The sequence below is a fragment of the Blennius ocellaris genome (genome assembly GCF_963422515.1).
Source record: "Blennius ocellaris genome assembly, chromosome: 11".
Taxonomy (NCBI): Eukaryota; Metazoa; Chordata; class Actinopteri; order Blenniiformes; family Blenniidae; genus Blennius; species Blennius ocellaris.
In genome coordinates, this window is record NC_137660.1 from 23,101,232 (window position 1) to 23,172,658 (window position 71,427).

A 71,427-nucleotide genomic window follows, 5' to 3' on the forward strand; every position below is an offset into this window, starting at 1 on the left:
CGGATGATTATGTTGGTCAGTCTACTGTGTGGCATATCTTTCTCATAATTCGTTGTGATATTTTACACTTGTTTTTCATCTGCTATTATTATATTATTATGCCTGTTCGACACTTCTTCTTTTTTTTTTAATTGAGCTGTTTTTTGTGTGTTTTTGCAGATGAACTCTCTCTTTTAGTCCACATATTAACCATTTGACCAAGGTTTATACCGGAAAAGAAGCAAACCTTTTCTGACGGTTCTTTCTGGCTCCTCTGTATTTTCATGTCACCTCGTAGTTTTGGCTCAGCTCACTCTGAACCCCATGGGAAGTAAGTGAAGTTGAGTTGTACTGTGAAAAAAAAGGGGGGCACAGAAGAGCTAATCCCAGCTGAGCTTATTTGATCTGACTGCAGTTTTAGTGGAAACTAGTGAATTGCAGCATACTGCACTTCTAACTGCTTAACCACCGGATTATATGTCAGAGGCAGTAACGAATAAAATCCAAAATAAGAACATGCCCAAGGCTCTATCTCACACCTAAAAAGACTTTCTATTTTTGTGATGATTTTCTTGGTGTAGTGTTCCTCAGGCTGTGGGAGTGTCTCTTTCAGGAAGGATTTGTGGGAACCTCCATTTAGTTTGTGTTCGATTAATGAAATACGGTGTCAGAAACACAAAAGTCTCGTATGTTGTTGCATTGCTTCACACATGCAGGGTGCCGTTTGTGATGAAGCAAGAGGGATCCTTTAGACAATGGGAGATTGGGTAAGATTGAAATGATATCAGAAAAAACTGATTTATACAGGCAGAAAATGAAACATCTTAATCCATCAATCAACTCCATTTACAAAAGTAGATCCCATTTTACATGGAAAGATGTGTATTAACAGCTATCATTTATCTACATGGTTTGTTTCATAAGGTAACTAAACAATAGCACAAAAGGAGCGAATTATAAAAAATATTACAACTTCATTGTCACAAACCCTAAATATAGTGTCGACTTAAAAACGAGAAGAAATGTTTCAGTTTTCATAGACTTACAATAGTTTTCACTGTCAAAGTAAACACCTCTGAAAAGGAACTGCCAGCAAAAGGAACTTTTAACTCCAACTTGTAAGCTTCTGGCCTCTTTTCTTTTCTTACTTGTTGCTATAAGTGACTATATAAAGTTAAATCTGCATCAAGTCCAAATTTTAAATGCTGAGTCGTGAGTCAGATGTCCACCAGACCACCTCAAACAAACAACTGAATAATTTTTTCAGCCTCCATAAGAATCTGTGGATCCCTTCAGAACTCACAATCTAACAAGCGACACACCAACATGGTAGCTGACACTAAAATTAAGCAAAATAAAAATGTTTTTACGCTGATTCGAGGCAGAAGGAGTTGGAACTTAAAAGGAAACTTGAAAGGAACCATTTTCTATCATTCATAAAACACCAGATTGAAAAATTTGGTTTAAACTGGCCTTACTGCTGTAATAGAAGAAACATGAACCAACATTTCCAAAGGTATAAATATTAATGTGCATTGAAAAGCATCTGCAGATGGGTGCACTGGTTGTTTGCTACCTGCATATAAAGTTGAGTACAGTTTTTTACAATTCATGAATAACATGTTAAATGGTTCAAAAATGAATAATTTTGTATGATTGATAATATTGCACGTTGCTCTGATGTGACGCTTGGATTTGCCGTTACCTGTGTGTTCAGCATCACCCGCTCTGAGCAGATATGTGACATGCAGAGACTCCTGGGATCTGCCAAAAAAAACAACCCCAAAAAACAGGTATGTCCCCTCTCTTGTACATATCCAGCGGCATGAATCCAGTCTGTCTCTGGAGAGAGTGCAGTAGCTGGGTATCATTATGCTCCCACAGTGCTTTTTGTCCCTAATTGTACCCTGTCACCCTGTGGGGAACAAATACATGAACAAAATACACAAAGGATCGTACTCGTCTGTGTGCTATGTGCCAGAATCCTTTTGTTTCTGTAAGGAAATGATTGCAGGCCCTTTTCTTGTTTTATATTACAGCGAGTTCAAACACGGGTGGAACATAGGAAGGAGTAACAGACAATGAGATGTGACAGCTGCAGCACAAGTATGTGGCCCCCATGCTGAGGAGGTGCCGGTTGGTTTGGATGTGTGTTGGAGAAAGTGGGTGGGAAGGCTGTGGGCTGCACAAATAGGCTGCTGCTCTGCCTCGGCGTTTCTGTTCCTCGGATAATGAGAGGACCTGTGACTTTAGTGTGTGTGTCTGAGTGCGCAGTCACACACTCCTGCCACCGACACACAGGTTCATACACACACACGCAAACAAAGCCAAGCTACAGGCCAGTGCAGTCTGTACGTGTCCCAGTGTGTCAGCGACCCTGTCTGTGTGTGTGATAATGATTCTCTAATGAGCGCTGCTGTTAGCACATTAAAGAGACAAGCTTCAGAGCCCTCCCTGTGTGTGTGTGTGTGTGTGTGTGTGTGTGTGTGTGTGTGTGTGTGTGTGTGTGTGTGTGTGTGCGTGCGTGCGTGCGTGCGTGCGTGCGTGCGTGCGTGCGTGCGTGCGTGCGTGCGTGCGTGCGTGCGTGCGTGCATCAAGTGGAAGTGTGATTTTGTGTCAGCATAAAGTTGGCGTGAGTGTGTGTCCTCACCTTGTCTCTTCTTATTGTAAGACAAACATCAATATTTTATAATACAGAAAAGATGTATATTTGTGCTTGTGTCTGAAAAGAAATGTTCACATTTGATGTGTTTCGTTTACTGTTTCGTTTTGGTTTTTTTTGCTTTGCACATCAGCATATTTAATATGAAACAAATGACTTGATGCTATTGGGGCTGCACCATGCTATCGCCATGTTATTCCTATTAAAGACACGGTACGAGACAAGGTACTACTTTGGGTCACTCCTGCTACATAATGCATAAAAATGGCACTACCTAAATTTGGCACACTGCAACCTTTAAATGAATGTCTGGATAAGGTTTATGTATTATATAAATGATGGATGGACATCAGTGCATCAATATAAAAAGAGTAAACTGAGATGTGACGGCAGTTTTGCTCATTCAGTGTTTAACAAAAATCATACATTAGAGCAGAATTATTGGAAACCTATTGGGTAAAAAAAACAAAAAACCTGTGGATTCAATGACTTCTCAAAGTCATCGGCACAAAAAATACTACATTGCAAATTGTTGGCCTGTTAAAAGAAATATCTTTGAATTTCATGTTTTTAGCTGCTTCGTAATGCACAGATGGCTTTTGTGGACCTCTGCCTTCACCCTGTTACTTCTATCAGCCAGGAAATCGTCAATAAATGTTGACATGCCAGTTCTGTTGGCAGCTGCATATGTTCAAGTCGTAACAGGATCATCCACTGTATGACAGATGAGGTGGTATGCGCTGGGTTGTTGGGCGTTTCTTTTTTCTTTTCCATCATTTTGATCAAGCTTATTTAGTCTACCGACGGCTCTTTTTTTTTAAGCCCACCAGAGGTTTGTAGCTTGTCCTCAGTTCTAAAAACAGGCATCCTGGAAAGCTTTCATCAGCCTTAAAGAGGTTTTATTCCCCACATGTTTGATTTTCTGCTCTTCTGCAAGCCCTGAACCCAATATACCATCTCCGTTATCCATTTAGTTAGTGAAGCCAACTTTTCAGTAAAGACTGTAGCAATCAGAAAAGTCACTCCAAGTTAATAAATTAATCAAATTTGCAAATTGGCCATATGTAAGTAACTTTAATAGACACTGGAAGAGAAGAATAGTGCTGTAGGAATGATGACAAGTGTTGGAAGGGGGTCTGTGCAATATTAGTTAACGTGCAATAATGTTTTAGACTATTTTGACCTGCGATTTAACCCAACTTTAACCACATGCAACAACGCTGTGTTTGTTTTTCTATATTTTCTGATCCCGTGTCTGCTGTTCTCAATAGGATCATTTCAGAAGCAATTTGTTTCCCTTGTTCATTTATTTCCTGATTTTTGTGCATTTATGACTCCTGTCTTCTGGCCTGTTGCCACTCGGCTTTCTGTAACACATGATATGATGATATATGTGAAATACAATCATTTTTAGAAAGAAGCTGGGCTTCATCTGATGAGCTGCATATCTTAAAATGCAGAACATGAATGCAGAGTGCATGACAACATGTAACAGCATTCACTCTGATGCCCAACAGAAGCAAAGTAAAAATAAGCAACCTCATAATGATGACGTACAAGAGAAAATCACTCCTTTCAGGGGAGCAAAAAATCTCACCCTCTTGAGTGAAACGTCATCAAAGGCTCCACAAAGTGTCAAAAAGAGATTCACTCGAATAAAGAAATGAACTTCTCGATCCTCACAGTGTAGATAAACACTGCATGAGTTCCTACATGGGGAAACAACCTGGCAGCCGACAGAGGGACACAGATGATACAGACTTACAAGGTATTTGAGAAGAATAATTGAGAATGAACACGATTCCAGAAATAATCCTTTTCACAATGTGAGACGAACTTGAGAAAAAGATGGAGACACACCAATAATAAAAGGTTTTTGCTATTATTAGGCTGGGAAATTGTTATTCTGCCATTCATCAATGATCTTGAAGAATCTCTTCATTTCCTCCACTTAATTCATATTTTTTACAGGAACAGATGGTGTTTTCACTCAGCTCACAGCAATGCAGACAAGCTGTCAGTCTGGTCTCTTTGTTTTCCTGTAGTTTTGTGCGACTCTCGTTCTCCCTCGTCTTCAACCACATTGAATTTCATCTTCACTGTCATGATCAACAATATCTGCAATGCCGTTGGCTCGACTGTGATGGGTTTATCGGCTTTTTCTTCCATATGTGGATTCAGAACAGAAGCACTTCAGAAAAGAAATAAGTTTCATCAAACCTCCAATCCCATCTCACCCTCTCCAACACCCTCTCTTCAACTCTGCAGCAGTACTTCACTCTCCTCATCATAACTGACGGCGTCATCAGTGACATGGACGAGACGCGCGACGCCATCGTCCAGGCGTCAAAGCTTCCCATGTCCATCATCATCATCGGTGTGGGCAACGCCGACTTTGCCGCCATGGAGTTCCTTGATGGAGACGCCAGCGTTCTGAGGTCCAACACAGGAGAAGAGGCTGTTCGGGACATTGTGCAGTTTGTCCCTTTCAGGGATTTTCGAAATGTGAGTGCTACTCTGGAAAGTTTCTGTGTGAGTTGAGTGTGTTTTTCTCAAGTCAATTGCTGCTTTTAAAACAATTGAAGTTGAACTCATAACTTAAAAAAATTATGCTGGAGGTGAGAGCAGCCAACCTATGACTGGGGGGTTGGGATTTGATTCCCAGTGGGAGTACCTAAAAGACTTTATCTTCATAGGAGTTCAAAAGATTGACAACAAGGAAGATCTAAGTGAAAGAAGACTTAATTAGAAAATGTCAGAGTCATCTTCAAGCTATTAGAGTTTTCTTAAAATATTCAGCATGGGCTAAAATATTTAGCATGGTGGGGTAAGTTTTGATATATTAGGAATTTTAATATCAATTGAGCAATTGAATTGAGCAGCTCGAATGGCCGCCATCGGCAGAGGTGTGTGAGTGAGTGTGTTCGTCAGTGCTTTGATTCCTGCATTTTGAGAAACGTGGATGAACATGTGGCATTAAAAACAGTATTTACTTATATACACAGAGTGAAATGGATGTTGTGTTGATATTTACATTACATTAATTCACACGTTGAGTTTGTCCAGAATGTATGAAACTGTTGGCACAGCCATGCTTACGCCGAAGAGCTATGGAGATGCCGGTAAAACAGAGGAAAAACTGGACTTCAGCCTTCATTACATTTGGCCTGCATGGGAACCACCTTGTGCAAGGGCAGCCATTTATTGAATTGCACACCTGTGTGCAGCCACGCCCACACCTGAAAGTAGGTCTCACACACACTAGATCAATTAAGACAAAAGTCCCATAGGTCAACAGAAACACTTTTGCAACTTGATCACATACTTTTAACAACAAGGGCTCACCTACAGCCAAATCTGGACTGGTAACCGTGTCAGAAATGTAAATTCATCACAGGTGTGTCAGATCGCTATAAAAATAAGAATATTATCTGATTGACATATAGAGCGACCAGTCTGAATGCTCCTTTAATGACACGCGTCATTAATGATGTGATCAAAGCCAATGAAAGTTTGGAAAACAAATGTACTAACAGTCGTGACTTGGGATTATTGCAAAACTAGCAGTGTGCATGCATTGTGTGCACACTGTCACATGTAAATGTATGCATTTCAGGTTTTCTGGTTACCATGGCAATTATTGACCGCTTATGGTGGTGGTTCCTGCCCAATGCCAGCAGATGCTTAAATAGAGTTTAAAAAAAATAAACCTTTTGTTTTGTAAATGTTTGCATCTGATGATAATAAACACACTGCAGAATGTGTGAATTTGAAATAAAATATCCAAAGTAGCATTTTGTGGCAGCTTGTGTCCATGGGTGACTTTTTTAAGGCAGAACCCTTTTAATAATGATTTTAAAAGGATAATTTCAATTCAAATTCCAAATGTCAACTATTGTGATCACATTTTGCTTCTGCTGCCACCAAGAGGCCAAATACTGTTATTGCAAGAGTCTGATATTACTGCGCTTTAATGTGGTACTGCATAATTCTGTGGTAACTGAAAGTTACCTGAAAGTTGGAGCTAAAACTAAAGTAAATGCGGCTTAAAATTATGATTTTTTACAAATGTCAGTTTTTCAGTCTTTCCCGAGTTTTTTGGCACAAACAAGTATTTCCTTCGGTGATGCGGCGTTTATGATGGACCATCAAATCAAATTGGACTCAGTGAAGTTAGATGTTTTTCATCAGCGAACTAATGTTTCTGCTTGCTACGTGCAGCGACGCCTCGCTTCCATTTTGGAGGTTTCACTTAATAACACGATGTCACGCTGTCTGGGTGTCAGTGTTTTACCAAAATATGTCAGCCTGTCACAGCTCGGGTTGAAGCCGTTCGAGGGTCCGCAGGAGGAGGCCGGCGGTCTGTTTATCTCTGCACGGTCACAGTCGGGGTGTGTTGAGGTGCACATGCAGGGTGTTAATGAGGGTTTGTGCGTACATCATTCTGCAGGTGAGCAATTAGTGAGTGCACACTTTCATACTGTCCATGGGAGGACTCTTTTTGGTTGTGTTTTCATGTGAATATTTTTTGTTCGTGTGGGTGAGTGAGTGGATGGGCTGGTGGTGGGCAAGCTGACTTCCTCTGTGATGGGAGGAACAGACAGTGTTTACTGGCTCGGTTCCAGGCTGGTGGTGGGAGGGTGAGAGACTCGGAGGGAGAGGAAGAAGAAGAAGGAGATGAAGAAAAAAGAAGCTGAGACTGAGAGGAAATGAGAGTAAACTGAAATGATGAGCTCTGCTGGCAGGGAAACTTTCACGACTAATTATTGTCATGGGGCTGGCAGGGTGGTGATTGGAGACTTGGAAAGTTTGTTTATTAAAACTAAATGTGTTCGCTCTGTATTCCAAGAAATTTGCTTAATTCAGTTAACCTTTATATTCCTTTTCTGTCACTGCTGACAGCAGTTGGCATCCGTACTTTTAACTATCATAACTCAAGGACTATTCATGGTATCGAGAAAATTCAAAAACGGCCCAAAACTATAAGATGAGAAACTATTCTTTATAATGCCCCCATGCCACACGTTTGTACAATGAGCTTCTTATTACAGTCAAAATACACAATAATATCAAAAAACTGGCAGTCATAGAAAGTTAGTTATTTTTTACAATTCTGCAGCCACAAAATCAAAGTAAATACAGACGTGAATGGGTTAAAAGCATTACACTGAGCGATCAACGGTTGTGATTTAACACATCTACTGTAAGATGTGCAATTCTCTCTTTTTGTTTTGTGTTGCATGTTCTCTCTGAGGCTGTAAATGCTTTCCCGTGGATTCAAACGCATTCTTTGTGTTGCCTTGTCACTTTCCTTGTGTGGTCAAATATACATAAAAAGATGTTTTTAAAAGCATATCACATCACATTGGTTTGCTGCAGTTTATCTTCAAGTCAATTTCCAATTCTGTTTTATCGATGTAGCACCAAATACAGCCATTCCAAGGCACTTTTACAGACAAAAACCCAACAATTCCATATGAGCGAGCAAAAATAACAGTGGAAAGGGGAAAAAAATGCCCTGTTAACATAAAAAAACAAGAATGTTAGTGAAACATATCAATATGGAGAGTGCGAAATGAAGGGCATTCTACTTTTAGAAAACCTAAGAACCTCCATAAGCCGCATTCTGAGAACCAATTGTTCCACGTAGGTCCAGACATTTCAAATGAAACGTTCTGAAGAATAAAACTCAACTTTATTTTATCTTTTTAATCCCACATTTTACATTGTGTGTGTTTGTGTTTCCTGTTTATTTTTCGCTCTTTAGGCACCCAAGGAGACACTGGCTAAGTCGGTCCTGGCAGAGCTGCCTCAGCAGGTCACCCAGTACTTTAAACAGAGGAACTTACCGCCTCGTAATTCTGCGCCCGAGTGACGGGTTCCCACAGCCGCCGGACACAACCTCTCCTCTTGTTTATGACAAGCAGTACAAAAATGAAAGTGTAAATGTCAGCTGTGAACAAAAATATGAATTGTGGACAATACAAATTGAAGACATCCCTTCCATTATATTTGCAACGTTCTGTATGGTCAAAGAGTGTCAGGTCACTTTCTCGTGTGACTGAGAAATTGTTGCTTTTAGGAGGTGAAGCTTTACAGCACACAGGTCTGTGATGATGAAAATGAGCCACCGTCGAAGATGTCGCATGTCGAAAGTGTTTCAAAGATACGCAGGTAAAGAACTGGACTTTTGTTTTGGAAGGCGGGGGGATATCTTGATTCGTGAGGATTTTTTTTTTTTTTTTCCTTTTGCATGTGTGTGTGTGTGTGTGTGTGTGTGTGTGCGTGTGTGTGTGTTGTGATTGATATCATGTGATGCATATAGGTCCTCAGAAGAGGATGAGCTTTCTCAGTGCCCGTTTCTTCCCTGTCGTTGTACGGCTTCTTTGGAGACTGTTTGATTGGTTTACTCACAGATGGAGTCATCACAGGGAACTAACTTAATCCTTCAACTTTGCTCTTTCACAAAGTGGAGGTTTTTAATTAAAACTGTGGATCTCCAGTTGTCTGGAAGGCTCGTTTAATGCAGTGTTTAACTGACAGAATCGGAGGAGAGTGAGGCCGTGGTGGCAGCTGTAGCACTAACACCGGATAGATGTAGGATACTGTGTCAACTCAATAGGTTGCTATATAGATATTTATGGGACCATTTTCCCAGCTTTTGCAAAATCCTTGTATTTTTTATGACTTCTGTTCACCCTGCATGTTGCCAATATCTACTCACTGTTTACAGACGGATGCTGAAGATCACAAACGCATGATTTAATTTTACAAATGATGTATTTATCAGATTATGTAAATATTTTATGAGATCCCTTGGAAAGCAGAGAAGATATTACGCGAAAGATGTACGAACACAGGCTGTAACTGTCAGTGTTTTAATGAGCGGAGGCAGGGAGGTTTCAGATATGCAGATATCGAATGTATATTTCTATTATGCTATTTATGTTATGATGAACCAACGTTTCTGATGTTTTTAATGTACTTTTTATGCAGTGCTGAATCGTGTGATTAAACCATGTGTATTGCTGTGCAATGTTTGTATTCAATGTGTTGCCATTAATTTTATAAAGTTGTGTCTTTGTCCACACTCAGGTGAATAAAGTGAAGGAAAAGTCAATGAAACCTGAATCTCTATGGACTTTGGAGCTGTAGGGGCTAAACTCCAACCTTGTAGAATGAAACCATAGTGAGACACGCTCTAGAATACAAAATACTGCTTTGATTTTGAAGTACGCGTCCATCAGTTTATGGCTTCTCTACAATATTTTGTCAAATCTCAGCTCAGAGAGGGAGTCAGCAACCTTCCTTTGGAGGTGCCAATGGAGAAAAAAAATGCTCCATAAAGTATCACACTAGAATGAGACAAGAATATTGCATAAGGTTCATAAATAACAATACAAAGCATTGAAATAACAGTGAGATGCAATAAGAAGGTAAAGTGTGTATCTCCAATGCAAAGGAATATATATACATATTCTATCACTGGTCGCTGTTATGAGGAAATGGCATTTACTGTTGCCTTATCAAGCTCTAACAAAAGTAAAGAATGATTGCGTTTTTTTTCTTTCACAGACAATCAGTTAAAAAAAAATCGTTTTATAAAACGAATCAGAAAGACTCCAGTGAGCAACAGCAAACTTCCTGGAACAGCTGCTCAGCTCTGTGAAGCATTTTTAATACTCTTTTTTTTAAATTTATTTTTCAGTTTTAGACCAATCAACTGAGAAAAAAAGAAAAGAAAAAACCAACAGCACAGCAGCAACAACAAAAGCCCAAAAATCATCGAACGCTGCAGTGCACATGCGTACCTATACAAGAAATATGGAACTTGATAAGTTAATATAGAAATAAAGATGACAGACGACAGTAGCATTTGAGATAAATGACAGGAAAAACAGTCCATAATTAAAGGTTAGATATAGTTTCTGCAGGAAGGAGTACAATAGTTTCCATATCCTTCAAAATTGAAAAAGTGATATCCATCTGATATATGTGTCTCTGTATCTATTGTGTTTGACAAGGTCTTTTGAAATAAATCAACATGGCTCAACTAAAAATAGATGTTTAACAAATCATTTTTATTGCATTTAAAGTAAATCAATGATAATCACTCTGACCAAACAAACAAAACAAAATAACTGCAGAGGCAGGGCCAACCCAACGTCCACTGAAGCTATAATAACTAACCAAAATAAAACATTTCAGAACAAGAACTATAATTGAACAGGACTATTTGCGACCGACAGCCAAAATGAAAAAAACAAAACAAAACCCCTCATTCCTTTAATGCCTGAGGGGGGAAAACATATACCTGCTTGTCATTTGAAAGAAGAACAGTGAAACAAACTCTGTTCAAACTTCACTCGGTTCTGGTCCTTCACTCCTTCACCTGAGCACAAATTACACTCAGCCCGAGGAGGGACACCAGTAGGCGAAATAATTACTTTAAATAGTCTGTCTCATTCAGGATGCTGTGTTCATGCTGGGAAAGCAGAGTAAGAGATTATCTTTCTATAATAAAACAAGTATTTAAAGCTTATTCTTATGTAATGTTGGTGTGATGGATGCAGACTTTGTTTAAACTGAAAGACTGACCACTCGAGGTAAAAGGTTCCAACTAGCACATGTTGGTTTAAAGACCTCAAATATTGTAAGACATTCTGGTATTCAACAAAACATTTCTGGTTAGATTGAGAGAAAGTATATGCACTGACTTTAGATTATACGTACAACCTGACGTCTTTAACAATGAGTTTCTAATTTCATATTGGTAATCAGTTACTAGCCTGTTACTCGCATAAAAAGTTGCAGGTACATTTTATGGGACACCTCGACAAGGAGATCTATTACATTTGTTCATCATTGTGAAGCCAACAGTGACACAGAAAAGCCCTCATGGGACAGAGGGTGACACAGATACTGAGCCTAAAACCAGAACAGGAGATGGACCGAACTCAGGAGACATGAAACAAGGTCAAGATGTAGAGAGGAAGAGAAGAAAAGAGACATGAAGTTTTAGGCAAGGGAGACACCAGCAGGTACACATGCAGTTATCTATCCATTTGGCAGCTGGTGCCAATCGCTCACTGTGAATGAGCACCGTGAAGTCCATGATCCCAGGGCAAACACCTTGAGACAGACTCATGTATTCACACTTACTGGTCATTTAGAGACACTGATTGATCTCAAATGCATGTTTCTGGACAGTAAAGTCCCCACAGAGTGGCCCCAAGCTGACCGAGGTCTGGAGGATTTCTTACTGTGAGTAAAGAGAGCTCAATGCAGATCCTCAGATGTGGAAAAAAAGAGTGATTGTGGACTTTCAACTACAATGGGGGATCTATTTCTCTATCTTAATCTAATACAGACATTGTTCCACAGGTGATAGGGTGAATAAGGCCATTGGAGCCAGATATCATTTAAAAGTAAATGTATTTCCGTGTTTGAATACGATTTAAAGACATTTATTTCATGTGATTTTTGTTTTTCCTGGTCTATGGGTGAAATAGCTGTATTTAGTGGTTGGTTAAGCAAAAGGGGAGGATATCAGCAGTAGAGTTTCGGATAAGAGAACCCTTCATTACATATCCCTGTGGTTTTGGTCCTAGGTCATAAGTCTAGCCTACTGGGAATGACGTGGGTTTTCTGTTGCTCTCACAATGATCAAAGTTGCTGGTCTCAGATCTGATAACGCCAAATTTTCTGTGAAACACGAAAACAGTAAAGTCAGAAGTGAGCTTGTAATTGAATCCTTTGGAATCAATTTTTCATTTCAGTAGAGTCCCATTTCTCATGCAAAGTAACCACAGAAAAATATCAAATAGAAGCAAAGGAATGGAGCGACAGATCAGGCAATGACCATTTATTTTTCTTTATATGACCAGATAACCATATTATTCATGGTGTAACAATTAACAGCTAACTTGCAATTGCCAATTGGTGACATTCACAATATGAATGAATAAATAATTTTTTTGACAGTATAATCTCAAATTAAATTTTTGTTTTCTTTTTTAAATTTTTAATCCTATCAATCCATCTTCTATGTTGCTTTATCAAACTTGTGGGATACTGGAACTAATCCCATATGACAATGACGTGATTTGGATCCTGAATAAAAATCTTTTAAAATGTGTTGTTGCGGTTCTCTCTCTCTCTCTCTCTCTCTCTCTCTCTCTCTCTCTCTCTCTCTCTCTCTCTCTCTCTCTCTCTCTCTGTGTCCAATATATTGCACTGCATTAGAACCGATAATACCTGGAGACCTTGATGCTTAATGTGTGATGTGAAGGAAAAAAAAAGATCAGTGGTTAATTAATTAGCTGCAATACAATACTTTTCCACATAACGTCACTCCAACACAAGCAACGAATAAATAAATACTACAAGCTCACCTTTCTGTAAATTGCCACGTGGATGATTTTTACAGGGGCTGGAGACAAATTAAAGACAATGCTTACGAAATGCAACACTCTATAAGTATTGATGAAATTTGAAATTGAATGATAGTTGTTGTAAATAAAACCTTTTTAGCAGATGCCCCATGTTATGATATTATAGTCATATTCTTTTGCCAGAATATGCCTTTTTGGACGCACTGCACAGATGTTAGCAACAACAACGCTGTATCTGGCATTATATGCACAGTCAGAGCATATCATATAATGTGTGAACTAATTGAGAGTGCACCATTTCTAAAGTCAGTCTTATATTTTGATAAAAACGGAAAAGAGAGTATTGTAATGGTAAGTAAAAGCGATACAACGTTAATAGAAAAAACAGGAAAAACAGCTATATTAACAGGAGGGTTTAATTAATTTTACGAACGAGACAGTCGAAAGGGCAGTAAGGTATACTTTGTGTGTATATTTCGTTGTGTGGCTTTTTTGTATTATTTGTTTTAAGTTTGGTGTAGGGTAATTTTAATGACGTGTCAAGATTTACGAGAGAGATGTAATGTAAGAATTACATTAACGTTAATTTAATGTTGTGTATTTTATGTTCAGCTCTTAAATTGGTCAGAGGAGAGAAGGAGGAGACAATACAGTGTTTGACCAACAGTCCAGGCTCCGCTACAGACGGTATGGTGCAGGAAAACCGGGTAGGAACTAATGTTGTCCGGCGAGATTCGTCACGAGCCGATTTTGTTGTGACGCAGAAGGCTATTGATTTGAGGCTGCAGTTTATCGAGTCGTTCGCTGCACGGTGAGTTATAGCCACACTTGCGTTATCTTACGCGATATGAAATAGCATGAAACGTGACATTAAAGTGTTTCAAGTTGTGCTTTTAAAAGCCTCTGCATTGTCGACATGATATGCTTTTTCTGCCTCACGCAGCCATGGTGACACGTTCAATGCTAACTGCTAATGCTATCCGTCTGCAGGTCAAGAGCTTTAATAGCTCTATGCAATTTAGTAAAACCCCAGGCTGTTCAAACACTAACTGTTATTGCATATTAATAATACCATTGTTGTCGTATAACTAGTAATAAATTGTGACCGCTGCCCTGAATATTTCCTTCGAAACTAACGTTCTTATCGCTGATCTAGAGAAACGACGTCCATCCACAGGCCCATTTACGTCTGCAATATTAAAAAAGAATATATCCGAGACGACCGGCGTCAACTTATGTTTAAAACTACCTTTCAAACAAGATGTTTTTCAGACTAGGTAAAAAAAAAAAAAAAAACGTCTATCGCACCATTTAGACACAAGGCTTTACAATGAGATAATGGACATTCTTTAAAGCAAGGCAATTCAAAATCTTCATCATAATAGATTGGGATTATGGATTGCATAAAAACGAGGCGATTGAAAAAGGCATGAGCATGACAGCAATTAAAATAAAAGGTTTAAAGGTAATAAAATAAGTCGAATCTATTGTTTACTCTAAAGCCTGGACCAAATAAGTCTTTTAAGGACCGATTTAAAAGAAGTGTGACAGGAGTCCTCAGATGTTCAGGACGTTTGTGCTGCATGGGAACTAAAAGCTGCTTCAATCTTACTCTTGACTAAAACACTCATAAACATCAGGGGTCTGAAGGTTTCATATTATACAAGTAAATCTGACCTGTATTTTGGCCCGAGACCATTTTAAAGCTTTATAGACAAGAAGTACGATTTTGAAGGCGAGCCTTTGACCTTTATAGACAAGAAGTACGATTTTGAAGGCGAGCCTTTGACACAGGGGCACACTGTTCTGGATTAGCTGCAGCTGTCTTACAGACTTTATACTGAGACCTGTAAACACACTTGTATCAATCCAGTCTAGTGAAAACGTATGTAATGATAACCAGAGTTCTGGCCTCATTTGATGTTTTGAGTGACATGAAGTCAAGATGAATACTGACCTTTAACCCTTTCTCTTTGGGAGCTATGTAGAATATGAGACTTGGGTCTAAAAGACTTGACATCAGCAAAGTGACAGCAAACGCATGTAACGAGACACATACTAGTTCAATGCATATGAATACAAGACAATACAATACAATTAACAAGCATGACTAACACCAAATGGTTATTGGTAGATGCACAATGACCAAAAAAATCACAATAAATGCACTAGATCTTTTGAGACACTCTCCACCTCTAAACGATGGCAAAGACATGTACAATAACTGAAGTTCAATACAAGAGGGATAAAATGAGAGGAAAGCAAAACACAAGGTGCAAAAATAGTTTGAAATAATCCAAAGGCTTGCACACCAAAACAAATAAAACAAGCAAAGATTGTATGTTTTTGTGTTTCTTTCTATGTATTTTATCAATGCCATCAGTGTACCTTGAAACTATAATAGGTATTGTTAAAGTAAGCAAATTCATAAAGGTGCTTATATAAAATCCTTACATTTAGACTGCAAATACATGTCTATGTAGTGTATCTCAAGAGGAAATGTATGTAGTTTGTCAGCCTGTTATATCAAGGTTGGATTGTATGACTTATGTATTGCACATAAACAGATGCAATTATCTTGGGAAGCTTAGATCCTTTAATCATCTCAGGAACCCATGACACTAAGAGACCTTTTTGTCTTTGCAGGGTAGTTGTAATGGCGGGTGGAGAATCAGCAGGTGTCGACCTCAGCAGGAAGTTTGTATCGGAAGCAGAGCTTGATGAGAGAAGAAAGAAGAGGCAAGAAGAATGGGAGAAAGTCAGAAAACCTGATGATCCAGAGGGTAATGACACACGCTCACTCGATCACACACACAGATCCAAAACAAAACAAACTTCTGAGATACCTGCAACTATACAATTCTAACCACCCTTGTGTGTATGTATCCCTGTCAGAGGTACCAGAGGAGGAGTATGACAATCGTTCCCTCTTTGAACGACTCCAAGAGCAGAAAGATAAGAAGCAAGAGGAATTTGAGGAGCAACTTAAATTCAGTGGGTCTTTGAATTAACCCCCTTCCTTCTTTTTCCACTCTGCTCTACATTCATGTGGCTTCATAGTGAATGTCGGTCTTGGGGAAACATCTTCAGATGACGTTCATGGATTATGTTTGCAGATATATAACATATTGTCTGGTCAGTTTTTCCCAGGAGCTTTTTCAATGGAGACATAATCCTGATGTCGTATTCAGATGTCTGGTCAATCATTACAAATAATTAATGATAATATCCATTTTTAATCTGGCTAAGAAATCATTTGTCATTGTTTTGAACACAGAGATGGATTGCAGTCTTGTCTTTTCTGCCTTGTCACCCTATGTATACTAATATGTCTATTTGGAGCACATACCAGTTGTCATTATTGAAAAACATGTCTGATTCCAGAATTTTTTTTTTACATGATTTGACCTTGAGCTGAGTTTCCAACTGTCAGTTTGTTTTATGTTGAAATGTATGTGTTTTCACCTGTGGACATATTGTTTAATTGCTGCCAAATAATACTAATGTAACTGGCAAAACTAAGTATTTTACCTTTCTATGCATTTCTTCTGCAAGAATTCCCCATTGAAGTGCTTCAAGTTATATTTCATTGTGTTACGGAAAATCTACAATTAAACATGTAATTTTTTCAGGAGATATTCAACCATTATTTTTTCATGTATATCTTACTTGCTGAAAAACCAACATTGAGTTTCTCCAAACATTCATGATCTTAAATCATTCCATTAACATGTTTCATCTCTTTGAAGATCAGTGTTGTTTGTTTTAAGGCTCGACCATCACAGCTTGCTTTGTAGGTGTGTCTGTGTGTGTGTGTGTGAGTGTGTGTGTGTGTGTGTGGGGGGGGGGGGGGGGTGTACACATTCAGTCTCTTCTCTGCCATGTGTTGAAAACATGTTTCCATGGTGACAGAAAACATGGTGAGGGGATTGGACGAGGATGAGACCAGTTTCTTGGACGAGGTCTCCCGGCAACAGTGCCTGGTGGAGAAGCAGCGCAGAGACGAGGAGAAGAAGGAGCTATTGGAGTACAGAATATCCTTTAAATACACGCTGACAGGTTGATGATAATCATCATAAATGGTTGGAATAGTTTAATTTGTTTTACTTTCTTTTAAGAAATGAGGAATGGAGAGAGGCCACAGAACACCGCATAATGTGGAGGAAAACGATTCGCGTCGACTGTTTGTAAAAACTTAAATACTGGTCAGTGTTGTTGTTTTTTTGTTGTTCTTTTTCTTTCACATTTAACATTGATCTAAACTCAAATCCAAACAGTGAAACTGTTTCAAAAGCAAAGTTTTACATTCATTTTAAAATGTTAAAAAGAATAGGATTAATAGAAAATCTGTTGAAAGGAAGTAGCATATTTCACCAATACAGTGAGCCAAGATACATCTGAGGAAACTTATCAAGTGGTTTCAGAAAGGAAAATAAAGCAGCGAGAAGAGAAATTATGTGAATCAAAAGGGAAATCTGGGGAAATAACTAAAGATCAGAGTTCATAGAAGGTGTGAAGACAGTTTGTGTGGAAAAATGAACCAAAAGCACATTTAAGTAGGATATTTCAGTAGCTGTATTCAAAACTTTTTCCCTGTGTCATTTCACATTCTTTATTAATACCTCAATTGGACAGGTCCCAATCAAATTTGACAGAAGTTTTAACATGGCTTGATTTTAATTAGACTTATGTTGAAGCAGCTATCTTTCTCACAAACCTTGTGTCTTTCGAGGTATGGCCCTCTGTTGAACTCCATGAACTCTTCACCCTATTTTGTCACGCATCATCAGGCTCTCGATGTGAGTCGCTGTCTTTTCCTCACTCTGCCTTTGTGCTTCTCTGTGCCTCTGAAATCTGTCTTTTAATCCAGCGCAGTGATGGATCCATACACAGAGAGTTGAATGGGTCGCTCCTTTTCTACCTGATCTTCCTTTGTAGTAGATAATAAACCTTAACACTGCATTGTCACAGCGCTCGAGTGAAGCAAGCAGCTGTAGACAGTAAACGAGAACCCGAAAAAAAGCCTGCGGCTAAACCTTCAGGGCCGCAGCAAAGAACTAGTCTCCTCTCTCAAGCTCATTTATTAGCCGGAGCTGTTAAAAGACGCAGGTACACACACAGTCTCACTCTTTAACCGAAATGAAATGACTTTAAATGTTCTTCAGTCTATTATTCTTCTTTTTTTTTCACACCTAGTTCCTCGCAGTCTTCGGACAGCAGTAAGAAACAGAAGGTGGAAATAACAACAGCAGCTTCAGAGACAACAGGAAACGGAGACAGACACACAGGTGGGCTGCAGTCTGAGGCTGAATGGACCAAACAAACATACACATTCCTCTCACAGATGGAGCGTGTTTGTCAAATAAATCCAAAGTCTGAGATTCTTCCAATATTGGAAAGAAAACTGAACAAGCGTGTCACGGAGAAGCTCAGCTAAAAATTAGTTTGAGAGAGATTGGTGCAAGCTTACTCAGATTTCACAGTAACTAATAAGTTTTGATAACTTTTGTTTTTAAGTTGTGCTGACAAGAATATTGGCAAGTCGTTCCTCACCTTTTTCTTGTTTTGCCATTATTTTAAGTGTGTTTCAGTCCCTATAATTATTGCATCCTATATACCAGTTTTGTATGACAGTTTCGATATGAGCTGAAATCCAGTTACAGAATTTGCATTTATCTATAAACAATGATTAGAAGAGGGAATTTCAGAGTGTATGTTTGACAACAATTACTTTTTACTATAAATATGCACTAATTAAGTGATTAAAGACTCACTAACTGGAATTCGTCATCTTGAACCTTGTTGTTAGTTTATGTGACATCACAGTGAGTTCTGCAGGCTTAGTCATGCATTTTCCTTTCATAACTTTGAACTTTCCTCTCCAGTTGCTCATGAATGCACCTTTACAGCCTGCATGCGAATGTGATCGTCAAGATTTTTCAATTCAAATCTTTGGTTACTTAATATGCAGGGGTGAGTAGTTTCTCTGAATCTCACAGTGTGTTGTGGTGTTCAGAACAGGAGTGCGGAGCAGGAGGAGGCGCAGGGGCAGCTGAAGCTCAGCTCACGGTACCCGGGTTGACATCGAAGACACTGGCGGCCCCCCTGAGCTCGGGTCAAGGCGTACTGCACCTGCCGTCGGCTGCTGTGTGCGTGGGCGTTTTACCGGGACTCAGTGCTTATTCAGGCAGCAGCGACTCCGACAGCAGCTCGGACAGCGAAGGTAGCGTGGACGCAACTATGTCGCCGTACCCCCGCCACAACAGGGCCTACAGATAGAGTCAGAAACGCACACATACATACACAGAAAGCTAACGTGTTTGCAGATTTTAAGTGTAGTAAGAAAAGGTAGCCTCACCCGAGATAGGGTTGACCCACACCAGTGGGGTGGAAAAAAAAGGTCATATATACATTAACTGATGTAGAAGTACACATACATACAAAATAATCGTATATGCTGAGGATGATAAATCATGTGAAATTTCTTATACACTTGGAACATACAGCTTTCAGTAACTACGTTGTATTCACAGCTGTGAGATGCTCTTTGTCCTCAAAGTTCAGCGCAATAAAGCTGAAACCAATCGAAAGTCTTTTCTGAACTAAGTCTGTGCATCTGTTTTGTTTTTGTTTTCTTGTTATGGTTATTGTGGCACTCCAACATGACACCTCCAACCTTCCTTCCTCCCTCCAATTGCATCTCACGCAGTTTAGGCTGAGCAAGCAATCCCGCACTGCCCACCCTGACGACATCCCGCCCCCCCTCACCACACCCCCCCTTCCAAACCGACCCACAGCGACCGCAAGCTGTGCTATTGGCTGAGGAAGCAGTGATTGACAGCTGTGGAGCAAAGGAGGAGACTGCTTTAGACTGTCACATAACTCAAATCTTAAAACAATGAACTGACGAGAAGGGCGAGCAGGACACTCTCTCTCTCCCTCTCTCTCTCTCTCTCTCTCTCTCCCTCCCCCATTTCATTGGAGTTATTCCAGATTGACTGATATGGAAAAAACAAAAATTGTGTGAATTTTAATGTGATTACTCACCAGTACGTTGATTGTTTTAAAGTCATCATTCTGGAAAGATGGTGTAACGTTTGCTGCTTTCTCAGGTGATGGAGTGCTGTTTTGTTGGTCAAAGAAATAAAGAAAGAACTTTTGTTTTCTTGCTGTGAGATATGTGCGAGTACAACACAATAAGTTTCTTTTTTTTTCATAAGTCATAGATTTTGTAATGGTAAGATTTAGTTCATACCTCTATTGTACATGGTAGTAGTAGTTTATTCGGTCAACCAAATACAAAACGAAGCAACAAAGGGTGAAAAAAAAACCCAAACAAATAGAGGAAGACCGAAGGATTTAGGCTGAAGTTTAACATATTTTGCCTAACCTTGTATATAGTATACTTAAAGCTTCTGCAAATGGTGTAATAGAACCAAAACAATTGTATTGAATTTTTTGCCATTCCCGAGATACCAAACAAACTGTCCTCTAAGGGGACAGTTACTTTTAATCTTGTTCTTCCTGAGCTTGATTTTTTCACAAGTGGTAAAACCTTGGAGTGGCCGTGTTGAGTCACTTTAATGTCAGTCAGTTTATGGTCTGGCTTTCAGACCTTAGGATCTTCTGTCCAGATTGTAGCCAGTGGGTAAATGGTTTAAACCTGCTCATCCTGTAGACTACATCACTTTGAAAAAGCCAAAAACTTCAGTCATTATTGCATTGACTATTTTTTCAGCTGCTAGTTTGAGTGACTCAATACACCATCTTGTAAACATGTATTGCAAGACTGGGCTAAAGGAACTTAAAACAAGGGGACTTTTGGTACTTATACTAGAAGTACATCACACACAAAAAAGTGTTTCAGGACTGTCATTCTGCTGATTATCTGAGGTTATATTGATGGACATTGAACAAGAATTGTGTATCTTGCACCTTTAACTTATTTCTAGGTTTGCAATGTGCCAAGATTCATCAAATGGAATTGTTGCAATTGGAACAAAACCTCTTAAAATATTGTGAATCTTGCTGATAATAGACCCCATTGACAAAAATACCTCTAACATGTATGCACATTCAGTTGGGGATTTTATTCCCGCACAACAGTTGTGAAAACAATAGTAATACCACTATAATATATATACATTAGAAAGTAGTTCAAGTTAACTTTCCCTTGGATATTCCAGATTTCATTTTCACTCGTCATGATTCTGAGCTGATTGATAACTTCACAAAATAAAATTACTCAAGTGTCATTAGCACATCTGGCTCACAGGAATCGAGTTGCCCAGTTTGAATGTGTAGATTGTACAACAGCAGTTTGGCTTTAACCACATGCAGCTCTGTACTGACTTATCTGCATCTGTCGATATGATTTGGCTTTTTATAAATCTTCAGTTGCCATATTCTTATTAGTTATATTACTGTATTCATGGTGAACTTTTAATATTTGTCATGTGCTATGACATTCAAACGTTCCCCTGTGGGGGATCAAGTCCATCTTTCCTTAACCCAACATCAGGTGCCATCTAGTGGTGATACCATTAATTACAAGATAAACTACTTTTTTAAAACATTTATTACAAATATATTGGTATAAATTGAAAAGTCATTATTACGTAGAGAGAAAATGTTAGCAGACAGCATGACTGAAGAAAAGCTACAGAGCAGGACTGATTCAGTCCTGCTCTCAGCTCTCTGATGGTGGGGGGGCGGCTTTGCGCACAGCCTTGGTCAGGGCTTGTTGGACGACTGGGTACAGTTTATAACATCCTTCAATGCAGGCTCGAACGCCAGCTGTGAGAGTCTCTTCTGTCATTTCTCCGTCTGACTGGAGCCCGGAAATCTGGTTCAGACTGGGAAGGAACGCGACAGTGAGACGACCCTGGTTCTCGCCACCGACTGAGCCGCTGTAGTTTTCCTCCAAGTAGGAGGGATCAGCCACGTAAGAACTGCCGTCCTGTCGGATGGAACAACCGAGCACCAGGTCGTACATTTCAATTCCCGCATCCGCGAGAGCAAGAGAAGCGCATGTGACTGCATGGGCCAGAACCGACCCGCTGTTCTCCAGAACCATCACGTTGACCTCAATCTGAGAGCGGGGGTATTTGTGAAGGCACACGGCCGGCTGAAGACTCTCATGTAGCATCAGGGAGAAGTCTTTGTCCTGGCTCCCTTGAATCCAGGAGCCCCTCTGTGGGCAGGCGAATGGAGTGAAGCGCATGTCAGTTGTCAGTCTGCAGACACAGGAAAAGACAATTTGGAGATCCAAAAATGTTAAATTTTATGTAATTTTATTAAAATTCACTTTAAAAAGTGTTACATCGTTTTAGTTTTAAAAAACCTTTTTGAAATGCCCGTCATTTTAGTCTTACTTATTTTATATTGCCGATTTTTTTCCCGTGCAGTTTTTCCCATCTTTAATGGTTTTATAAAACACTTTGTAATATAAGTGAACAAACAAATCATCTGTTAGCTTTCAACTAAATTACAGAATGCCAAAATAATGTTCATGCTGATCAGATATATATTTATTTGGCCAATAATTGGGATTCTTACTTGAACCATACTTTGTGACATGTTTAGTGACGCTATTTATTACTATTTAGTCTAGTCTTTGGTGCTTATGTTTATAAATCTTGGAAAAACACTGTAAAACGGCAACTTTTTTTTTTTTTTTTTTTTTTTACAACATATTTACATTCAATTTAAATGTGCGTAATTAATGAAATGTGACAACAAACCTTCCACATTTCATATCGGTCTCGTCTTTCCGATCCGTTTCCCGGGGTCCATAAACGCAGCACATGAGCTTTGTGTTTCCAGCTTCGATGTACGCGGAGCCTTTAGCTTGGCTCACCAGGCCGCAGCGCACGAAAACTGGCCGCACGTCCACCTGGTCCCGCTGCCGACCGTCCGCTCTTGGCCCTTGCGAGGGAAGAACCACGGTTGCGGGGTGGCACAGAAACAGAGACGGGCTCTGGGAAACCTCCGGGCCACGGACGCGCTTCGTATCGGTAGGCATGCTGCAGTGAAGTTAGGGGAAGCGTTACAGTCCCCCCGGAAACACAGTGGCAGAAGAAAGGTTCCTATGGCCCGGAAACACAGTGGCAGAAGAAACTGTCCTATGGCGTGACAGTCACTACATATATATATATATATATATATATATACACACACACACACACACACACACACACACACTGTATATCATAATCATAATCCTCAAATACATAAAGTGTTTTTGCTTTGTCAAATGGAATCCATATATGACAATTATTATATTGTTGGACAATATAAAAATTGCCTGGTTTTTCTCCTGTATTTCGTCTCTTCTTTATACAATGTGTTCATGTGTACTTATTTTTCGGTTATTCACTTTTAAAAGATACAAATTAAATTGTTGCAAGAATATTTGATTGTCATTCGTCACGTAATATCTTAAAAAATATAGGTTTTTTTTTTAATGAATGATAGCAATTAGGGCATTTAATCAAATCCTTCCTCGTGAATCTGAAATATATATCCATTGAATACAGAAAAAAATGCAAAACATGTTTTCTCATCAAAGGCTCCTTTATAATGCTGACAGATTTGGATTTAACATTAAAATTATGCAGTTTTTCCAAACGTGCTTGATGAAAAAAAAAACCTCGTCAAAAATCTATATGGCAGGGTAAAAGTTAAAACAGAGATTAAATCTCCAGTTAAAGCTATCCTTGTTGTAAAATGTGTCTTGACTCAGGAGTCTTTTACATTGCATCAGCCGACACCGGGATGTTTCTGTCAATGATGTGGCGGGCTTGGCTCAGACTGACAGGAGAACTGTCCAATAAAAATCGAGATTTTCCTTAGCAGACCAATGGACGACCAGCATGGGCGTGCCCACTTACGCCTGTGCTCTCCTTTTGGTCGAGCAGCGTGGACCTGCGGAGCGTCTTGGAGCGGTGACTGATTCATTCTGCAAGAACAGCGACTTCTGTGAGTATTATCGTTCACTCAAGTGATGCGTTGGCAACTCGCGTATGATGTGCCGTTCATAAAAGTAGGATTTTTTTTAGATTGGTAAGCTTGAAGCTGTCTTTAAAGCTTCAGACGGAGTGATAGCTTGACAGGCTAACGAGTTAGCTCGCTTACATCAGTGCAGGCTCGCGCTAGCTGCCCGGTGTAGCTGTTTGCAATCAGCTGACAAGATTATAACGCATGGATCTTGTCATTGGGGCCAGTTTAGATTGCTTCGTGCAGTCTGGCGTGACTGTCATTATTTCATGGTATAGATTTTCTTAAACTTGTTTACAGCAGAGGTGCAAGGTTGCCTTGGGAGAGCTGATTTTAGTCGTCAAAAGGAAATGAACCCTCTGAGACTTGGTGTCAGACCTGCAGGTATGACTCAGTTTGAGCTGCTTCTAAAGCACAAACATTGCCCCTTCGAGCCAAGTTTTGACATGTGGTTGATACAAACAAAACGCAAGGCTCCTTCATTGACGAATTCAGTTTTCTCCTATATGTATGTGAACATGGGTCCATTGATTCAGTCAATGCAGTGAAGTCTCGTGTTGACTCTTCTTTGCACCCTAAAACTGATTTTTTGTTTATTTTTTCATCTGACGGCTGATCTGTTTACTTTTCTTCAATGAACATTTATTACTCTATTAGTACAACAAGCTGGGATGAAATTTCCATCCCATCACCTCAATGTCTCTATTCTCTGCTGTTGCCAGTTGAGTGTTTCCGTAGTCAGCATGGGGACTGGACCTGTTTACCGTCCACTTGTTCGCCCCAGAGACCTGAAGGCACCAGCTGTGTGGTTTCCTTTGCCAACAAGTTTGTCACTGAGTCCACCAATGGGAATTTGTTGCCTTTTAATTAGTTGTCAGCCCCCCCCCCCCAAAAAAAAAAACCCAAACAAACAAAAAAAAGTACTTAACCAGCTTTTTCAGATGTGATCACAGGGAGCTGGATTAATCCCAGCTGATTATTGAGTAAGAGGAATGGCACACACTAGACAGGTCACAGGAAATCGCCTGTTATTAGGCATGTAATAACTAAACACCAATGTTTATTTGAATTGTGGAGTGAAGCAAAATCATGTACCTAATGATTATCACACAGACATGGTCTGGCCTCCTTTCTAGCCCATGTTTTCTTTCTGTTAAGTGACAGTTTAATTTTCCTGCATACCAGACTTTTAAATGGCTTAAATTCGACATATATAAATATATATATATATATATTTTTTTTTTTTAAAAGAGCAAATAAAGAATTTTAGAATTAAGACAAGTATTTATGTAGCTATTGCAAGTTTTTCGAAGTTTGAACTGAAATAGCCAGTATAGCAACATTTTTGAAGCTGATATATATAACTAAATTAGTTGGTTTATTTAGCTAAAATGGGTGCAACAAGTCTTGTCTTTTCTTTTGTCTCCTCAAATTTAAATTGAATGCTGATAGTTGAATATGGCTGCACGCTGTGTCATTTAACTCGAGGTATCAGTGAAATGTTTGCAATGCTAAAATATGCAGTTTCAAGAAAGCTGAATTATCTTGAGCTTTTCTTGACACTTCAGGAAAAGTTGTCCAGATCCTTTTTTTCTGTGCTTAATCAATAACAAATCAGTTTGATGTGAACAAACTTTCTCCTTGGGTACAATTTGTCCTGATCATTTTGAATTATAGTGGAATGATTATCCAATCTGGTGAATTTCAGTATTGAAACATAAATTACCAGCTGAAAAAGCCATAATTTAGAATCCATTTTGATTTTAGCCAAAGAAATTCAAGTAACATCCAAAGGTTTTATAGCCACACATTTCAGTCATAAACTGTTTTCAGTTTGTTGGTGTAATGTAACATGAAGGACTTCTCCCGCCTCACTTTACTCCTGAATCACCGCTGCTTTATGAGAAGAGCCAAAGGCCAATTTGTTGGAGGGAACCGAAAGCATACTGAAAGACGTATACTATGTGATCTCACTTGACTACAGGGCTGGGTTGGGGATAAAGAACACAATGTACATTTATGTGGCTGAAGGGAACATAATTGATAACAAAGAAAATATTGGATTTTACAGACTTCATTAAAGTCTGCACATGCAGTTGGATTTTTAAAAGTGTTTGACTATCATTGCATTTTAAACACTGAATTGATTAATGGTTTTCACATTCTGATATGAAGTGAATAATTTGTATTTGAATATTATCTAATGTTGACTGCACCTGGTGGTTGTGTAACAGTCATACTTCTCTTTTTTTTTCTAAAAGTTTTGGAGCGAAGACCTCAAGGCAAATAACTCCTTTGCTGTAGAAACTGGTTGAACTGGTTGTGCTTTATGAGAAAACTGCCTTCCTTGAGGAAAACTTCTGTTGCAGACTAACGGTCCGAGAAACCGAGTTGTTAGAAAGGAATACACAGGATGAATGAGACTGAAACGTAGTGTTTTGTTTAGCAGATATGTCTTGTGAGATTTCGGTGTTGTGGTTTCACCTCGGCTCTAATTAGTTGTTACAGTGAGAGAGTTCAACCAAGGTTACCAGAAAATAATAATAACTTCATGTTGTTGGGCACTTCTTTGAGGAAGGGGTCATTTTGTTCGCTACACTTTATTTTAGTCTCGGTAGCTGTACTGTAATCTTATCACATTTAGATGGATGGATGGGGGGGGGGCTGTCGAGTGTATCCACAGAGTCCTGGCTTCCTCTTTCGATCCGTCGTCCTGGAATCACTCTGCTTTGTGTGTGGACAGTGAAAAGCTTGTATATCAGGTCTTCCGTCCTTCCTGGACGTATGTGGTAGAAGGTCCATGTTGGATCTGGAACGGGAATAATACTATGTCAGGACAGATGTACATCAGGAAATGTAACGGTTTAATGGTGCAGTTTAGGATTCAAAAATAAAAAAAGCATCATCTGTGAAAATAATATATAACAATTAGAGTTATGATAATGATTCAGACTTTACGAAGTACTTCTGCAGGCATATTTAAAAAGATATCACAATTGATTTTGATCAAAGTTGCAGTTTAATGTCACATGGATGCCAAAATAACAGGATGTTTTGATTCACTGTCAATAAAATAATTCATATAATGGATTAACAGATAACCGGGCAGAAATAATCCACTCAAACACGTATCATCGACAGATTTGTGATTGGCGTACTTACAGGTTGGTTGTTTTATTTTTGCAGAGCTGAATCGGAATGGACTCCTCCTTGAGTGCAGCTCAAATCCGCGAGAAGTTCATCGACTTCTTCCGTCGCTATGAGCACCAGTACGTCCACTCGTCGTCCACCATCCCACTGGACGACCCCACGCTGCTCTTCGCCAATGCCGGCATGAACCAGGTGGGTGCCATGTCAACACGTGAGCCTCTTGTCTTCAGCCAGACTTTCTGCAGGTTTACATGACACCAAGATGTTATTTTTCATGCAAGTTGTCATTTTTTGACCTGTTTCCTCTTAGTTCAAGCCTATCTTCCTGAACACCATCGATCCCTCCCACCCAATGGCCAAGCTGCACCGCGCCGCCAACACTCAGAAGTGTATCCGTGCAGGAGGCAAACACAACGACCTGGACGACGTGGGGAAAGATGTCTATCACCACACCTTCTTCGAGATGCTGGGCTCTTGGTCATTCGGGGACTACTTCAAGGTATTGCAGTATTAAATACATGCATAATGTAAATTATTTGTGACCATGGTGAAATAAAACAAATTTAACATATTAAAGTGGACGTAGCTGTGTGTCGTATTCTCACATTAGTCTAATCTTACTTTGGTAGCTCTACTTTTAATAGACCCTGTTGTCACCTCGTTACTACTACGACTTCCTCTTCCTCTCCACACTTCTCTCTGTAGCAACTGGCCTGTAAGATGGCCCTGGAGCTGCTGACTCAGGAGTTTGGGATCCCCATCGACCGTCTGTATGTCACCTACTTTGGAGGCTGTGACAATGCAGGCTTGGAGCCCGACCTGGAGTGCAAGCAGATCTGGATCGACTTGGGGTGAGTCTCTCTGTGATATCTTTGTCTTGAACTATCAATCTACAATGAACTACATCATACTTCCTATGCAAATCATGAAGTACACAGCAGCACTACAAAATATTGTCATTTTTTTGCTTTTGTTACAATATAATCTGAAATATATCTTTGTTTTGTAATAGTGTTTTGATAAAAGGGATGTTGGATGGACTGCAAAACGTTCAATAAGTATTTAAGAAATGTAAATCGAGCCACACAAGGGACAATCACAGAGAATTCAGTTTATTTGCCCGCAATGGACATTTTGTCAGTGCAGCTCATTCCCCCCTCAGAATCAGATCCAACTTGAATAAATCTGATCTGTGTGTCTTCTTCAGTGTGGCAGAGGCTCGCATCCTGCCTGGCAGCATGAAAGATAACTTCTGGGAGATGGGAGACACCGGACCCTGCGGTCCCTGCAGTGAGATCCACTTCGACCGCATCGGAGACAGAGACGCGTCCCACCTAGTGAACATGGACGACCCCAATGTGCTGGAGATCTGGAACCTGGTGTTCATCCAGTTCAACAGGTAATGAATTAATCATGGTATACTGAAAAGATCATTAAGAGAAATTGTTTCTATTATACAATAAACAAAGGGAAAAACTGGAGTTTTTAACCTGCTGTCAGTTCTTTTGTCCTTTAGAGTCAGTTTGTATGTAAAAATAATGAGTTTGATGCGGTCTGTAACTCCTACTGCCAGATGTCACTAAATCTTACTTTGTGGTCTTTAAGTTTGTCATGGGATCGTCTAAATTTGTACTAAGAATGTAGACGTGTTGAAATTTGGACACACCTTTATGACTTTAGTGGGGTTTAAAATGAAGCCAGAGAATCACTTTGTATGCGTATCTTTGTATTTCATTGTATTTTTTTGTGCTCTCAAGGCATATAAAAATAATAGCATGTTTTCTTGTCATTTTCCTTGATGTTCTTATTTGCTGTGTACTGTATGAAAAGTAAATAAACCATAAAAATAAGTACATTCACAGAGTGGAATAATATTCCCAGATAAATGTGCGCTCTGATACTGTCTTGACTCTGTATATACAGCAGTAGAAGAAATGGTGGACTGATTTGTCAACCGGTGTTGACCCCTTTTTTTTTCATGCTGTAACATTCAGGGAGTCTGAGACGGAGCTGAAGCCGCTGCCCAAGAAGAGCATCGACACGGGGATGGGTCTGGAGCGTCTGGTGTCCGTCCTGCAGAACAAGATGTCCAACTATGACACCGACCTCTTCATCCCTTACTTTGACGCCATCCAAAAGGTACAGACACTCGTAGATTTGTAGAACTGATTTGACTTACAAGGCTCTCTTTACGTTGTCCTTTAATTTCAGAAAAGCTACTAATGAAACTGCAAAATGTCCCAAAATGTTCTCTTATACCTGTTTGATTTTGCATGTTTTTACAAACTCCCCCTGACACCATGGCTTTGAGGCTGAAACACACAAAAAGGGTCGTGTGTTTTCTCCACGTGTTTCCACAAGAAGGAAGTTTAAGCCGATTTAGAATATTATTATTATAGATTTAGTATATAATATTAAATACTAATTGTTCTTGATCATGTATTTTTAATTTATCACTTTATTATATGTTTATAAAATCAAGATTTTTTTCTTTGGCTCATAAAAGGCGAAAAAAATTCTGGATTAAATTACCGGAGTGTCTTTTTTTATTTATTTATTTTTTCAATTTCTGCTTAAGAGCTTGTAGAAAGACTAGTTATCAAGCCAGCAGAGGCAGGACAATAGAGTAGGTGGTCATAAATAACTGTTACATTTATTAAAAAAAAAAAAGTAGATTGTGCTTATTTAGGTTGCAATTAGCAACTTCAATATTCCTTTAGCTGCAGTTTCTCTTTTTTTTGGTGAAGGTCTGACCACAAAAAGGCTGACCACAGTAAAAAAAAAAAAAAAAAAATCTCGTTGTTTCAGGGCACTGGTGCACGGCTCTACACGGGGAAAGTCGGTGCTGAGGACGTCGACGGTATCGACATGGCCTACCGTGTGCTTGCTGACCACGCCCGCACCATCACCATCGCCCTGTCAGACGGTGGCCGCCCGGACAACACCGGCAGAGGGTGAGGCGCAGAGCTTTAAAGGCCAAATTGCTCGATTTCAAGAAGGAAGTGGAGCCGAGCATCCTCCATCTTGTGTATGCAGCACAGGAATATATTCGACGTGCTGCTGGATGTTTCAGCCTGAACAAAAACACTACAAAGCTCACGTGTCACGTTTCTCATGCTGCATAAGTTTGGTCCCGGATAATACGGCTGTGAGTTGTAATGTTTTAGTTTCCACTCTGCAGCTACGTGTTGAGGAGGATCTTGCGACGCGCAGTCCGTTATTCCCATGAGAAGCTTGGCGCTCAGAAGGGCTTCTTCGCCTCTCTGGTGGACGTGGTGGTCGATTCCCTGGTGAGAGTTTCTTCCTTCATCTGCCGTGTTTTCATTCCAGTGTTTTCACACTATTTAAAATGTGTTAAGAGGACAGGATAAGGACTGTAAGTTGTTAAAGTTTAAGATATTAACATTTTAGTCAAGTATATGTGTAGCCTCACCACAGGAAGGGAGCTATAATCTGTCTATTACCTTTTTAATTTTCAAAACGATCTATAATGGTATTAAAAGACCAGGAGGTCTTTTCAGTGTCGCTGTAACATTAATGTTGTACCGCATACTGTCGAATTTTATTTTTGCCTGGTCCAAACATTCGCTGTCTGACACAAGAATGAAATTAAAATCATCCCAGTCTTGTTATTTCTGTTTATTTTCTTGTAGTTCAAAAATAAATATTTTATAATAGATTAATTTATTCACACAGCAGGTTTATTTGAAATAGTTTGGCATTTTTTCCATTTACATGTCCCATACATGCGACTTTGTGTGTTTGTAGCTGTGCATTTCATTCTATTGTGGAAAGGGTGATTTTCTTCACATATATTGTTTGAGCTTTCTTTCACCAACACTATTTAAACCAACTTATTCAAGCATTGCTCTGACACATTAAATTGTAACTTTTTCCTCCCTCTCGTTTCCTTTTCCACTTTTGTCTCCTCCCCTCGCTCCCTCTCTGCTTTCTGCAGGGCAATGCCTTCCCGGAGCTGAAGAAAGACCCCGATGTGGTGAAAGACATCATTAATGACGAGGAGGAGCAGTTCCTCAAAACCCTCAGCAGAGGACGCCGTATCCTCGATAGGAAGATTATAAGCCTGGGCGACTGCAAGACCATTCCAGGTCAGACACCAAACCACAAGCTTTACAACTCCCATTGTTTTGAGTGAAGATTGTTGGGAGAGAGATTTAATTTTCAATCTGAATTGTTTCGCTGGTTTCACTCCTCGTTTTTCCATCAGAATCTGTAACCTGGGATTATAGATTGGTGCCTTCCTTCATTCATCAGTCTGTCCATTTTTCATGCTTGATTCTTCAAAGCATTTCTAATCACTATAAACATATACAGCTGAAGGAGATAACTTGTAATTGGGGAAAAAAACTGAAATCCCAGCAGCCAATATTTCATGCTGTTGAATGTATTGACCTAAAAATTGATGCACATCCAGCTTTTCTTAAGACTTCCTCCAGGCTTGTTATTGGATTCTGCTGTATTGGATTTCTGACAGATTTTCAGGTTTCTCAGACTTTTTTCCATTTATCTTCTTTGTCCCAAACAGTTTTTGCTTGATTTGTGCATTTTTTCCAAATTAGACTGTGTCCTTTGCAATTTTTACATATAATAGGAGCATAGACTTTATTCTTTTCATGATGATTACAAGTCTTTTTTTTTGTCAGATCCTGCATATTAAGCAGCTTTTGTTCTCTCTCACTATATTTTTGCATCCAGGCGACACCGCATGGCTGCTGTATGACACGTACGGTTTTCCACTGGACCTGACCTCCCTCATTGCGGAGGAGAAGGGCATGGGAATCGACTTGGCCGCATTTGAAGAGGAAAAGAAGGCGGCTCAGGTGAGACTAATAAAGGGTGGCAGTGAAGGAAATCCCCTTTAATTCACTGACCGTTTGACTTCAGCCTTCACCACTCTGTTGTGTTGTGAAGACTCGGCTGAACAGTGTTTTATGCCCGCTCCCTGCAGGGACATAATTTCTGCTCGTGTCAGCGTTCTCCAGTTTTGCACCGTAAGTCAGATTTGGGAGTTGTGCACCTGCTGTTTAAGTAAACCTGCATTTACTTTATGGCCCACTGCTGAGCCCTTGCTGTTTGATTGAGCAAAAAGATTGATTTGTTTTCTAATAATACCGCTGTCAAATCAATCGCAGTGAACTAATGTTTGTACGGCCTGACACTGCAGTTCTCCTCTGTGCCACTTGGGGGAGTTCAAAACTTTGTATTAATCTCCATATTGGCTGAATCCTGTCCAGATGATTAATTCAGGAGTTGGTTACCAAGTCCATCCATTTTTTGACGGTGTCACAGAGACATTGGTTCTGTTTACACGCACATAGATAATATGATCGTCAGATTTCTGGAGTTGTCAGTTTATCCTTGTGATCACGTTGTCTGGGAATGTTAAATCAAATGAAGACAACCGAGATGTCTCGCTACTACCCTGATGTCTCTGCATGTCATGGTTTGAGGCAGCAAAATGTCATTTTGACGGTCAATTTATGAAAACGATAGTGGACGGGTGGTTCAACGCCATCTAAAATATGTGTGTAATGGCCATCGCGACTTGTCACCGTCTAATTTAGTCTAATTCCACCTAATTCCATCTTTTTTTCCCCCCAAAATATCACGAGTTATGGGCTCAAGTAGACCACTCGCAACTGACTTCCGGTTTTGTATTACGCCCAGTAATGAGCAACGTGATTGGTCAGTTGATACCACGTGGTATATATGTTTTGAAAGGCGTCCTCTGATAGGTTCTTAATTCTCTGACTCATCCTGAGGCATTCAAATACTGACGCAGAGAAGCAAAATTTAGAGGAATCTCCTTTCCAAGATGCTAAGGAATTATATCTCCACGATCCACACAGGTGGGACTAATTGGATCTATGATCCATCTAATTTTTCAGTTCCAAAATGTTGGCACATGTTTGGATAACTGCACATTATTCATGCTTCTCATGAAGAATAAAATATTTGTTGCCATGAATGTTGATTCTGATAAAACTATTCACCCCCACACACCCCATGTACACCCAAAACACCAATTTCGGACAAAAACCATGCAAAATGTAGGCCAGTTCATCTGATTTATTTCCTTCTTTTCTCTGCTGTACAAAAAACACAAGTGAATCAGTATATGACCAAAAACACAGCAAGCATGATGTGGAGCAGTGGAAAGTGACGAAGCCACTTCTCGAAAGCCAAGGAGACAAATTTATTAAATTAGATAAACATCTCCTACCCTGTAAACCATGCTCATGAAAAATATTGTTTTGTTTGTGCATGCAGTTGAAATCTCAGGGTAAAGGAGCAGGAGACGTGGACCACATCATGTTGGACATCTACGCTATTGAAGAGCTGAGAAACAAGCAGATTCCCGCCACAGACGACTCCCCAAAATACAAGTACACCTCAAAGGAAGACGGCGCCTACGGTCAGTCGTTGGTTCCTTTCCTCCCGCAAACACTCCTCAGCTGCTCACCGGGTTATCTGGAGCTTACCTGGTTTCTTCCGGCTCGCGGACCTCGTTCTCCTGTCTGCAGATTTCCAGCAGACCTCGGCCACCGTGCTCGCTCTGCGCCGTGACCGCGCCTTCTGTGACGAGGTGACAACAGGTCAGGAGTGCGGCGTGGTGCTGGACCAGACGTCTTTCTACGCTGAGCAGGGCGGGCAGACGTTCGACGAGGGCTACATGGTCCGAGAGGATGACTCCGCTGAGGACGTAAGTCCTACTACAGCCCAAACAAATATTAAGATCAGAAGAAAGCGAGGAGTGTGTGTTCCCTGTGGCTTCCACATTAAAACATATTTCAACACACTTTTCCACATTCAAACCTACTTCACAAAAGTATTTGTATCAAAAATACTCAAAAGATGCTGGGCGTTAACTTGCTAAAACGTGCACTTGTAAAGCTTTGTGTTCAATATTTATATAATTCTTTCCTGCTCTTTTATTCTCACATAGTTAAATCTACAGATTACTGAATACGTTCCTCAGCTTTTCTGAGAAATCTCACTCTGAAGCAGCTTAAAAAGAGCCATCTGTGGAAATCATGACTGCCGGCAAAGAGAGCGTCTTCTGGACAACAAAGACTGCCAAATTAAATATCATGACTTTTAACAGCAGAATGGAGGAAACACAATTAATTGTCCGCGTCTCTGTTCAGTGACTGAAAACATTCATATCGCACTTCCCCGTCTGTTTTAAACTCCATTCAAGAGACGGCACTGTGTGTTGTTGCATGTCTCGATTCTTTCTACTGTCTCGTTTTCTACGGAAGTGGAGAGTTTTAAGTACTTTTTCCTCAGTCTGTGACTGTGCTCCTGATCAAGGCCCCACCAACTCTGAACAGATTAATTTGTTTCGTATGACGTTTTTCCTGTACATTTGTGTTGTAAATGTCTTTCGACTGCTTGTTTTTGTGATACTTTTGTTGCCTCCTCCAAGTTAATTCAACTGGAAAACTCTGGGAGAACTTATTTTTTGTCACTCCGTGAATCTCAACATTATATATTAATTAATAACCTTCAGGCTTATTCATCATCTTTCCACACTATGTGAAGCTGAGGTTATTCTCAACAGCAATTAACAAATTGCAAATATTTCAACTGAGTGAAAAATATTTCAAATTTAAATGTTTTCTTTTGCCCCCAAAGTATTCAGATTACATCCACAAATATCATCGATCCCAACTAAACACAAATCAGGTTTTAATTTCATTTCAGTTAGAAGTAATATTGCAAAATACTTCCGGCAAGTGGGAAAAATGTTAGTAATTTTAGATATTTACACCACTTCTACAAGGTACTCTCGTCTTTGTTTGTTTGTTGTTGCAGCGAATGGAGTTCACGGTGAAGAACACGCAGGTCCGGGGAGGTTACGTCCTTCACGTCGGCACCGTCTATGGAAGCCTGAAGGTTGGAGATCAGGTCACCCTCCACCTCGACGAGGTGAGAACGGGTGCAGGGTTTTCAGATCGGACCTTTGGGGCTTCGTCCGACTTTTGCCACTCTGGATTTGTCTTTGTTTTAACTAACAGCCGGGGCTTGTGCTCTTTCCAGGCTCGCCGCAGGCCCATCATGAGCAACCACACAGCAACACACATCCTCAACTTTGCCCTGCGGGGAGTTTTGGGCGAGGCGGATCAGAGGGGCTCCCTGGTTGCTCCCGACCGCCTGCGCTTTGACTTCACTGCCAAAGGAGCCCTGAGCACGGGGGAGGTCCGCCGGACGGAGGAGATCGCCTGTGCCATGATAAGAGACGCAAAGGTCAGCAGAGGAATACAGATGAAGTCTGCACAAACTCGAGTTTAATGGAGAAAGTCTTTCCTTTCGATAAGGGTAATTTACTCTGAATAATACTGATGTGAGAGGCGATTCAACCTCGCCAGAAAGTGCTTTGTCTGGAAAAAGGCAGAAAGTTTGTTTTTCCTTCCGAAGGAGTCGATAAGCTCATGATTAAAGCGATAACAGACTCCAGTAAGTTAATTCTGAAGATAATTACAAATGTCTCTTTAAACTTTCCAGCAAGTGTACGCCATGGACGCCCCGCTCGCCGCAGCCAAGGCCATCCAGGGTCTGCGCGCAGTGTTCGACGAGACCTACCCCGACCCCGTCCGGGTTGTATCTATCGGCCTTCCGGTGGAGGAACTTCTGGCTGACCCGAACAGCCCTGCGGGCTCCCTCACTTCCATTGAGTTTTGCGGTGGAACGTAAGTGTGATTCTTGACATTTTGTCCTCATTGATTTCTGTCATTTTCGGCGTGAAGTAATTGAAATAAAGATGCAGAAGTCAAATGGTAATTTTTCTTTTTGCAGGTTTTGTCATTTTGATACTTTTACGGTTTGTGCTTTTCCACGTCGGGGAGATGATCAGCTGCAAGCTTTTTGCGGCTTCTCTCTGCATTAATTAGCTTTAATCGAAGTGACAAAGCTTCACATCACCAGCGTTCTATGAAGTTTGCTTTAGTTGTTTTAATACCGGAATTGTAGCTCAACCAGCTGCAGGTACTGGCAAGTCAATACATTTCCTTCAATTGGCAGTTTCTAATATGAATTGAAACGATGCGATAGCTGGAAAAAGTGATGGATTAATTTATACTCTAAAGTGAGCAGAGTATACCATATTTCTGCATCTATGGAGTTTCAAAGTTCTTCTGTTTATCGTAGTTTCAAAATTTGTATTGACCGAATGAGAAACAGCTCAGATAAGATGGACTTCTTTGTTCAGCCGGATAGTAAACAACTTTTGTTGGGACTGTATGTTAGGATTGGGTACAAGGGTGCATGTGCACCATTATACAGTGTATTTTATTGTGAATGGGCTTCCACCGTGTCTGGTTACTGATCCAGATGTCGGCCTCTGCTGTCTCAACATAGCCTCAGTGAAACAGAGCTACAGCTATTTCTTCTACACAGTGGTTTTATATGATCAAAGTGACTATTTCTTGGAACACACCAGTCAATATGGAGGAGTATCAGTTTTTCCCCAAACCCTGGAATCCTTTTCATTTTATTTGTTTTCCCTTTTAGCTTCACTGACTTTGTTTGTGAAGCCACAGCTTTCATTATCTTGTTGTTTTCCCTCTCTCTGTCTCCGTCTGTGTGCGACGCGGCTTCATCCTAATTTACCCGTACAGCTTCCCGAGCTCATGCACTCTTCCACTCGACTGTCACTTAATGATCACCTTCGTTGCACCAACAGTCTGTCAACGTTGTCTCACTCGCAGTGAGGATGAATCATGCAGTCGAACTGGCACCTCGGGGAAAAAAATTAAACCAATTTCTTTTTTTTCCCTCGCCCGGTCATGTGTGGACACAGGTTTACAGCACAATGCACATTAACTAAGAGTTGTGTCTGATTAAATGTCCTTATTTGAATTTAGCCACTGGGTTTCTTTTTTTTTTTTTTTTTGTCTTTTTCAAGACTGTGGATGATGCATGTTTGAAGAGTTGGTTCAGAATAATAAAGACTGATTATGGCACTTATAGTACCAGCAGTTCATCTAAGCATTAACGTTTACGCTGCTACTACCTGTAGTTAAAGTGACAATCACAGTAGTTATAATAGTACCAGCAGCACAATGGTAGTATTAAGATTAACTTTTATAAAGTGTTATTGATAGGATATCATTTTAGATTAGATAAGGTAAATAAATAAATGTATAGATCCCGATAAGTGTTCAAAATATTGTATAAAAGGAGACTGACTTGATATTTATAAGGCAACTGTGATGTAAACGTTGCAGTGATGATAACATTGAATCGGTTTTAGGCTCCGTTTTGTCTCACAGCAATTAATATTTGTCAAAAACATGTATCAACTTTTATAAATGTTCTGAATATCATTTATAAGACAGTACTGGTCATAAGAAATATTGATGACTGCATTTAAAGAGCTTACATATCTCCCTTTGTCTGAACAACAGATTGAAAAGGGATTATTTACATAATTTTGTATTAATGATTGAATAAACGTAGAAACTTCTGAATGATCTAAATTACTCAAATAGTGTTTGGTATACATCAACTCATTACACAACATGCGTCATCCACTGTTTCCTAGAAATTGTCATTTGAGCTTCTTTACCACAGGTTTTAGGTCCTTGGTCCTTTTTAATTGCAGATTCGCTGCCTCTCTGTGTTGTTTTAGTATGAAGGACATTCAAAAGAGCCCTTCGTTCCCGCTGCTGCCGTTTTTGTTTTGCAATGTTTCTTCTTCTTTTCTTCCTCCTGCAGTTGTGTAACGCCGTGGGTAATGTGCTGTTGTGTTCTATTATCTGCAGCCATCTGCAGAACTCGGGTCACGCCGCACCGTTTGTCATCGTCTCGGAGGAGGCTATCGCTAAGGGCATCCGCCGCATTGTTGCCGTGACAGGAGCAGAGGCGCAGAAGGTCAGGACACACATGGCTTACACATCCAGCATCACACACACACACACACACACACACACACATACATCCAATGTGTCAACCTGAAGTTTAAAAACCTCTTTGTTTTGAGTCGATGGTTAAGCAGTCAAAAGGATTTTTGCTGTAAGAAAAAAAATAAAAACACACACAACCTGACCAATTAAGATGAGACTGTTGTCCCAGACAGAGGGACAACATGTCTTATTTTGAGTCTCGGTGATGAATCTTTAATGAGGCTTGAGGTGAGCTTGGAGCTAGAAGAGAGGGTTTTTAGCACCCCCCCCCCCCTGTATTTCTCCAGGCCCAGAGGACAAATTAATCTCCTATTTTTATACAACAAATGCCGTTTGATCCTCCCCCTTCATCTCTCTGCCTCTTCTCCCACTCCCTCTTCTCTGTCTGCACTTTTCCATGTCTCCTCTCATATCATCACCATGTCTCAAATTCTCCAGGCCCAGAGGAAAGCCGATGCCCTGCGCCAGGCTCTGTCCGGCCTGGGGGACAAGGTGAAGCAGCAGACCGCCCCGAACAAGGACATGCAGAAAGAGATCGCAGACATGACCGAGGTAAAACAAGTTTGTGCCCAGAGAGGCAGTAGAGCTCTTAATGCGACCAGAGAAAGGAACAAAAAAAGACAATTGAAATGAGGATCCTTTCAAGGAAAAACGATCTTGGAAGATCTCGAATGATCTTGAATCTTGGACATCGAACCATCATAACCAGAAAGTCGACATTCAAATGCCAGGGACATGGACTCTTATTTGAGCAGTTTTGATCCCATTTCATGTATTTTTGGATTAGAAATCTTCTGCCCTCGGACTGATTACAATTGTGTTGCTTCCCTGTAGTCAATCGGCACCGCGGTGATGTCTCAGTGGCAGAAGGATGAGATGAGGGAAACCCTGAAGGGCCTGAAGAAGACCATGGATGACCTGGATCGCAACTACAAGGCCAATATTCAGAAGAGGGTCCTGGAAAAGACGAAGGAGGTGATCGAAAGCAGCCCCAACCAAGCGCTGCTCGTCATGGAGATGGAGGTCGGCGCCTCAGCAAAGGTAACAGTCAGGACAGTGTTTTGTCTTTTCTTTTTTCTTCATCATTTATTCACACCCACCCCGTCTCATTCTGTCTGAATCGACAGCCCAAGAGAAAACCATGTCCTTGGAAAAAGAGAAGGGGGAAAAAAGAGGCAGTGCAAGTTCATAATCCAAAACCTTCATCAGCGCTTCGAACAAAATGAAATGAAGTGCAAACAGCAATGCGATTTACTTTATCTCAGCAGCCTTGTACGTTTTCAGTGGCCTTGTCTTCGCTTATCTCCCTGTGCTATTACCACGGGACCGGATCAGCTCCGCGGGCCGTTAATTCTGACCTTGAAACACCAATAGCGCTGATTAGAAGACACTTTTCATACTCATTGTTTTTCCTACTTGCTCTTCGCCCAGGCCCTGAACGAGTCACTGAAGCTGCTGAAGACGCAGTCCCCCCAGACCGCCGCCATGCTCTTCACCGTCGATCCTGATGCCGGCAAGATCACCTGCTTGTGTCAAGTCCCTCAGGTTGGATATTTATTCATTTCAACACCATTCTAGCACCACAGATACTACTGCCATCCCATTTAAACCAACTCTTAACTCTTCAGCTTGACTCCCACTTCAAAATAATACATTTATTCATGAGCATTTAGATTTTTGCTTTTCTTTTATTATCTCAAGCCTACAATTTTTTGCAGGCTCGCTGTGGTAAGTGATTTCTGTCAGCAGTCTGAACCTATAGCAGCTTCAATGAGAAAATAGTCCTGGCTGAGCTGAACCATCCTAAACAATATGTGTTGAACATGGAGGTTTCCAGCCATTCTGACAAAGAAATGTTATGATGGAATCGGTTTAAAAGCTCAAGAGACATAGATTTTTATTATAGATTTTGTAGGTAGATAATCTAAAGATCATCTAAACAAGTAATTAAAAGACTCTACTTTAAAAAAATATTTACAACTGCAACCATTGTTCTACAGAGTCAACATGTTTCTGATATTATTGCCAAGCCAGCAAAATAAAGCAATATCTGTCCATAAATCTGATCGTCTGTCACAGGGAGCATCGTCATGTTTGATCCCTCTTCTCTTTATGTCAGCGATTTCAAGTTAAATCTGTATTCAATAATAAAGAAAAACAAGTACTGCAATGTATTTCTGAGCCCACCTGGTGCGAAGAACTGATGTCGTATACTCCATAAAGTTTTGGTCCCTTAAACTGTCTTTCTCCATGTTACAAGGTCTCTGAGTCTCCTGTATGTACAAAAACGTGTCTGCATGTGATTTAGATTATGGTGCAGTACATAAACACTCTGTGTCTCTATGATCTCTGTCATACGATGGGAGTAGTGTATAATGAGAGTCCTTCTTGAAGATAAATCTGAGCTTCCTTCCACTGGTGCTCGGTGTCAAAGTATGCAGATGATATCTGATCTCCGTGTTCTTCTCTGTTCAGGATGTTGCCAGTCGAGGCCTGAAGGCCAACGAGTGGGTCAACGAGCTGTGTCCCCTCATGGACGCCAAAGGAGGCGGCAAGGACGTGTCCGCCCAGGCCACCGGCAAGAACACACAGTGCCTGCAGGAGGTGCTACAGATGGCCAACGAGTTTGCCCGGCTCAAACTGGGAGATAACTGAGAGGGGAGGCGGAGGTGAAAACATTCTTCAGGGGAAAGAAATGGAAAATATAGTAGTTTCTCCAAAATATTTTCTTCATCTCCTCTTCTGCCTTTTAGGTCGGCAATGATGGTAACCTTAAAAAGTTTGTTTCTCGCTCTCACTGTGTTGAAAGATGACCACTGACACTCGTCCAGCAATAAAGCAGATCTTTTTCTTCTGACCTGCTCGGGAAATATCCGTCTGGACATATCTCCAAAACGTAGAAAGCTGTCACTTTAAGTGAAAGATGAATTGATCATTTCTTCCGACTCTGTCCACTTCATTGTTGCATGTCTGTGTGCAGAGGAAAAACGTGAAGAAGGGATGTGCTTTTCTTGATTAATTGAGCCTCCTGCGAGAACTGCACAGCTCTTGATGATGCATGGGAAAACTGCAGCAGCTCAGACTCTGGTTCTCAGCACTGAGTCGGCTCCTGATAAACTACCATCCTGCCTCTGTGTTTGTGTTTCATCTCTCTGTAGTCCTGTTCCTCTCCAAAAAATCCCCCAAGGCACTTTGTCTTTCTTTTTGGCCTTTTGTACCACTTGAGCTCAGCTCAGAACGAAAAGTAAAACGTCATCCCGGCTTCAAATTACTTGTCCACAGTCTGTTTTTCTTAGCCGAAGGCTCCCCGTCCACACGTGTGAGCCGAGGCTTCTGTTTTAATGGCAGTAGCTGTATCATAGTCTTTCTGTTTGAATAACAAGCCATTACCTGACATGTTATGAATCAATGACTTTAATTTAGTTGATTTATTGTATAGACCTATCACGAACGCGCCCCAACGTAACCGAGCTGTGTAATTTCACAACATTTGTTATTGTTGGAGTGCAGAATACTTGATCGCTGTAGCAGATCTGTGTCAGAAGCGTCATGTTATGAGGATGGAATAGACAACTGGTAAATGCTGAAATATGTCTTTTTTTTTTATCTGGTAAGTGGCAGAAAGGTGCACACACATCAGGTTTAACATGCACAGATGAATCGTCCTGGAGCGTTACAAGCCTTGGATATGTGTGATGAAAAAACAGTGAAAGTAACGGGCATCTCTGACAATGATAAAGTGTGAATTTCCTCAAATGCAGATGGAAAACAGACCCTGGCCCAAGTTTGCAGCATTTTGGTTTTGATCATTTCCACCAAATTAAAACTAAAACTCAAATCGAATGCAAAATCTTTTCTTGACTTACTGTCTGTAGATGAAGCTTAAGGAGGAGGTCCTTGTTCTTTAATGAGAAGAGGCCAAAGCAAATTAATATTTAAAGAAGAAAATGAATGATGAGCAATGACTCCTGAACTAAATCAAACTCATTAAAACTCTTAAAGAGCTGAAAAAGGCATGCAAGATTAGCCGTACTGTTGGATATTGTTAGCGAGATGTTGGCACAGCTGATTACGTTCCTGGAAGACCACTGGACGATTGTTCTGCATTCATAATACCTACACAAGACAATACATTTATTCAGGCTCTAAAAAGGTGAGTAACAACCAATTATGCCAAAAATGTCGGCCTTCTTTATTGTATCAACTTGTTGATAATGTAACAAGATATTTCATCGATTATCCTAATAACATTTTGCCAATAAGATGTTACTTGACTAAAAAAAAACATTTAATACGAATATAACTGCATTTCTTGTAAATTTATGGCAGGTTTTGTGCTATTTTCTTAACAAAAATGAGTTTAATAGCTGGAATAGTAACATTTATTGAGGCTATAAACTGTAACACGTGGTTGTAAAAGATATTTGACTATCTTACTACATTATCGATATGTTATTCCATGATTATCTATTTTTCCATTGTGTTCTACAAGACACGAGTGTTTACATCACCCCCAACCAGCAGTTAACTGGCTGCTTTGCTATAATCTATTACCAATTAATGTATATTTTTCACTGATTAACATTAAAAAGAGTAATATTATGAATATATGTGAGGAATGCATTGGTTTCACAGTTAATAGTCAAAATACTTAAATACATTCATGCTGAATTAGACTAGATTTACGATGAGCCCTTTTCATTAAATTACCCGTCTTAATTCACATGAGAGTCTTTGTGGTGAATGTACTCCGTCACAATTTGGTCCTCTTGGTAGTGAAGATGAAATTTGTGCAACACCTCGATGATCAAAGCTGACCCAGAAGCTTCTCACAACCGTTTAATGCAAGTTTTTACATTTGCATGAAGTCTCCTCAAAGCCGCATATTTCACAAGATTTTAGAATTTGACTCAGATCATTAGAGAACAGGGGAGAAAAAGAAATAACCGCGTGACTGTAAAAATGCAGGGAATGAGTTGACAGACAAGACTTCACATTTCATGAAGCTTTTATTTGTACGATAGCATAAGATACAAACAGTCTGATCACATATTATACAGATGGTTCGGTGTGGTGAGTACTCATGTGATGTCCTAAAGGAGAAGGAGACATTAGAGGCAGGACGAGCCGGCAGAAAACCACCCACATGTTCCATCCCTTCTAATATTACTGTCTAACACTAAATTTCTAGCTGTTTTCCTACAGTATGTGTTTCACGAGCCCTCGCTGTGTGGTCACTAAGCAGCCTCGACGAAGTGTAGTTTCTGTTTCATTATATATCTTCACTGCAGAGTAGGAGGACAATAGCTGACACAGGCGTGAGTTACAGTCTGATATTAGTCACCAACAGCTCGCTGACTGCTGCCAAGGAGCCATGTCGTCTCATCGCAGATGACTGAACAGGTGATTAGTGCGTCGCTGGTGCCCGTTTTCATCGTGGCCTCAAACACTACGCCATTTTGATCATGATGTGGGGATTCCTGCAAGCTATTTCTTTAACAGACACAGCAAATGTTTGTAGAAAGTGTCTCCCTATTACCTCAAAATGACAGAATCTGAGCTGTGGCACGTGTACAGAAGTGGTGTTTGAGTCTTTCACTGACTTTCGCTATCGCACAAAATACAGCTTTTGACTGATGTGATCACTCCAAAATGTCTCCGTTTCGCATGCAGCTGCAAATGGCAGGGAAGTGAGGCTGGTGTCAAATAACAGCCACTTGCTGCTACATGTTGACTAAGAAACTCGTCGGCTGTAAGAAAGGAAATGGAGATGAGGTGCTCCGTGACATACGTCAAACTGGTGAACGGCTGCTACAGAAAAAGCAGTAAATTCTGAGACAGTGAGGCTGATGTCAAATGACTGCTCTCTGATGCTGCTTGTCAATGAGAAAAAATGAGGTGCCACAGCTTGGCAGCTGCAGTAAGATCACACAAGATGCGTTTGCATGGTGGTCTGCTCCAAGCACAGCAGCAAGTCGCTACGAAACTGATGTCAAATTACAGCAACTTGATGCTGCACTTCAGTGGGAAAATAACAGGAAGCCTGGTTTATTTAGGTTTTCAAGGAAAGTCTGCAAAGTCCACAGGACAGGTACGAGAGAAGGATGCCATCTTCTTACGGACGTCTTTAAATGCAGACCTGGTCCAGCAGCTACTGGCTTGAAAATGAGGCTGGTGTTCAATTACATTCTGTTGACTGAGGGGCTTGGTCAAGCAGAAGAAAGTGGACTTTTGGAGAGATGTCTTCATGCAGAATTCTGCTCCAAGCACCGCAGCATGTTCTACAAAATGAGGCAGGAGATAAATTACAGTATCTTGATGATGATTTCAGGGAGAGGTGCCTCGGAATTGATGCTGAAGTCTGATCTGAATCACTGCATTGTATAAGATATAAGATCTTGTCAACATCTTTAAATCCTCATTCGTTGGCTCAGACAGAGATGCTGATGTAAAATTACAGCTCTCTGATGCAGCTTATCAGTGGCTGGTAAAGGAGAACAAATAGGCTTCTGGAGAAAGGCAGCACTAAGATGAGACAACATCAGCAAGTCGTATGGTGGGCAATGAGGCTGATGTCAAATTGCAACAGCCGGATAATAAAAGAGTTGTGTTAAAAATAATAACGTTTGTGAGACGGCAGTAGCTCATCACTGAAATATAACAGGCACAGAAGACTCTGAGGCCGATGTCAAATTACAGTGATCCCATTCCAGGTGTCAGCAGGTTGTTTAAATCGACCGTGGCAAATCTAATCGGTCAAAATAAGTACAACAGGCCCCTTTTAGAGAATAGATATTGACATTTTCTACTATGCTGAAGATTGCAGTTCCACGCTCCCAGAAATGATTCATCTGACAGACTGAGAAAACTTGTTGAACCGGAGTGAAAATCAAAGACTGAAGAAGAACGTTCATTAATGTGAGAGGTTGTGCCAGTTAAGCAGTTCCCCCATCTTTCAATCAGCAAAGCAGTACTAACAGTTTCCTGGCTGCTGCCTCATAAAGTGTTTACCACACAGACATGAGAAGGATGTTAATCTTCCAGAGCTTTGACCCATTCCTTTTGCACGCAGCAGCATTTAAGGGATTCAGATGCTGCACTCCTCAGTCTCCCAAGTTCTCTCTGATCGTAGGCTTTTAGACGGTCTACATCTCCACGCTCGTTTAATCAACCGGCCGTGACGGGGATTTAATGAGTTCATTATTTCTCATTGATTTGTGGTAAACTTCTGTGCAGCTGTACAAAGCTCGATAACAGATATGAGGCCGTAATCGGGTGTCTGTGGCAATGGAACTTTCTGACAAGTGGGACGAGGGAGCCAGATTATAACTGGGCTGAAACAGACTCAATGCGGGAGTGTCTGCGGTGGTCTGACCTGAAACTGAAAAACCAAATACCTGCAGCTTTGTTGAGAATCAGTCAGTCATTGTAGTGTCCAGCAGTAGAATCAAGTGTTAAACATACAGCCTGTGAATTGTTTTACAGTACCAACAAAGACTGATAAAAAAAACACAAAAACAAAACACCTGCTGTTCCTAAGTTATTCACTGAGGATCGTACCGTTTTAGTACGAGTGGGAACCCTTAAACTAACACTCCAGATCTGAGCCAATAAATCTGTGAGCGCTTGTTGGATGCAAGAGAATTGAAAGACAAAACACGCTGCAAATACAGGTCCTGGTGTTTGGACTTTGAAGTGTATTTGGCATCAGAAGGCATCATTCAAACCAACAAAATGATTCTAAATAAATAAATCAATTCATAATGCTTTCGTTTTCACTAAAAGTAAGGGAAACATTTTCGATCGTCAGTAGTTATATATTAGTATTTTTATCGCTTTACTCTTCTGACTGATGGAACGATCAGTTTAGGTGATCAGTGAGTTTGTAACCCCCCCAGCTACCTGTACAGCTACAAAACATAATAGCCTGAAAGCTGGTGCAACACACACACTGCGAAAAACATCTTTTAAGAAACTCTTCTGGAGGAGGGAAGAAATTAGTTTATTGGGTCACGACAAGAGAAAAGACCTACTTTAGGTTATAAATACTCCGGGGAGGGGGTGCTTTCAGATCTATGTCATGTGTTGTAGGTGGGAAATTAAAAAAAAAAACCTCTTAATTCATGCTGGCACAGCTGCAGAGAGTTTACCCTGCGAGACCTCCCTCCAGTGGTCTGATCACGGTGTTCTGGTGTACAGCTGTGAGGAATTGGAGAAGCTGATAACTTGTTGGCATGTGGGCTCACTTGTTTTCTTTTTCATGGGGGGGTGCTTCTCTATCTGCTGCAGGCAGCAGGAGTGTTGTTGTTCACAAAAAAGTCCAGATGTAATCTTTGTTATCTCCAAAACTTTTTCATTGTGAGGCTGTAGGGAGCGTCTGGTGGAATGCAAGTTGCCGGCTAAAGTTTGCACCGATATGTCCTGAACCTTTAAAGGCTTTGTCACCGTCACTATCTGCTAATTTACAATACAGGGACACCGAAAGAGCTACCTGCAGCGATGTGGGCTCAACTCCTATACGCCTGTCACCTTCTTAAAATTCTCACAGTCCGAAAACTAGAAATGCCCCAAGAAGTCGCAACAAATGGTTAAAAATGAAAATTTGCAAATGGCTTAATTCATTAGCGTTACAAAGCAGTAAAACGAGAAGACTCAGAAGGCACAGCTCTCAGCCAATATAATGTGTGTCTGTGAGGCAAAAAAACCACACAAAAAAAAAAAAAATACCGAACAAATGTAGCCAGTGTGTTGCAAATAGAGCAGCTGTAGGCGAGAGATGTCCGGGAGCAGGACAAGGCACAAAAGCATGAGTGTGTGTGCATGTGTGTGTGCGTGTGTCAGAAGGAGTTAAAAACAAAAAGAAAAATAAAGAATGAGTCTTAAAACTTAGCTCAGCTCAACACCGAAGCATCACTTAAAATCTGTCGGTGTGCAAAGCCGAAACAATAACACAGAGCAAAGCTGGTGTTACAGGAGGCGTATGACTTCACACTGCCTACAGGGGGCAGTGTGACACCCACCAACCCTGGTCTTTGTAACTACGTGTGTACTTAAAAAATTAAAAATCAGCTTTGTATAACTTTTTAACAACAGATGTGTAATAAACACATGGATGTAGCACTCCCAGTTCCCATGCAGCTTTAACTCAAAACTTTTAACCTTTTATAATAAGAGAATTTGTGACATTTAACTCATTTTTAAAGCAGGTTCGGAGCTACAAAGTTTCTATCTCGGCCTTTTACGTTTTGATTTTTGAAAGCAGCGCTGAAGGTCCTGGAAGCAGTCGTACCACAGGATCTGAAAAGAGAAAACCATTTTCGTACAGCAGCCTCACACTTCTGATGCAACAAGTTGGCAAAATTTACAAGCTCAGTGAAGATAAAACGGCTGAGGCGGTTTTTCCAAACTTTAAAGGCACCCTGTGGAGTTCCTGCGCTTTTTGGCTGGTAATTATCCAAACTCAATGTGGGCATCCTTGACAAAATATTAAACCAAAAACTAAAAATATAACATCAACACTTGAATTAGTTTTATGCTTGAAACATTTATAAAACTGACTTTAAAAAGTATATATTCATCCTGGCATTGTTTGGCATGCATGTGTTCCTGCAGGCTGTCTCTTTCCTCCTCCTCATTTTTTCTGCACTGGCTGACTCCAAACGTACAAGCAGCCACCCACGTACAGAAGTGCAATGGACTCACTTCATAATCTCATTTTGACTCCGAATTGACAAGATCATGCTTTCAAATGAATGAGAAAACTTTTAATATGTGTTGCAATGTCACTCCGTAGTTACACTTGTGGTGGAAGATTCCGCAGGGTACCTTTTATGTTGCATGTATGCAGTTTATTTAGTCAAACGTATTTGGAGGTGAAGTTTTGAGGGCTGCGAGTAAGATGCAATGTGCTTTTTTAACATTTCTCTAATCCAGAGCCTGTAGCTGACATCAGTGTTGGCAAATAAAGTTCAGTTTGAAAAGCTAGAACTCCCAGAATTTTTTCTAAATCACACATCTGAATAGATTTTCTGGCGAGGCGTAATAATAATCATTGTAAACATATAGTGAATTGAGAGAAATCATTCATAAACAATGATTATAATAAAGTTTCAGCGGTTTTTTTTAGAGGTAAGAGATGGTGTAAAACTGCTTATATCCAGACAAAACATGCAGTCATTTTATTTTGCATGTTTGCACACCTGCATAGGAACCCAGAGTACTTTTCTTCATGATAAACACGTCTCTATCCTGTGATAGCTGGATGGATTTACAGGCTCAGCTCAAACCAAATAACATCTTCCCACTGTTATGGTTGATTTTCTCACAGAAATTCTTGCTCCTGTTCCTGGTTGGAGACATACATATCAGACTATGGGGGAATATGGATGTGTAGATGGTAATGATGATGATGATGATGGCAAATGACAGCAGAAACTACTACAGTGCCGTTCAGGTGGGAAAGAAAGTTTGATCTGAGCTGAGGGTGTGAATTCAGCCAGAGACTTCAGGCAGAAACTTAAAAACAACAAACAAATGTTGAAAGCTGCACTCTCTCGGAGGGAGCGAGAGGAAAGGATATGTCGTCACCATGACACAAAAAAAAAAACACAACACGAACCACAGGACATGAAGTGCAGTTTTGTGTATGGAGGTGAAGTCTAAGGCGTCTGGTGGCTCCGCCCCCTTCAGACTGAGCTGAAGTGTTAATTGGCTGAGCAGGGAACAGGGACTAGTGGTTAATGAAGCTGAGCTGCAGACAAGTTGGGTGATCCCGAGATCCTCTGGGGTTTTCTTTCACCCCATCATACGGGCCTTAATCCACTGGAGAAATGCGTCTTAACGGAGCGTGGCTGGAGAGTTCAGGGTTTGTGAGACAGAAGAGAAGTGGACAAGGTGAACTCGGTATATTGTTCCCACACACAAACCCATCGCCGACCAACTTCTCCCTCTTTTTATCCTCAGAAACACTCAAGCGAGTGATGTCTTCCTCACACTGGCTTTCACAGACCGGCTTTTTTTGTTTTGTTTTGTTTAGTTTTTTCACCCCCTTGCCCAAGCTTTCCACCTCCAGTCCTCCTCTCCGAAATTAGACCCTGACGGACCACAAGGGGATTACACCGCGGTGCAGAAATCAGCATGCCTCTATCCAAAACATGAAATCCCAGGAGGAGGACTTTTGGCCTCGTTAAAGAGCCCAGCACAGTCAAATCAACGCTCTTCTCAAAATATTTTTCCTTTTTGCAGCGACTGGATGTGAAAACTGCAGCGAGGCCCGTGGTCGCTCTGGCTACATACACTGAGACTCGTGCTGCAGTGATCTCTCTGAGTCACAGTGGCTGGAAGGCAAAAGTCTTGATTGTGGTCCTGTGAGTCGGCTGGATGGTGCTATAGCCCAGTGAGCACCCGGGGACCCGCCGAGGACAGTCAGATGCTGTAAAGTCTCATAAGGATCTGCTTTATAACCCGTCGCACAGTCTGACAAAGTCCTTGTAATGCTGTCGTCTGTGGCAGAACGCCAATAAAGTAGAGTTACGACAGTGGAAAGTGTCGGGAGACGTTTGGCCTCATGCAAGATCTGAAGAGACAATTCCATTCACAACTGAGGTCCAGTTAAGAACTGCAAATGTGGTCCAAAGATCCCCTCCGACATGAAGCACAATCTTGTCTGCAGACTTTTGAAGTTTAACAACATCCTGAAAGTTCAATTGCACATTCAAGCAAAAAAAACTGCAGATGGCTCCGTCTGTGTGGTGTTTTTCGGAGAGGAGCATACTGTACTTTTTGATAATAAATGAGCATTAAAAAGTCATCCAATGTGAACATTTCCACTGAATTCAACCCAGAAGTGGAACATTTGCTGGTGAGGTCTTTATTTCCTCCAGCTGCCGAGAGGCTGCACACAGTCTGATTGGGTATAATGGGGTGACTTGTCCTTCTGTCCAGCACTTTGCTGGTTGTTGCTCCTGATGTTCCTGCTGAAAGAGCTCAGTGACCTTGTCTTTCAGTCCTAATACTGCCAATGTGAGCTGAAATCCCTCCCCCCCGCCTTTGACCCTTTCACTTCAATCTAATTGAAGGCTCGACTCACTCTTTCAGACCACTCTGAGATAAGACGAAGAAGGTTTACATCTCTTTGTATGTGGTTTCTAAGAGTCTGCACCATGTGGCCGTTATGCATCAACTTCCTCGGCTGGAAACTGGTGCAGATATGTGGGAGCGGACCTATTAAACACACTGTGAGAAGCCTGAACAGTCACCAAACCAGCCTTCTGACACAAACCCCACCCCCCCCCACTGTATCCTCCGTCTATTTCCCAGGGAAAACTGTGATCTTGCCATCCTTGGCCAGCCGCTCGATGATCTGGGCTTCGTAGTCCGCGTCGTGCACGCCCGTCTTCCTGAACTCTCCAGAGTAGCGGTTTTGCTCCCAGTAGTGGTGCCAGTTTCCACGGCTGTCCGCCCCAAAACCGAACACATTCACCTGGTGGAGGGGGGGAAGACTGTGTGTTACGGAACGAGCCTCATGGCTTAAATTACCAAGGTAAATCCATGAAAGGTCAGTTTTCTGATGAATGTTGAATTTTAACATTCCCTAGTTATTTACCATAATATGAGCATTTTGTACATACACAGCAGGGAAAACAACTTGAAAAAGATTTTAAAAACAAATTACAATTTATTCTGCTCTGTCCATGGACTCTGTTTCACCTGGCTATGACTTTATGGGATGTAAGTACGAGACTGGAAAATTCAAGACTCAAGATTCAAGATCACTTCAGGACAATTTCAAATATTATTTCTTTTTATAAGTTTTTACATTTATTTGGTTGATAATCCAGAAAAATGAGGAAACAATTATAGGACACCATCCTTTTCCAATTCTCTCCAATTTCCCCTCAAAACATTGTTCCAATAGCCTAGTTTTTAACAAATGTCAAATTAAAAACAAACTACTGAATCAAAAAATAATTAAATAATTAGTAAGTAAATTAGTTAATGAATAATAAGTAAAAATAATTATAACAGCCTGAAATAAAACAACATTAAATGCATTAAATGATATTACTACTAAACTAAACTGAATCACTTCTATAGAATCAAATAAAATCATCTTAAATTAAATTATCTGCCTGTTCCAATTGTTCTAATTATTCTAAATATGTTCTAAATTTATACACTAACTATACTATTTCATAACATGATGAAACAGTATAGTTTCATCATGTTATAGGAATTCAGAGAATGTGTTAAAAATCATATAGTGTAAAGAGAAAAAAGAAGAACTGACCTCATCACAGACGTGCAGGGCAAAGAACAGCACCAACATGCCGGTGGAGGGGTAGCGGCCATGATGCCTGGTCCAGCGGTCGTGGATGTATTTGAAGAATGCCGGGTTGAAGATCTGGACCTGAGAAAGAAATTTAGTTTCAACTAAATGGACTTTGGCTATGCAAAACACGTGTCCACGATCAAACCTCATTTCTCTGCAAAAGAACAAGTCTTTATTCATTACGTACACTGTACAGTAGGCTTAATGGCCGGCCACTGTGCAGGACACACCCGGTGACCTCTCAGGCTCTCGGTGTCCGAAACAAGGATAAATGAACTACTGAAAACATTTACTCAAGTCAAAGTATTATTACTTCACCCAAATATCCTCGAAATATTCTCGTGCAAGTCAAGCAAAAGTATCGTAAAAATGTACTTGACATGAGTAAAAAGTATCCGGTTTGAAAGCTATTAAGGAGTGAATAATTGGTGAGTAGTTTATTAAATTCAATTAGGATATGTAAAGTTAGATATGATACAATATCATATCTTGTATTTTTGTAACTTGCGATGAATAAATAGTCAAAAGACAACACTTTAGCCACAAGAATTTGGTATTAATTTCATTTTGATAAGTTTTTTTGGCACAGCTGTGTTTTTACGCCCACACACTCTTGTCAGATAATCTTTTATTCTTATCATTTTTGAAACCTTGTACACAGCACTGACTTCTAAATATCAACTTATAATTTGATGCAATGGTAAAAAAAGAAAAACAGACACACTGACTTTAAAGTCTTGAAGTATAGAAATAAACTTCCTTAACATTTGAGGGTTAAAATGTTTTGCTGAGTTTTTAATAGACGAGTTAACGGATTGGATGTAAATGAAAATCAAGCCTAAAGTTTTATGTAAAAACATACTTTTTAATGCTTGTTTTTACAGGTTGACCTCTTGTGTCGGAGCCACTTGTTTTCCTAAAACCTCCCTCTCAATTGGGATTAAAAGCTTTCATTGCTGCAGATATTAATGCAGTCGAACAGTTAGCGATAACCTTGTGTAAATCAGAGCTGCTGCATATTCAAAGGGTCCCACCAAACAAGAAAAAGCTTTGCAGAGTTAAGTTTTAATACGCCCCGCGGTTTGGATCACAAGTGAGGGATTAAAGTGGTTCTCGCCTGAATGGTAATTACAAATTCGTCAGCTCCTGCCAGGTGATCTTCAGTCCCAGCAAACAAGGACTTCAGGCTGCCCAGAAAGCCACGGTGGAAGAATAAATCTTACAAATAGAGATTTCTGGGTCGGCCGTGGAGTCCCTGACCGGTCGCAAAGATATTGGCAAAGTCTTCACGTGGCGGGGATTAGTTTGACTTTATTTATTTTTCATGGATTAAAGAGCGAGAGGAAGATTATTGAAAACAAAGGAAAGGTTTTAAATCTAACTGTAATCCTTCATCAACAGTGGGGAGGGGGATGATATAATTGCAGCATGGCAGGGTCAGTGTGTGTGTGTGTGTGTGTGTGTGCGTGTTTTGGCTTTTTGACTGTAAATGTGTGAAAATGGCTTAAATTGATTTCAGTGAGGGTCAAACATACACACCTTGTCTTTATCTACACGTAGGAACTGCTTCACTGGAGCGTAAGTACTGGGAAACAGAGAGAGAGGGAGAGAGAGACAGAGAGAATGATTAAATACATTCAATCAGTCGTTCATCTGATTGCTGCAGCTATGAATTCTGGGTGACTGACGTCTGACAGATTGTTCCAGGTCAATACCTTCCTGGCTTCTCACATCTATATAGTGTGTGTGTGTGTGTGTGTGTGTGTGTGTGTGTGTGTGTGTGTGTGTGTGTGTGTGTGTGTGTGTGTGTGTGTGTGTGTGTGTGTGTGTGTGTGTGTGTGTGTGTGTTCCTACACTGCAGTAAAGGCCTCATCCATTCATATATGTGTTAATCCGTGCTTATGCATTTATGCGTGCCTGCACGTTGTCTTACAATCGAATCTGGCCGGTGGACAGAGCGCTGGTGATCCACACCAGGTCCAGCGTCTTGAAGGGAACCAGGACGAAGCTGACGTTGGCCGCCAGGTTCTTGGCGCTCTCGGGGTACATGAAGTGGTGGGTGGTGTGGCTGCCCGCGTCTTCCTCGTAGCCCACCGTCGGGGCCAGATTGATCCTGCCAAAGAAAGGGGGGGGGGGTTGGGAGGCGGTGTGAGAATCGTACAGCCGGCTGATGTGTGGAGACGCTGATTGCAGCTCCAGCTTGTGTCAAAAAGTCGCCAAAACAGTTGCACATTGATTTCTTTCAGGCTGACCGTTGACATTGTGAAATTTCTTTACTTTGGAAATCAAGTTTTTGATGGAAAAGTTCCTTTTCTGCTCAATGACCTCTAAACTTTTTGAATCTCTCATTGTTTCATCAGGTATGGAAGCCCCAGTTGAAGCGGGAAAAGCATTCATTGTAAAAAAAAAAAAAAAAAAAATCTTGACGAGTCTATAAAGAGATTTGATAAATTCCTTTTGTATTTCCATTTTTATCATACAGTTGTACTTTTAGTTCCATTTTAGTGTCTTATTCCTGCTCACACACACAGGAATCCTGCGATCGAACCAGGGATATTCTCTCTGTCACTTGCCGGATGTAACAAGGAATAACATAATACCTACCAATAATCTTGTAGTTTTGGGTATTTTAAAAATAACAAAGTAATTAATTCGACTAATTCGACCAAAATGTCACAGGTTGATTTGAACCATTCTCATAATAATCTAATAAATTATTGAATTCAGTAGTTGCAAAGTGTTAATAACTGTAGCCAATAATGTTATGTAACTGTAGCCAACATACAAATAATTGTTTGTTTATTAAAAATGGGACAATATTCATTCATTGAGGATACCAGCAAGAAAAAAAAAATCACTTTTGGACTATGGATGGAAAAAACATATTTGAGAGAACGTGCAAACTCTCAAATCAATATGTAAGTGAGTTACATCTATTTTAGATAATGGGGAGAAGAAAGAAAAAAACAAGCATGGACAGAGAGCCCATGTACACTCAGTCGCTTTATTTCCTTGAGAAGCAGCTTCTTTTAGGATTGAGCAAACTCTACACTTGCACACACTCCTGTTCGGAGTCACCGTTTACTCCAGGTTCACTTTACAGCTTTAACAGCTGCTGTTTGCAAGATTTTTTGCAACAGCATAAGTCGTCATTATTTTCTTCAGTGTAACCTTCATTCACACGGTAACTAAAGTACTCAACTGTATTCACTATATGGCAGGCGTGACTCACTGTCTGGAGGAGTGTTGTGTGTCTACAAGGTGCACTTGGAAAAAAAATTGAAAGTGGTCAGTGGTCAGTGGTCACTGCTTCATACGGAACAAAACAGATGTGAGGAAAAGGCAGGCAGACAGGCTTTGGGATGTGGAGGAGTGAACTAAAAGCAAACACTGCACCAAGACATTGCAGGCTGCCCACACACTAGACCATTAAGAAATACACTATTTGCTTTAGCCCACATAAAAAGAAACAAAAAACAACACAAAAACTAAAACACTAAATAAGTCACTCCCAGCAGCAGCACGTGTCACAGACCCTCTGGGATACGATGTCGAGAGACAACAGTCCAGCTCCATAATCCATCACTGCTGCACAAAACAACCTCTGAAACTAAAGGATTTATGTGCCTCTGTGCATGTCAGACACACAACCTGCATGTTCCCCAGACATCCAGAGCGCGGCGGTGACCGCACGGGTCAGCCGACCTCTCCGCTAAACAATGGGTAAACTCCAGAGAGAACAGCATGACACAGTGAGATTAAAGTTACCATCAGATGCAACAGTGCCCTTTCTCTTGGCTCTTAATCCACACCAGCCGTTTTGCAGAACAGGAGCGGTTTTCTGGCTGCTTTCAGTTCATGATCTTTATTCTTCGAATCTCTGTAATAATTAGGACTGCGCATGAATGGATAAATGCAGATAAAAGCAGATAAAGAACAGAAATCATCCCTTTTGTTTACTCATACTCATTCTTCCCACAATAACTGCTACCACTTCTTGCTCGAGCACTCAAGTTGAACCTTGCTATCAGCTTAGTCTGAACTCAGAACACGTCTTCCCCTTGGGTAGGCAACACAAGCACAGTGAGCTCCTAGTTTTGTTTTTTTTATGGGGGGAGGAGGGGACCAACAAGTGAGGAGTCTACACACAAAACACACATCTCTCACACACACACACACACACACACACACACACACACACACACACACACACACACACACACACACACACACACACACACACACACACACACACACACACACACACACACACACACACACACACACACGCACCCACGCACTCAAGGGATGACAGTGACAATAGACCTTAAATGGCACACACTGTGCAGAATAATAATCTGCGTGATTCCCCCACATGAACTCTCTCTTCTCTCTGCAGATGTCTTGTCTCCCAGTCCCATCCTTCGTCCTGCCATCTGATTTGATTTCTCTGAGCTTATCTGATGCGGCAGCCCCCACACCGCCTCAGTTTTCTGCCTCTACGTCCTTCCCTGTCTCACCTCATGATGTAGTTGTGCTCATCGATGGCCGCCCCATATCCGGCCCCGCGGAGGTTTCCGGAGTTCCCCACCACTGCGCAGCGCAGGCATCGCCCTGGATCCCACGAGCCGTACGGCGACCTTCCAGGTATCACCTGCAAGAGACGGCCAAGATTAAATCAAGCGGACGAGATTCCAGGTACAGGAGGAAATGCAATGGGACGCTAAGCGCGAGGATACTGAGGCACATAAAATAACCTGACCTGCAGCGGAGACTTAACTGTGAAAATACATCCTGCTCTCAATACCGGGGTGAATTCTTTATGAGAAGCACCATGAAAAATACATGAACCACTTCTCGCCTGGGGAAGCCAAACTCAGCTATTTAAACACACAGACCTAAGGGAAACCCATGTGCTGCGTTTAAAAAATAAATAAATATATAAAAATGACACACACACATAAAATAGTGATGAGCCCAGTCAATGATGAAGTTAATTCCTAATAAAGACAATCTGTTCCCCTCAGCCTTTGGCCAAGAGTGTGAAGTAATGACTTGGCTGCTTGGAGAGCAGCACAGTAATGGAAAGATGAATTAATAATATAAAATACCTGGAACAACCTCAGCAGCACCTGCTGGATGCTGTGGGGTTTAAACTGGGGCTGCAGCATCTAGAGAGAGAGAGAGAGAGAGAGAGAGAGAGAGAGAGAGAGAGAGAGAGAGAGAGAGAGAGAGAGAAGGTATGGTGAGATTGTGCAGTATTTCCGTTGAAGATAAATCAAACCTGACAACAGACTTTAAAATTAGCTGCCGGCATTCATGTGCAAAAAGAAAAAAAAGGAAGAAAAAAAGCAGGTGCTGGTGTTGACCCCGTGTGTGTGTGTGTGTGTGTGTGTGTGTGTGTGTGTGTGTGTGTGTGTGTGTGTGTGTGTGTGTGTGTGTGTGTGTGTGTGTGTGTGTGTGTGTGTGTGTGTGTGTGTGTGTGTGTGTGTGTGTGTGTGTGTGTGTGTGTGTGTGTGTGTTTTAGTTAGACTGACAGGATGCAGTCAGAGTGGGCGCGCTGCGGTCAGAGGAGCTGAGGCAATGCCGTCAAAAAGGAGCTGAGTGATGGTGGGGGGGAAAAAAACTGTGGAAGTGTACAAACACTCTGTAAACTCCTCATTCCACTCATGGAAATTAGTTTTTGTTTTCCTTTTTCAAACTCCTGAAGTCTGGCTGGTTTTCTTTAAACTATACCAGAGTAAATCCACAGTTGCAGGTTCTGTGAGGTTCTTAAACCCTGTCTCATTCACGTAAATACATTAAAATCCCCCAAAATCAGTCGTTATTGTTGATGAATATAATGAAGCTCTTGTATGTAAATTCAATAATATTTGATGTAACTATCCAATTCATTTTAACACATCTCCAGCCTTCTTCATGGATATTCCCCATAACCCAAAGTCGTATACAGTTAATATCTAAAATAAAAGAAGAAAAGAAAGAAGAAGAAGAAAGAAACACTATCAGAAAGCACTGAAACAGTTTTTCATCCACATCCTAGTCATTACAATGACTTCATCCAACTCACTATTTTACAGCCATGAAAATGCTTTGTTTTTGTAGAACTGGTGTTGGAATGACTTAAACACTTAAATCTGTGAAATTTGTGTTTTTTTTTCGAGGTCACACTTAAAGGAAAGTGCTAAATTAAAGTGGATGTGTCCTGAAGTCACATCCACTGCAGTGCTTCATTTTAACAAGGCGTGACCCTTATAGCTCTTTGCAACTCTTACTTTGGCTTAAAAAAATGATAACACTATGTAACGGCTTATATATCAAAATATACCAACTGGGACCACTAGGTGTCACTGTACTACAACACAATGCTGCTACAGTACATATGTTGAAATGTGAAGCAAACAAATGTAGTAATTGAACTATTTTGCAATTTATGAGAATGATCAGGTTTTGTTTTCCACCGGTTTCACAGTTTCTGTAACAATCTAAACTCCTGTGGAAAGATGCTGCTTTTGGCTAATCTAACCGGGGTTACAGGTCAAATCTGCAGGGCTTCAGTAACATTATTAAGACTTTTGGATGATGGCAAAATATTGAGTGCGTCTTAATTAAAGCATGTTTATATCAGCCAGCTTAGTCAAATTAGGTTTTCTGGGAACATTACCAAAATTAGTAACCTTATTAAAATGTATAAAATATGTTAAAGATTAAAAAAAAAAAATGTATGACTCGAGCTTAAAATACTATAGAAAAAACTGTATGGCTCAAGTTTATCTGCCATTTTTAAATGAAAGTGCTATTCCAAATGTAGTCAAACATTTGACAAACATTTCAGAAACATGCTTGTATTTGTTTGCATTATCTGCTGTCATTTCATACACCTGAATTCTAATGTTTGGTATGATCAAGAGGAGTTATTGCTCTAAAACATGTTTCAACATTTTTCAGGATCACATCGGATCTTCAATAATAGAGCTTGGGATTATTAGATTGCTTAAGTTATCAGACCTTTCAAAAAAAAAATATATATTGTAAAGCTACCAATTGACATGTCGGAATAAAACACATATTTCTGCATTCTATATTTTTTTATTTCAATGTGTATCCCTTTTTTCGATTTACCAAGATGTAATACCAGTCTGGAGGACAAGAGTTTGAATCACAGTTGCCAACTTTATGTTGCAAGCAAGTGAAGACGTTTGTAGCAGAACAGACTAATATCAAACCTACAGATTATAGTATTAACTGGAAGGTCGGGGCTCAAATAGCTCGACCACAGACAGCACAGCCAAGAAACTAAAAAAGCAAAGTTAAAAATTACACACAAAAACCTGTAATCATGCATGTAAACAGAATGCAACAATTAAATGCAACACAAAAATACGCATAAACAAAAGTTCCGTCTGGATAAGGGCGCATGTTGTTGTGATCCTCCTCTTCCTTTCACTTTCTGCTCTTTTGTTCCCCTTTCCAATGCGCCAATCTTCGTTTTCACACTCTTTTTGTCACCACTTCCTCTGCACCCACCGTCGGCCTTAATTCCCTTTTCTCCCACCGCAGACCTCATTCGCTGAAGATTTTCATTCACACACGGGCTCCAGCGGTCTCCCTGCCCTCATGTCTAATTCCTTTTCGTTAATTTCCCTCGCTCCCCCTTTGTTTCTCCTCCTCTTGTCTTTCTTCATCTCTATGCCTCTCAGGGACGCCCGTGCACCACACAGCTCATCAGCACTGATCAGAGACCATTAATCTTCCTTTTGCTCCCTGCGACTTTGTTTCTTATGCTCCGACATCTCCCCATTCGTGTTAATTTTATATACATTTAAAAAAAAAATTTGCCATCCTTGTTGGTGCCAACTGGACCGGGTGACGCCTGAGCCAGCCTGTCATCCTGCGCCGCTGTTGTTCAGGTGGGGGATGCAAATGTCTGGCAGATGTGTTACGGCAGCCATGCCAAATGCCGTCTTGATGATATCATCTCTGCTGACTCTTGAGGTTTGGGCTTCCTGGCACGTGCATCCAATAAAATGACTTCTACTTTCCCGCCAAATCGATATCTCAACACTGCTCTCAGGAGTCACAAAGCAGCTTCAAGTTATAGAGGAAGTGGGTATTTTGTGGGCAAATTCCTACTCTAATAAAAAGAATTGATAATTACCAGGGGGACATTTAAATGAGAATAGACATTGCAACACTGGATCTGAATGATTGGTTTCCCTTCCAGATTCCCTTCATTTCAGTTAATCTATCTATCTATCTATCTATCTATCTATCTATCTATCTATCTATCTATCTATCTATCTATCTATCTATATACAGCAGTCGCCTAGTTAAGTTTTTACGGGAGTAGAACATCTACATCTGATTGGCTGACTGAGGTCTGGGATCCCGCCCATCATCACACAAGCTGTCAATGACAAGCTTTCTCCATCACGAGTGAACACCCCAATGAATCAAACAAAAACACAATTAATTGTTTCATTGCTTTCACTTTTTCAAATCAGTTCCATTAGCTTCTAATTAAATGTGATAATTTTGATTATTGGGAGAATACTCAGAAGTGATTACATATAAACTCTTAATTTCATGCGTTCACTGTTGCATGTGAGGTTAAATATCGTATATTGACTTAGAAAGGGAATCACAATGCCCTTGGTGAAAGGGAACATTGGAATATTTCTTAAATAGAAAATTAAGTGTTAATCATTACACAAGTAGCTCGAGAAATTAAAATCGGAATTCTAACATGCAGTATGATGGATGTCAAGTTTCCTTCAAGCTATTTCTCTATCTCGTTTCTCTAAAACCACAAACTATCATAGAAATCACAAACTCAATGGCTCTTAATCAACAAAAACTACTGCCTGGATATTTATATTTTTAGATGGGAAAATGGTTTTGTAAAAGAGGCTTAAACATAACTTGTGGCAAAGTGTGGCAAAACAAATTAGACTTTAAAATTCTTATTTTACTGAAGGATTGAGCTCTTCATTCCCTCAGGCAGGTCTGCATAATAACACATCAGGTTTGATTGGGGAGCATACACTTCAGTTACACGTACATGTAATTGTTTGTTTTCATATCTTTACAGCACCGCTTGATTGGACCTGGGTTAAAAAAAACAACCAAAAAAACGGGCATGACGGAAGAAAAGAACAAAAGCAGTATATATTTCACGACTCGGTTTGGCTACACTGACTTCTCCTGTATTAAAACCACTTCTCACTTTGGAGGAGAGAGAAACAACTGGGGAGCACTTCTCACTGGGAGTCACTGGTGTCTGTTTCCTCAAAGTATTTCACCAGGAAACCACCTGTTAAGCTGTCCACTGACTCCCAGAAGCAGACGCCATAGCTTCTCCTCGTCTTTGACATCACAGAGCCAAAAAAGCAATACCGATCCTCTTGAGGTCTGCAACCAACCCCTCCCTTCTACCCACTTTTCTTCTCTGTACACAGCTAACCATTAACTCGTGTGAGGGGGGGAATAAATTGACTTCATTGATCCAAGTGGTGCAGACCTGCTGACTGCAATGTCAAACAATACGATATTCTATACCTGCTACACTGTAGGGTGACTTTTTCACATGGACTATCTGCCAAAAACTCTCATGTAAGAGGGTCAGAGTAGCCAGGGTGGACCAATTAAAGCACCTTGCTTCAAGAGAAAGAAGAAAATAGAGGAGGGTGAAATGTGGTCGATTATAGAATCACATACGGTGAATTAAGCATGATTAGGGTCTACAATTACATGCACATTATCAGGGCAGCCACTATGTTGTCGGTTTTAATTAAAATCCCAATTGAGGGTTCGTAGTGAACGTGTAGCCCTGGTGCTTCCCGCAGGTCTAGAATAACACACACCCATCAGCCAGGATATTTTAATCACCTGCCTATTGCTGTATAGATGCAACATTCAATGCCAGAATGAAAACTCAAGACTTTCCAAGGTGTGTTGTGGTATCTGACCTGATTCAATTGCCTTGAGAAACAAGAACTCCAGTGTTCCAGAAGGTCTGACCCGTTTCTAGCTATCACATCAAACTAGCAGAAATCAACATCAACACTTAAGGGGTTCAGGGTCCAGGATAAAGAGGTGATTACTGTTATTTACCCCTTTTGTGAGTGGTCAAAATTAGAGCTATCGATCATATCTGACTTCATTCTTTCAATGTTACATAATTATGTACAAAGACATTAACATATATTTCACATTTTGCATGTTTAACTAATATCGCCCAGCCGTATGCATAATGTTATGGCTGTAATAATGATATGATCAGTGCGTATAAGCTTTCAAAACACAACCCATTTATAGCACAAGAATGCTAGATATATTCTCACAGCACTAATGGATGTTGGTTTCTCAAACCTTATTGTAGAATTTCTGTGAAAAAAATCGAGGACAGCTGTGATAATTTCAATGCAACTTTTCATCATTAAGCAGCCAAATTTCACAACATTGTTTTGATAAAAGAAAAGAAAAATTAAAAGCCTTCACTTCAAATTTAGATTTGTGGCCCTGAGCTAATATTGGTGTTTGTCTGATATTTGTTTCCCCCCCACATTAGAACTCATAAAGGGAAAGCGGCGAGGTATTTGATGTGATAATACTTTGATGTGAAACCTTCATCAGGGAGCTGTGAAACTGGACTTTATCCAAAATGTACAGAGACAACAGGTAAAGTAGCACACATGCTGTGCTTGAATTAATTAGAGACCAGGGAAGACTAGAAAATAACGGGCTGTGTGTTCAGACAATTTACATGATATTTATTACATTTACAGTGTGCCGACCCCATCGATGCGGCCTGCAGAGACAGATGTGTTTACAGCGCCAGGTCGGGTCTCCAAATAACAATCAATTCTGAGTTCTAAGTGCTTTCTACAAGCAGTGTACCCTGGGAAGATTTCTACACAGTTCCCAAAACAGCACTTGAGCGTGAACAGAGAGCTCCTTGAAGTCAGCTCAAAACGATGCTGAGAAGATCCACAGTTCCTGTTGTTTAAGCCAAAAGTATGAATCACAACTAATAGTTTCAATAGTTCATTGTTGCACATCTGATATTTGACTGGCGACATCGGTTTTTGGGATCGGAATAATGGACGCTAAATATATCACAACCCCACCTTTTTAGACCAATTTCTAGGAAAAGAAAAATGCTGTCTCGCACTCATGTTTCCATACTCGCATTCACAAAGAAAGACACAGACCAACATTTAGACCGTTCACTCATAACGTTTTCTGTGTCTGCAGTTAAAAACAGTGAGACTAAGTGAGTTCAGTGTGGTAATGGCTTTAGGGAACGAGCCGTTCAAAACTCTTGTGGTACGTGAGGTGAGCGTAGCGTTTTAATGAGGGTCCACACAGGCAGTGGGTCGCAGGGTGGATGAGTCCTTCAGGACATAACAGATAAATGTTTAAAATGCTGCTCATTATGACAGTTTCGAGTAGTAGTTTGGACATTTCAAACAGTTTTACAAGGAGATTTGTGTCCGATTTGATGTTAAATTATCCCATCTTCAACCCGCCAAGTGGTGAAGTGGATGGGCTTACTACAAACACATATGAGCTGATTCAGAGTCACTAAGTAGGACTACGTGGAAAGAAAAACCTTACAGTTGCACAGTGAGAACATGCAAACACAGAATTGCCTGTCCATTCACCCGGACTCGAACCAGGTTCCTTACTGCAGTGGACTGACAGTTTTAGTCACGACACTGCTGTGCAGCCAGTCAGATCAATACAGACTGATCTGTCCTCAGCCAGAATGGCTGACTTGCTGTCTTTTTGTGTTCCAACTTGTTTGCAGTTTGAGTTTATTTGTTCTTTTGGTTGAATACATTGACTTGCATTTACTCTTCTTATAGCTAAACCTGTTTGTAGGCATTTGTTTAATTCGGAAGTGCTCACCAGCGATCTCTTCGTTCAGTTTTTCTCCATATCTTTGTCAAACATAAACTGAGAACACGCAAATAACATTGCCAAAAAGCCTTGACATCTGTACTTTTATATTGCTTCCTTTAATACTGGACAAGGGTGTGTTGTAAATGGGGGGAAAAAGGACTACATTTTCATGAACCATTATAACCGCTTCAACAGTCTCCAAGTTAATCACACTGTTAGTCACATCCCCTCATTTAAGTGCACACACCAATGGTGACATCTGCCATGCAAGGTCCTCTGCCTCCGTGAGGAGCAACTCGGGGGTCGATGTCATGCCCGTGTCCATTTTAACACATGGACGAGTCCAGATGTGGCATCGAACCACCAGCCCATGGAGTGGACTCCATGGGCTCAAAATCACACCCTGAAGCATGAGTTATGTAATCTTTTATACCCTTTTCAAAGTGATTTTTTTTGATGGAGAGAGTGGCTTTCTTAAGTGCATGAGGGTAAAGTGTATTATATTTCTTGAAAGGATGAAAAATAACACAATTTTTTTTTGCATGATCAGTTTGATTTGATTTCCTCAGATGGTGAACAAGTTTAAGACTCTGTGTTACGTTTTACATATGTGAAGAAAAAGCACATCAAGAATTAAATATGTGGCGTCTGCCAGGCAGATCCCCAGCTTTCACATGTAATCAATAATTATAAATAATTAGTGGGTTAAATGCAGCTGTGGCATGAACATAATGGTGCCTCTTTTCCTTTGATCCACACATTGATCTGGCTGCTGCCTGACGGCTGCAGGGATTTAATAAACTCAGAAAGTACAGACAAACAGCTGCAGTCAACAAACAAAAAGTTTAGTAGACGAATGTTGACGGTTTGGAAAAACTTGGCAAGCCGGTTGAGTTTGTGGATGCGAACATGACTGATGGATCCGGATCTACAGGCTCGTTAATATTCAAGCTGTGAGGGATTTGGCGCATATGGGGAAAGACAGAGATCCGTTTTCTAAAACAGTTGTTCAGTTAATTGTTGGAGGTTTGTGTCAAGAAAGCTTTAGTGACATTTCTAAATTATCCATCAGAAAAAAGGGAGAAAAAAATTGTGTACTTTGTCTTAAAACTCAACAAAGGCTAAATTTGTAGTTTGTGGATATTCCTGCGCAATACATCAATTTCCTCTTTGCATTAACGTGTGTATATACACATGCATCCAGGTTAAGAAAGCCTAAAAATAGAAGAAGACAACATAAAAACAAGTAAAAATGCCCAGTTTGTGTTTGCTCTGACTGATTAAGAGAGTTAAAAGAGTTTTGATTTTAATCTTTTTTTGGCAAATTTCCTTTCAGAAAACAATGTTATAATATTATTGTTACACATGAGAGCTATATGAGTAATATTCTGAGGCAAAGGTTGTGGTTATTCCTACATGTTCAGGACATTTGAACCATTTTGCTAATAGAGTGGCTTGAATAATAGTGAATTGGCTCTAATTGACCAGATTGGGTACATTTTCGTCCTGAGGGAAACTATAATGATTAGTAGAAGGATCAACATGATCAAACCATGTCGGTGGCAAAGGGATAGGAATATAAGGGTCTGTTTTATGAGAACTCTATGTTTATTGTGCTTTCTGAAAACAGAATCTGAATGTTTTGCAAACAACATAAATCTTGGGGAAACCTACAAAATAAGATATGATAAGCCTTTATTAGTCTCACAAGAGAGAAATTGCAGATTAAACAATGAAAAACAGGAGTAAAGCTAACAATTTGGGGCTAATCGAGCAGATGCCAGACATTCTAAGTTGGTTTTATTCATAATTTAATCTCGGGTGTGCTGTCAAACCACAAAATCTGCATGTTTAAAAGAATATTCATGTTTGGAGATCTTCAAAATTGACCAAAAATAACACAGGAGAGAAATCAAGAATCCAAAACTTCTCCTGCATTTTCCAGACATCTTAGTAAGATGGCTTTTATGATCGTTTAGTCCCTAATGTGCTCTCAGAATCCTTTATCCTCTATTTAATTTAATGCCTGCATCGTAGAATATTACTCCCTTCTCTTTTTCTGTCCAGCCTCCTCCTTTCTCTACTCTAATTGAAAATCTAAAATCTGCCATTCCTCATCTCTCCCCCTTTCCCAATCATCTCAGCTTCTTTCTATTTTTTTGCTCCCTACTGTTCCCTCCTCCGCGACATGTCTTTACTTTCTCTCTCCTCCCCTGCTCTTCCCTCTCAGTTCATCACCTCCCTGTTGCAGTGTGACCTAATGACTTGGCAGCTGTTGGCCTGTGTTTGCAGTTTTCTGCCATTTCGGAGCGAGACTGAGGACATCGCTTTGAAATAGAAGTCCCAAACAGCCGCCGAAGGGCGCCGTACAGCACTTATTGGAAACACAGGCAAACATAAGCGAGAAACCACTGAAAGAGGCCACAAATATGAACCCAGACTCACCAAGATGGGGTTGTAAAGCAAAAAAGCTCTTTCAATCAGAGCTTAAAAATTGCCTCTCTCCTCTTAGAGTACAGTTTGTTCTCCCGTTTTTAGTCATTACTTCGTAGAAATTTAAGAAATAAATAGTCGCCAAATTTATTTACTCACACTAACAGCACAAAATCTGACTGGCAGGGATGCATGAGGAGCATGTAGTTCTTGTAAGAGGGGATTGGTTGGCTGAGCGACGAGGAAGGATGATGAGGATGTGATTATCATGTATTACTCCCCCTCTATGTTGCTGTCCTAATAAACTTATATCTTCCATGTGACAGACTGCCCCCGTCTGTGCCACGCGTACAAATAAAAATCGGATGTGAAGCCGCTGCGAACTCAGTGAAGAATGTATTTTTGTTGTTCGCAGTGTTGGAGATCAATAGGGACTGGTTGCAATCTGTATAATACATAATCCTGTTGTGTTGATTTCAATGAAAATCAATGAATTTATGTAAAAAAAAAAAAAAAGTTCTGCCAAAACAGGCAATTAAATCACAAGATGCTTGGCAAGGACTCAGGACCTTCGACCTGGAATGCAGAGATGAAAAGGCTCAACAATCCCAGCGTGTATCTCAAATTTTTCAACAAATGCAAACTTTTAAGTTACAGAACTCGTAGGGACATGGGAGAGAAAGGAAAACAAACTTTCATGTCTCGAAATTGAAGAATGGACCTAAAGCTGGGGCTTGATGAGCTCAACGAAGCATAATGACGGGTACTACTGAAATAAATCTCGGAAGATTTCCGAAAGCAACGTTGTAAAGGCTCACTAATTAGCACATTGTTTGTTGCGTGTCTATAATGGTTTTACATGTGATTATGTGCCATTACTCAGCAAGGAGCAAGCAAACAAACCCGCTAAAACCCGCTAATCAGTGAGCTTAAGAGATACTGCTAAGAAGATTTTGGTATCTTTAGACGGCATCTGGCTCGGTGCTTCACCTGCTCCCAGGCTTTGTTTAAACCGGCAGGCGACCTGATGAAGCTCCACGTTTGCAGACGCCAACGCCCGTCCCATTTCAACTTCAAGTAACCTCACACTACGTCTGATGGAGATCCAAAAAATGCAAGCATCAACCTTGGTTGTCTTATTTTCTTTGCTTCGAAGTCTTTCTCTACTACCTATAAAGCAACTTCAATTATATTTATTGTCTTAAAAGTGCTGCCATTTTTGTGACTTTTTCAAACTGTAAAAAGTGTTTTTTATAGTTTGAAAAAGCACAAGCACAATGCTGCTCAAACGACAATATCATACTTCATACTGCATCAGCGTCTGCACAATATTACAAGACTGCATAAGATGCAAATATGATTTGAGATAAATCAAAATTGAAGTATATCACAATAACATCTTCTTTCTCTTGCCACTAAATTAACTACTTTACAACAGCTGTCAGTGGGCAATATATATATATTTTTTTACATTTATTTCGTAATCAGTTAATCGCACAATTTCTATGACTCAAATAAAATTAACTGCATGAAAGGCAGTGCAAAGATATGGAATATAACTTGGTCTGTTTTTCGGATTGTCATGTTTGCGCATGTATATATAACAATAATGATACATTTGTGACATATTGGTTTAGGCCAGTGGTTCTCAATTATTTTCTGTCACGCCCCCCCTAGAGGACAGAATTTTACTACCATTGAGAACTTGATAATATTTATTTATTTATCTGTATAAACCACTGTATGAGTTGCTGCACCAGCATTCTGCATACAATCGCCTGATTATCAAAATAAATCTGCTATGGTGTGAGGTTTTGTGCACCTTGCGATGTGGTGGGCAACTTTGTAAGAGGCTAACAGGCTCTTTTGTTTACTGATGCCGCGCTGACAAAATGACCGGCTTGTTGGCGATACTCATCGAGTTTACGATGAAAAAACTCCAGTGGCTTACTGACATAACTGGGGTGTATGGTCTCCAGGTGTATGGTGTATGGTCTCCAGGTGTATGGTCTCCAGGTGCCGTCTTCATTTATTTGGTTTCATGCTCCGCTGCCAGAGTTTTTAGGCATAAAACACAAACGGGTGTTTCCTGGTTTCCGACGTGTTCACGGTAAACCAAAGGGCGATGTAGCATCGTCATATCTCCTGCTCTTACTAGCTTTATGTTTACTCTCACCTGTTTTCTTTTCCTCTGACGCCTCATCCTTTTTTCTTTTCACTCCTGTCAGAAACTTCTCCACCTCTCCTCCTCCTCCTCCGCCAGCTCTGTACACCGGTGTTGGTGTAGTACTTCTTCTACTCTACTGGTTGAACAGGCAGCCTGTTGATTAGTTTGAGCACTGCTGCCACCTAGTGGCTGGAGGCCCTTTTTTTATTGTTCAAGCATGAATAAAGACACTAATACTGAAAGTCGCGCCCGCCTCGCGCCCCCCCTGACACCCCACCACGCCCCCCCAGGGGGGCGCGCCCCACCATTTGAGAAGCACTGGTTTAGGCTAAGGTCTTGGTAGATAAAACAAATACTGGTATCAGCCTATGGGCACAGAATCATTACATCCAAGGTGTAAGCTTAAAATTCAGCTCAATGCTGCTGAAACCATGGGGAGTCAAAGTGGTGAGAAAACAAAGAAACAGCCCAGGTGAAACCTGTTTGAATTCTGTGGTTTTTTTTTTTAATTTAGTCAGTCACTGTCAGACCTCTTTTTTGTTCAAAATCTAAACTACAAAGCACTCCACCCCCACCAAACATAATTCATTTTGTCAGTGACGGCAGCCCAAGGGTAGAGGAATCTTCAGGTCTGTCTGGCAAGCCAAAGAATGAGACCAAATAATGACTTCTTGGATGAAGGATAAACAATCAGAACTTTTGTTCATAACTTAGCTTCAACAGTCAGAAGCTTATCAACACCTGAAGACTTCTTTGCCCATGAGTTTGTCTTTTATGTAGTGGAATTGTCGATTGCAGTTGTCAAGACATCAGATCAAAAGGAGACCCTGGTCTTTCTGTGACATGTGCCAACTCATATAGGTGAATAATCAAGGTAAATGATATTGGTTACTTACCACCCACCAGTAGTAAACATCAGAGGGCAGCTGGATGTTTTCTCTGGTCCAGACAGGAGAGATGTCTGGGTCGTAGTTCTCGTCGAACCAGTCGGAAACCCCAGGATCTCCGACGCAGCGTGAACAGGCACATGTTTTCTGCTGTGCGGCATCGGGTGGTGATAGGCGGTGGGCACCCGTGTAGCTGGGCACGAGCTTGACCCGCCTCGACTCTTCCCACCCGGGCGGCTCCAGGTAGTTGAATCCGACGCCCCCACGGAACGACACGGACAGGAAGAGCGAGGTGAGGAAAACCAGGGCCAGCGTGCCGAGGAGCACCCAGATCCTCCGGGAACACTTCACCCTGCCCCCCTTCTCCCCCGGGGGTCCGCCTCCACCGCCCGTGCTACCTGCGCCCGCTGCCACCGCTCCGCTCATCCAGGGCCGGAGTTCCAAGAGTCTGGGGGCGCCCCTGGGTGGACCGCCGCTCCAGGAACCCCAGCCCCAACGTCTGTCCCGGTGCAGGGTGGAGGTCGGGATGCGGCCCCCCCCATGGCCATGTCCCCACCACGGGGCCTGCCACTGTCCCCAGCCCACCTCCTCCTCCACTGCCTCCACGCAACGACCACCAGGGCCCGTTCAGCTTGATGGGACGACCCTGCAACTGTCAACCTGGACTTCAGTATCACCCTCTATATCACACCAGCTGAACACATAAACTCCCTCATGAACACACACACACACACACACAGACACACACACACACACACACCGACAGACAGACAGACAGTACACAAGGTGTCAGAGTCTATTTGTCTCACAGTCAAGCTGTGCGCTCTGCAACGCTCCTACGCTTCCTCTTCCTCCCGCTGGATGCTCTCCCTCTCTTTGCTCCACAGCTCTGTGTTCGACTCACACACACACACTCGTGCAGAAGTCGCCTCGGAAGTCCTCTCCCCCTTCGACGCCTTGTTCATTCCTTCCTTTTCTCGCTCTTGGCATTTCTAACTTTCCCTTCTCCGGCCACTTCACGTCCACCTCTCACTGCTCCCTTCGCTCGTTCTCTTTGATTAACCGCAGTGTCCTTCTTCAGTGAAATCCAGCGGACGGATGCAGCGGGTCTTTCCCGTCTCATCTGCCATCTGTGCCTCAGCTCCGGCGCTCTGCTCTCTCTCTCTCTGCACTGAAGAGACGTAGCTGAAAAAAGCTGGCAGACTAGAGGAGAGCAATGGAGAGAGGGAGGGAAGAAGGGAGGAGGAGCAGTCGAGGGTAGGAGGTCTGGCCTGAAGGGTGTTCCATCACTGCTTTAGCCATCCTTGACAAGAAAAAAAAAGTGTGTGTGTGGGGGGGGTCTTATTCCTCTCTTTTTTCTTTTGCTGCTGACTTCATCTCTAGTTTTCACTCCTCTTTCTTTCTCTCACCTCGTTCCATCTCTCTCTGTTTCAAGGTCTCTCATTTGCTCTTTCACCCCTTTCAGTCCATTGTGACTGCCTGTCTGTTTCAGAGGCACTGAAAGCTCCTTGAAGGAATAGCGTCAGTTTTAAAGTATTCTTTTGATGCCGACACTTTCTTCAATCAGACTTTCAAAAGTTTGGAAAGAAAAGTTTCACTTCTTTCTTTTATTTTTAGTTGAATTACGAAATCCTGATGGGGGAAAAAAATGGTAAAAACTCAAAGATAATGGAGAAAGAGTTCTTGAGTCTGTGCATTTCCTGATATCATGTTATTGATGTCTGCACTGCAGCTGAGGGATTTTCAAGTCCAAAAACTATCAAGTCTTTTCACAGTTCGCTGTCCCCACAGAGATTTAAAAAAAAATTGCCAAAAAACCCCCCAGGAAGTTAAATCAGCATTTTTATCTTGCGAGCAGTGCTTAAAGCGTCACAGGCAGATTGGTTGACACCCGGTCCGATGAGAAAGATTCTTATGAAGAGGATTTATCCGTGCACGAGGACACACCAGGGATGGGTGAAAGTGCAGGACGGAACGAGTTGCAGGGGTGAGATAGAGGGAGAAAAAAAAAGACAAAACCAATCAACCCTAAATCTCATCTTCCCTCCAGCTGGCTTTGAGAGGATGACGAGAGGCAGGGTGGGGGTAGCATCTGTCCTCTAGCCCAGAGCGTCCGCCGGTGTGTGAGCGTGCATGTCTTTAGGCCTGTGATTTAATGTGTGTATGGCGGTAAAGTGAGGTTTGCACACTGTCTGCCCGGTGCACTAATTTAATTGTGCCATACAGATGTGCCACTGTGTGCGTGGACGGATGTGGGTGTGCGCGCCCTATTGGCTGGTAGCGTCGGTTTCATGGGCTTGGGCAGCTTAAGGTGACCGCCGCTTCGCTCTAATCTAGTAAAGTGTAATCCGAGGGTAGGACCCCTGAGGCGGCAACTTTGTGCCAGCTGTCTGCCCTGCCCATGTTGATCTGATGCCCTTTAAGCACCTGCTTAACTCACCTGCCCCGCAAAGCTACGCCTCCGTAATTCCACCGTGTCTACGGGCGCTTAAGGCACCGAGCAGCACTTGAAATAAAAGATCTGAAATCGATTATTTCATGATCTCATGTGTGCGTGTTTGTTGAGTCAGTCTGGGATATTTGACGCCGTGT

At 41.0% G+C, this 71,427-nt stretch overlaps 5 protein-coding genes across 5 annotated transcripts in view; 3 read left to right on the plus strand and 2 right to left on the minus strand.

The window, feature by feature from the left end:
• The window catches only part of cpne2 (copine II), a gene marked incomplete at its 5' end in the record, with an annotated part of 45,165 nt that extends 36,623 nt beyond the window's left edge, over positions 1-8,542 (plus strand). Inside the window, 2 exons of the mRNA XM_080504419.1 lie at positions 4,910-5,146; positions 8,409-8,542. Of these exons, the coding sequence (XP_080360545.1) occupies positions 4,910-5,146; positions 8,409-8,516 (345 nt within the window). The 3' untranslated portion in view covers positions 8,517-8,542. The remainder of the gene's footprint in view (positions 1-4,909; positions 5,147-8,408) is intronic.
• A 5,239-nt stretch (positions 8,543-13,781) lies between these two features.
• psme3ip1 (proteasome activator subunit 3 interacting protein 1) lies at positions 13,782-19,736 on the plus strand. The gene is made up of 7 exons (XM_080505408.1): positions 13,782-13,846; positions 15,682-15,818; positions 15,931-16,029; positions 16,948-17,071; positions 18,007-18,144; positions 18,232-18,323; positions 19,052-19,736. The coding sequence occupies exons 2-7, from the start codon at positions 15,692-15,694 to the stop codon at positions 19,312-19,314; spliced, it is 843 nt and encodes a 280-aa protein (XP_080361534.1). The 5' UTR covers positions 13,782-13,846; positions 15,682-15,691; the 3' UTR covers positions 19,315-19,736.
• Positions 19,737-21,665: 1,929 nt separating this feature from the next.
• Positions 21,666-23,059, minus strand: exosc6 (exosome component 6; the record flags this gene model as incomplete). Its single annotated transcript, XM_080504312.1, has 2 exons — positions 21,666-22,271; positions 22,779-23,059. 2 exons carry the CDS (start codon positions 23,057-23,059, stop codon positions 21,725-21,727), a joined length of 828 nt encoding a protein of 275 aa, XP_080360438.1. The 3' UTR covers positions 21,666-21,724.
• Positions 23,060-23,904: 845 nt separating this feature from the next.
• Positions 23,905-41,700, plus strand: aars1 (alanyl-tRNA synthetase 1). The gene is made up of 20 exons (XM_080505388.1): positions 23,905-24,015; positions 27,220-27,375; positions 27,494-27,682; positions 27,889-28,034; positions 28,391-28,582; positions 29,178-29,322; positions 29,992-30,137; positions 30,365-30,473; positions 31,142-31,292; positions 31,900-32,024; positions 33,475-33,619; positions 33,729-33,907; positions 35,023-35,136; positions 35,248-35,454; positions 35,713-35,897; positions 37,971-38,079; positions 38,550-38,663; positions 38,946-39,152; positions 39,543-39,656; positions 40,587-41,700. Exons 2-20 carry the CDS (start codon positions 27,232-27,234, stop codon positions 40,764-40,766), a joined length of 2,901 nt encoding a protein of 966 aa, XP_080361514.1. The 5' UTR covers positions 23,905-24,015; positions 27,220-27,231; the 3' UTR covers positions 40,767-41,700.
• Positions 41,701-50,233: 8,533 nt separating this feature from the next.
• Positions 50,234-69,989, minus strand: st3gal2 (ST3 beta-galactoside alpha-2,3-sialyltransferase 2). The gene is made up of 8 exons (XM_080504367.1): positions 69,645-69,989; positions 68,845-69,487; positions 56,553-56,612; positions 55,962-56,095; positions 53,375-53,554; positions 52,981-53,026; positions 51,400-51,519; positions 50,234-50,592 (listed from the first exon to the last, which is right to left on the minus strand). The coding sequence occupies exons 2-8, from the start codon at positions 69,259-69,261 to the stop codon at positions 50,419-50,421; spliced, it is 1,131 nt and encodes a 376-aa protein (XP_080360493.1). The 5' UTR covers positions 69,262-69,487; positions 69,645-69,989; the 3' UTR covers positions 50,234-50,418.
• Positions 69,990-71,427: the final 1,438 nt, after the last annotated feature.

Bases quoted from the DNA above. Each gene is read 5' to 3' on its own strand.
- psme3ip1 (XM_080505408.1), top strand. From the start codon at position 15,692: ATGGCGGGTGGAGAATCAGCAGGTGTCGACCTCAGCAGGAAGTTTGTA. The intron at 16,030-16,947 runs GTGGGTCTTTGA...CCATGGTGACAG, and splicing joins TGAGGAGCAACTTAAATTCA to AAAACATGGTGAGGGGATTG. The intron at 17,072-18,006 runs ATCCTTTAAATA...GCATTGTCACAG, and splicing joins GAGCTATTGGAGTACAGAAT to CGCTCGAGTGAAGCAAGCAG.
- aars1 (XM_080505388.1), top strand. From the start codon at position 27,232: ATGGACTCCTCCTTGAGTGCAGCTCAAATCCGCGAGAAGTTCATCGAC. The intron at 27,376-27,493 runs GTGGGTGCCATG...GTTTCCTCTTAG, and splicing joins CCAATGCCGGCATGAACCAG to TTCAAGCCTATCTTCCTGAA. The intron at 33,908-35,022 runs GTAAGTCCTACT...TTGTTGTTGCAG, and splicing joins AGGATGACTCCGCTGAGGAC to CGAATGGAGTTCACGGTGAA.
- st3gal2 (XM_080504367.1), bottom strand. From the start codon at position 69,261: ATGAGCGGAGCGGTGGCAGCGGGCGCAGGTAGCACGGGCGGTGGAGGC. The intron at 53,555-55,961 runs GTGAGACAGGGA...TTTCTTTGGCAG, and splicing joins GAGCACAACTACATCATGAG to GATCAATCTGGCCCCGACGG. The intron at 53,027-53,374 runs GTAAGACAACGT...TCTGTTTCCCAG, and splicing joins TCCACCGGCCAGATTCGATT to TACTTACGCTCCAGTGAAGC.